The sequence below is a fragment of the Phyllostomus hastatus genome, unplaced genomic scaffold, assembly GCF_019186645.2.
Source record: "Phyllostomus hastatus isolate PE091 unplaced genomic scaffold, TTU_PhHast_1.1 phas_scaffold_345, whole genome shotgun sequence".
Classification (NCBI taxonomy): domain Eukaryota; kingdom Metazoa; phylum Chordata; class Mammalia; order Chiroptera; family Phyllostomidae; genus Phyllostomus; species Phyllostomus hastatus.
The window spans coordinates 81,435-153,523 of NW_025334024.1; positions in this window are offsets into that span (position 1 = coordinate 81,435).

Here is a 72,089-nt window from a genome sequence, read left to right on the forward strand (position 1 = left end):
TCTTTTACTTGCTTTTTTTCTGATGTATGGGTCATACGTTCTTCTTTCTCTGCATGTTTTATAATTTTCTTCTTGAAAACTGTATGTTTCAGATAATATTGTGGCAATTCTGGATATTGGTCTCCTTTCTTCTGGGGCTTCCTATTGCCATTTGTTTGTATTCTTGTTTAGTGTCTGACTGGATTAATTTAGTGAAGCCTATTTCTTTCTTTCCCACTCACCCTTCACTGCAGAGTGAAGCCCCAGTCATACTTCATAAAAGTCTGTTGTTGGGTAAGCCTACAGTCACTCAGGATAACAGTATTGTGGGAATTCATTTCTTTACATTTCTTAGGTTTCTTTTATTTTTATAACCCAACTTGGTGTGCCATTATAAATGTTTCTTGTGCACCCGAAAAGAATGTTGTGTGAGAATGTTCTATAAATATTTATTAGACTCCGTTGTCTGATGATATTTTTCACTTTTATGTCCTTGATGATTTTATTTTATTTTTTAATTGTTTTTCTGATTTTCAATTTTATTTTAATCATTGTTCAAGTACATTGTTCTGTCCTTTACTCCCATTCCAGTCCACCCACCCATGCCTCCCCATCTCCCTCCCATTTCCACCCCCCCCCCCGCCTAGTTTTTGTCCCTGTGTACTTTATATATTTTCCTGTAAAACCTTCCCATTCTCCCCTGAAATTCCCTCCCCTCTCCCCTCTGGTCACTGTCAGCCTCGTCCCTATTTCAGTGTCTTTGACTATATTTTGCTTGTTTTTTCCTTTGTTATTTAGGTTTCAGTTAAAGGTGAGATCATATAGTATTTGTCTTTCATTGCCTGGCTTATTTCGCATAGCATAATGCTTTCCAGTTGCATCCATGGTGTCACAAAGGGTAGGAGCTCCTTCTTTTTTCTGCTGCATAGAATTTCATTGTGTAAATGTACCATAGTTTTTTTATCCATTCATTTACTGATGGACATCTAGGTTGCTTCCAGCACTTAGCTATTGTAAATTGTGCTGCTATGACCACTGGGGTGCATAGGTTCTTTTGGATTGCTGTTTCAGGGTTCTTAGGATATAGTCTATATGGAATTGCTGGGTCAAAAGGCAGATCCATTTTTTGTTTTCTGAGGAAGTTCCATACTGCTTTCCATAGTGGTTGTACCAGTCTGCAGTCCCACCAACAGTGCACTAGGGTCCCCTTTTCTCCACAACCTCTCCAGCACTTGTTTGTTGCTTTGTTTATGATGGCCATTCTGACTGGTGTGAAGTGGTATCTCACTGTGGTTTCAATTTGCATCTCTCTGATAGCTAGCGATATTCAACATCTTTTCATGTGTTTCTGGATCCTCTGTATGTCCTTCTTGGAGAAGTGTCTGTTCAAGTCCTTTGCCCATTTTTTAATTGGGTTCCTTGTCTTCTTAGAGTGGAGTCATGTGAGTACTTTATATATTTTGGAGATTAAACATTTGTCTGAGGTATCATTGGCAAATATGTTTTCCCATACAGCTGGCTCTCTTTTTATTTTAATACTGTTTTCTTTAGCTGTGCAGAAGCTTTTTATTTTGATGAAATCCCATTTGTTTATTCTTTCCTTTATGTCCCTTGCTCTAGCAGACATGTCAGTAAAAATGATTCTGAGTGAAATATCTGAGATTTTCCTGTCTATTTTCTCCTCTAGGACTCTAATGGTGTCATGACTTATATTTAAGTCTTTTATCCACCTTGAATTTATTTTTGTGCAAGGTGTAAGTTGGTGCTCAAGTTTCATTTTTTTGCACATAGCTGTCCAGTTCTCCAAACATCATTTGTTGAAGAAGCTATATTTACTCCATTTTATGTTGCTGCCCCCTTTGTCAAATATTAATTGACCATAGAGACTTGGGTTTATTTCTGGGCTCTCTGTTCTGTTCCATTCGTCCATGTGCCTGTTTTTATGCCAGTACCAGGCTGTTTTGATTACAGTAGCCTTGTAGTATACTTTAGTGTCAGGTATTATGATCCCTCCTACTTTACTATTCTTTCTCAAAATTGCAGCAGCTATTCTGGATTGTTTATGATTGCATATAAATTTTTGAAGTGTTTTGAAGTGTTTTTGTTCTATGTCTGTGAAATAAGCCATTGGTACTTTAATAGGAATTGCATTGAATGTGTAAATTGCTTTGTGTAGTATGGACATTTTGATGATGTTAATTCTTCCAATACATGAACACGGTATATGTTTACATTTGTTTGTGTCTTCCTTCATTTCTTTCCTCGGTGTTATGTAGTTTTCTGAATACAAGTCATTTAATTCTTTGGTTAGGTTTGTTCCAGGTATTTTATTTTTCTTTTTGCTATAACAAATGGGATTTTTTCCTTGATTTCTGCCTCTGATGTTTCATTGTTGGTGTACAGAAATGCCTTCAAATTCTGGATATTGCCTTTGTATCCTGCTGTTTTGCCAAATTCTTTTATTTGGTCAAGCAGTTTTTTGGCCAAGTCTATAGGATTTTCTATGTAGGATTTTTCATGTCATCTGCAAACAGTGACAGTTTTGTTTTCTTTTTTCCAATTTGGATGCCTTTTATTTCCTTTTCTTGTCTGATCACTGTCACTAAAACTTCTAGTACTATACTGAATAGAAGTGGTGAAAGTGGACAGCCTTGTCTTGTTCCTGATCGTAGTGGAAAAGATTTTAATTTTTACCCATTGAGTACAATGTTGGCTGTACATGTCTCATAAATGGCCTTTATTATGTTGAGGAATGCTCCCTCTATTCCCACTTTGCTCAGTGTTTTTATCATAAATGGGTGCTGTACCTTATCAACTGCTTTTTCTGCATCTATTGATATGATCATGTGGTTTTTGTCTTTGCTTTCATTTGTGTGATGTATTACATTCACTGATTTGTGAATATTGTGCCATCCTTGCATCCCTGGAATGAATCCCACTTGGTCATGGTGTATAATCTTTTTAATGTATTCTTGGATGCGGTTTGCCAGTATTTTGTTGAGGATTTTAGCGTCAATGTTCATCAGCAATATTGGCCTGAAGTTTTCTTTCTTGTTGTGTCTTTATCTCATTTTGGAATTAGGATGATGCTGGCCTCATAAAAAGAGTCTGGGAGTCTTCCACCTTGTTGGATATTTTGGAATAGTCTGTGAAGGATAGGGGTTAGCTCTTCCTTTAATGCTTTGTAAAATTCTCCTGTGAAGCCAACTGGTCCAGGGTTGGGTGCATATATGTTTACAATGTTTATGTCTTCTTGGTTCATTCTTCCCTTGAGTATTATGAAGTAACCTTCTGGGTCTCTCTTTATGGCCCTTTTTTGGAAGTCTGTTTTTTCTCATATGAGTATTGCTACCCTGGTTTTTTTTTTTTTCCTGTCTGTTTGATTGGAAAATTTGTTTCCAGCCCTTCATTTCCAGCCTGCGCAGGTCTTTTATCCTGAGGTGGGTCTCTTGTAGGCAGCATATGTGTGGGTCATCTTTCCTTATCCATTCAGCTATTCTATGTCTTTTGATTAGAGCATTTAATCCATTTAGGTTTAAGGTTATTCTTGATAGGTACTTATTCATTGCCATTTATGTACATGTGTTTCTCTCTCTCTCTCTCTATCTATCTATCTCTATCTCTATCTCTATCTCTATCTCTATCTCTCTCTTTTCCTTTCCTTAAAGCAGTCCCTTTAGCATGTCCTGCAGAACTGGTTTGGTGGAGGTATATTCTTTTAGACTTCTTTTGTCTGGGAAGCTTCTTATTTGGCCTTCTATCTTGATTGAGAGCCTTGATGGGTAAAGTAGTCTTGGTTGCAGACCTCTGGTTCTCATTACTTGGAATATTTCTTGCCATTCTCTTCTGGCTTGGAGTGTTTCCATTGAGAAGTCAACTGCTAGCCTTTTGGGGGCTCCCTTGTATGTTGTTTCCTGTTTCCCCTTTGCTGCCTTTAGGATTCTCTCTTTGTCTTGAAATTTTGCCATTTTAGTTATGATGTGTCTTGAGATGGGCTTTGGGTTCCTCTTAATTGGGGATGTCTGTGTTTCCTGGATTTGTGTGACTTCTTCTCTCACCAAATTAGGAAAGTTTTCCAACATTACTTTTTCAAATAGGTTTTCTATCCCTTGTTCTTCTTCTTCTCCTTCTGGTATCCCTATTATATGAATATTATTACATTTCATTTTGTCTTGCATTTCTCTTAATCCCTCTTCATTCTTTCTGAGTCTCTTTTCCTTTTCTTGCTCTTTCTGGGTGTTTTTTTTCTACTTTGTCCTCCAATTCACTAATCTGATCTTCTGCTTCATCAATTCTGCTTTTGATTCTTTCTACTGTGTTCTTCAGTTCCAAAATTGTATTCTTCAATTCCTCTTGGCCCTTGTTGATAGTTTCTATTTCTTTTTTCATGTTGATATAGTTTTCAGTGAGTTCATTGTAGCTTCCCTGTAGTTTCTGGTAGCTCATTGTGAGATCATAGGGCTTCCTGATAATCATGTCTTTGTACTCAATATCTGATAGTTGAGTTGCCTGTATTTCATTTAGCATTCTTTCTGAGGCTTCCTCCTTTCCCTTCATTTGGGGATTGTTTTGTTTTTGTTTTTGTCTTCTCATTGTTCGTGAGACTCTTCTTGTTAGCCTCTGTTTCTTAAATTGATCTGTTCTGGTTCCCTGGGTTTATGGTGTGAACTTCTGTGGTAGAATACCTGTGAGATTCAGTGGTACAGTCTTCTTCAGGTATCCTGGTATTCACACAGCTTCCCCCTACTCTTTTTTGTGATCAGTTGGAGGAGTAAGGCAAAATGGTTTAAGACAGAAAGAGAGTATTCCATGATATTTACAGTAGCAGCCAGTAGAAAAGAGATAGGATATCCTTTGGCTATGTATTGTGTTAATGGTGATCTTCCACCCCAACAGCAATGTTTTACAAAGGATGGAAAGAAGATAAGGCTCTTATTGCAGAGGAAAAAATTGTGAATTGGATCTAGAAAGCATTGAGGCTGTAGGTCAGTTTTGAGGTAGGGTGAGAGTAAAGAATAGTAAATAGGAGTAGTGTGTAAGAGAATAGAGTTAGCTACTACAATAACAGAGGTCCAGTACGGTGAAGTGGGCTGAGATCTGGGAGGGGTGTTGTGTAGTATTTACAATTATATGAAATAGGTCTTATTTACAGTAATATTAGAGCAACAATCATATGGCAGAATCTATGGGACCTAGATAACAAGAATAGGGGGTGTAGAACCTTCAGTAGTGTACTAATGGAACACAAATGAAGGACAGTAAATTAGCAATACACTATGAATGAGATAACAGGGGAAACCTATCAAACAATACAGTATAGCCAGCCAAGCAAAGAAGACTATACAGAAAGAAGAGGGATATCAAAATACTATTAAAATAAAAAATGTAAGAATAATGAAAAAAAGATAATACAAATTTGCAGTAACTTGCAGGTTCAAAAAAAGGGAAAAAAGCAGAATATGAAATGAAGGAGAGATAAATTTGGAGTGGATGGAATAGCAATAGAATGAAAGGAAGAGAAACATAAGGAATTGAGAGATATAAAAATAATAAGAATTAAAAAATAAAAAGTTACTTAAAAAAGATAAAATCAAACAATTAAACAACACAACAAAAACCTCTTGTTGGTTTCTCACTCGCCAAACCAGTTTTTCTTGTCTTCCTGGCTTCAGCAGGCTGAGGGATGATTGGAATGCTTTTCACCCTTCCCAGTCAGAACTCAGTCAGTCTCTGGGTACTGTTTCCAGGGAGAGCTATTATGCTCTCCCCAGAGCCGGTCTGGCACCTCTCCGCAGGTGCCTGTGTGTTGGTCTGGGCTCCCCCAAGCACGGCTCTCTGGAGCTCACCACCTCAGGCTCCTGTACTCTGGGATCCTGCAGAGTGCCCACATCTCTTCCATAAGCCTTGGGGATCCTGAGGGAGTGCGCACTTCACACTGTAAGCTCTGGGAATCCTTAGGGTGCGCACACTTCCCCCAAGTTCACTGCTGCAGGCTCCATATTCCTTCGAGCAGCTGTGCCCTTTTCTTCTTCAGAGTTGTGAGGTCTGGGTCTTCCACAAAAACCACACTATCTCCAGGTAGGGGGTGCAGGCACATGGCCAGGCCACCCTTGGTCGTGCAGGCTGGGGCACTCACTCTTCCCAGGGCTATGTGTGAGTGCTCGCAGCCTCTGTGTGATTGTCTGTCATTCCTCACTCCCTTCTCTGTGCCTTCAAGCAACTGCTCCCCCAGTGCTGCTCAATCCTTGTTTGGCCAGGGAGGGAGCAGTGACTCTGCTCTCCCGGGTGCCCTGAGGCAGACGTGGGAGCACCAGGCCTGCGGGGCTGCAACCTCCCTGGTCCTTGTGCTGATCCCTGAGCCCTTATTCTCCTGACGCAGTCTCCTTACCGTCTGGTTTTTCAATGTCCGCTATAATTTTTGATGTCCTATTTTCATAAATGTTGTGCTATTGTTGGCTTTTTGCTCTGTTCCTCTGCAGATTGGCCAGTTTCTCTCCCATGCATAGGGGGAAGGGGGAAATCTGCTCCTTCCCACTATGCCACCATCTTCCTCTCTCCTAAAGTCCCTATCCTTTTTACATGGAAGAATATATTGGAGGAATCTGTACTATACAGTTTCTTTCTACGTAAGGAAGACAATGAGTTATGCCCCTGTTCATGCAATTGTAACAGAAAGTTGTTCTAGAAGATATATCTTTATCAAAATTACCACAAAAGTGGTATTTCTGAGCACCACTACTACAGAGATGATAAAACATCATGTATTACTGGAGACACCATTCATTTCAACTTCTACTGAAAGGAGTACTTTGAGTAATGTTATGAACACTGTACAAGATGTTTTCTGAAACCTGTTTTGTTCAAGAGAGTCTCATTTCTGAGTGATTTAGAAGCCTTGAAACAGTTCATTACTGTTCAATTGAAGATAAATGCACTTTGTAACAGAAAATGAACTGTTACATTCATAAGCAGTTTCACATTCAGAAAACCATTTTCTCACAGTCAGATACTACACTGTACACACATTTCTTATCTTCCATATTCTTTTTACATGAAAGAATACTGTGGAAGATTCTGTACTACAGAGTTTATTCTACGTAAAGAGGACAATGAGTTAGACCACCGTTCACTCAATTGTAACAGAAAGTTGATCTTAGAAGCTACTTCTTTATCAAAATTATCACAAAAGTGGCATTTCAGATTAACACTATCAGAGAGGTGTTAAAACATTATGTGTTACAGAAGACACCATTCATTTCAACTTCTACTGAAACAGGTGTGTTGAGTCATGTGTAAACACTGTACAAGATGTATTCCTGGTGGACTTCCGGCAAGATGGAGGCATAGGTGGATGCACCACACCTCCATGCACAGCCAAGATTAGAGCAACACTTTAGAGGCAGAATAACACCCAGAACTGACAGAGAATTTATCAGAATGGAAGTCGGACAGCCAAGAAGTTGAAGTAGACCCGTTCATCCAGACCAGTAGCAGGGGCGGAGAGGAGCTGCTGGATACAGGTCAAGGCGCACGGGAAACAGGGAGAACTGGGCACATAAGGCAACCGTTAGGGAGCATGTAAGGCATCTGGGGCACACAAGATCACAGCGGGTGGACCCTGAGTACGCAAGCGGCAGCTGGTGGACCCAGTGAGGCGGCGGTTGTGGACCAGGGCAGAGCACCCAACTCAGGATCCCAGAGGAGGGACTGAGGTCCCAGGAGAACGGAGCTACTGCCATTGTTCCCACCCGCCCCCGCCCCCACATACAACGTCACAATCTAGTGACTTGGGTGCCCAGCCCCGGTGAACACCTAAGGCTCCGACCCTCACCATAAGAGGAGTGACCAGACCCCCCCCCCAAAGAGAGAGAGAGAGAGAGAGAGTATGTCTCAAACAGAAGAACAGATCAATGCCCCAGGACTCATCCTTTTGAGCGACCAAGAGATAGCCAATCTATCAGATGCACAGTTCAAAACACTGGTGATCAGGAAGCTCACAGAATTGGTTGATTTTGGGCACAAATTAGATGAAAAACTGCAGGTTACCATAAAAGAGATGAAGGAAGATGCATGGAGAACCAATAGTGATGGGAAGGAAACTGGGACTCAAAACAATAGAGTGGACCAGAAGGAAAAAAAAAACAACCAAGCAGGAAAGAATGGAGAAATAAGAATTCAAAAAAACGAGGAGAAGCTTAGGAACCTCCATGACATCTTTAAACGTTCCAACATCTGAATTATAGGGGTACCAGAAGGGGAAGAGGAAAAGCAACAGATTGAACACGTATTTGAACAAATAATAAAGGAGAACTTCCCCATTCTGGCAAAGGAAATAAACTTCCAGGAAATCCAGGAAGCTCAGAGAGCCCCAAAGAAGTTGGACTCAAGAAGAAACACACCAAGGCACATCATAATTACATTAGCCAAGGTAAAAATGAAGGAGAGAATCCTAGAAGCAGAAAGAGATAAGGGGACAGTAACCTACAAAGGAGTTCCCATCAGACTGTCAGCTGATTTCTCAAAAGAGACCTTGCAGGCAAGGGGGGGCTGGAAAGAAGTATTCCAAGTCATGAAAGACAAGGACCTACATCCCAGATTGCTCTATCCAGCAAAGCTTTCATTTAGAATGGAAGGGCAGATAAAGTGCTTCTCAGATAAGGTCAAGTTCAAGGAGTTCATCATCACCAAGCCCTTATTTTATGAAATGTTAAAGGGACTTATCTAAGAAAGGACGATAAAGAAAAAACATGTACAGTGAAAGGACAGCAAACTCACAATTATTAACAACCACACCTAAAACAAAAACAAAAACAAACAACTAGAACAGGAACAGAACCACAGAAATGGAGATCACATGGAGGGTTAGCAACAAGGGAGTGGGAGGAGGAGAGAGGGGGAAAAGGTACAGAGAATAAGTAGCATAGATTGTAGGTTGAAAATAGATAGGGGGAGGGTAAGAATAGTATTGGAAATGTAGAAGCTAAAGAACTTATAAGTATGACACATGGACATGACTAAAGGGGGGGATATGGGTGGGAGAGGGTGTACAGGGTGGAGGGGAGTGAAGGGGGGAAAATGGGACAGCTGTAATAGCATAATCAATAAAATATATTTTAAAAAAAGATGTATTCCTAAACCTGTTTTCTTCAAGAGAGTCATATTTTCACAATATTTAGAAACATTGAAACAGTTCTTTACTGTTCAATGAGAGACAAATGTACTTGGTTACATAAAATGGACTGTTAGATTCATACTCAGCTTCACATTCACAAAACCATCTTCTCCCACTCAGATACTACACTGTACACAGATGTCTTCACTTATGTATACTTTTTACATGAAAGAATACCTTGGAGGATTCTTGGAGGTACTGTAGAGTTTCTTTCTACTTAAGGAAGACAATGAGTTATGCCTCTGTGCCTGAAATTGTAACAGAAAGTTGATCTTAGAAGCTATTTCTTTAACAAAATTAATACAAAAGTGGCATTTTCAGAGCAATACTACTACAGAAGTGTTAAAACATCATGTATTACTTAAGACACCATTCACTTCAACTTCTGCTGAACAGAATACTGTAAGTAATGTTAAGAACACTGTACAAGATGCTTTCTTAAACATGTTTTTTTATCAAGAGAGTCTCACTTCTGAGTCATTTAGAAGTGTTGAAACAGTTCATTACTGTTCAATCTGAGAAAAATGCACTTTTTACAGAAAATGGGCTATTAGATTCATACTGAGTTTCATGTTCACAAAACCATCTTCTCCCAGTCAGATACTACACCATACACAGATGTCTTAACTTCCCTATACTTTTTACTACTTTGGAGGATTCTGTACTGTAGAGATTCTTTCTACTTAAAGAAGACAATGAGTTAGACCCCTGTTCACTCAATTGTAACAGAAAGTTGATATTAGAAGCTAGCTCTTTATCAAATTACCACAAAAGTGGCATTTCAAAGCAACACTACTGCCGAAGTGTAAGAACTCTATGTATTATTGGAGAAACTATTCATTTAAAACTCTACTAAAAGGAGTACTTTGAGTAATGTTATAAGCACTGTACAAGATCTTTTCTTCAACCTGTTTTGGTCAAGAGTCTCATTTCCAGGTGATTTAGAAGCATTGAAATAGTTCATTACTGTTCAAACTGAGAGAAATCCACTTTGTTACATTAAGTGGACTCTTAGATTTATACTCAGTTTCACATTCAAAACACCATCTTCTTCCAGTCATATACTATACCATACACACATGTCTAATCTTCCCTATTCTTTTTACATGAAAGAATACTTTGGAGGATTCTACACTGCAGAGTTTATTCTACTTAAAGAAGACAATGAAGTAGACCTCTGTTCACTCAATTGTAAGAGAAAGTAGATATTAAAAGCCATTTCTTTATCAAACTTACCATGAAAGTGGCATTTCAGAACACCGTTATTGCAGCAGTGTAAAAATAGTATGTATTCCTGGAGAAACCATTCATTTCAACTTGTACTAATGGAAGTTAATTAACTAATGCTACAAACACTGTACAAGATGTTTTCTTAAACCTATTTTGTTCAAAAGAGTCTCATTGACAAGTTATTTAGAAGCATGGAAATAGTTCATTACTGTTCAATCTGAGAGAAATGCACTTTGTTACAGAAAATGGACTGTCGAAATGAATATGAAGCTTTATCCACTTTTAGTAGCAAAGTGCATTTCATTCCCTTAGAACAGTAATGAACTGTTTGAACCCTTAAAAGTCAACTGGAGTGAACAAGTAGATAATGAAGCAGTTTTTCATCAAACAATTTCCACAGAGTTTATCACTCAGGTTCATGACCTCATTTAATTTGCCATTGAAATGAGTGGTGTATCAGGTAACACATACTTGTTTAGTACTGGTGTCAAGACAGTTTTTTAAAATGACCCTTTTGTAGTAAGTTGAATAGTTAAATACCTACTGAATCATTTTTATGTCAGCAGTTGAATGAAAGCATGCATAATGATGTCATTGATGAAATAGACTAAGCTTCTGTACCACTTATCATCCCAACATGTTGTCTCTGCAAAGAAAGCATAGCTTAACTAAGAAATTCATGGATGCTCTACTATGCAATGAGGTCTGTAGAAGATTCTAAGATCTTGGAGAATAGGAACGCAAAAGTACACCTCTGGGGTTACATGTACTTGACACCCTGATACTATACTAGTGAACTGTTCACACTCCTCAAAATCACACCAGAATGAAAATATGACTAACCAAGTGCATTTTCAACGAGAGCCACGTACAGTGTTGCACATATTAACAATGTCCTCATTAAAATAAAAGATGTAATGATTACTGTGTCACTTGGTGCATAGTGTTTTCAGCATTCCCGTGAAGTATCTTCCTGAAATATCAATTCCTTGGGTTCCATGACAGAGTAAGACCCTTTAAATTGTTTCCTGGAAGCTAATGAGTAAGTGCTGGCAGAGCACTATATGATCTATGAAGGCAATTGAGTTTCTACCATACAGTTTCCTTCTGCGTAAATTTTTCCACCAAAAAGGTGTTGCCCATCTCACAAATGTGTGTACAGCTAACCACATGACTTCGACAAAACAGTTTTGTCAATGTTGAAATGAATATGAAGCTAAATACACTTTTGGTAGCAAAGTTCATTTCATTTCTTAGAACAGTAAGGAATTGTTGGAAGCCTTACAATGCTTCTGGAATGAACAACTTGAGAACCAAGTGGTTTTCAATCAAACACTTTCTACAGAGTTTATCACACAGGACCATGTACTTATTTAACTCACAGTTGAAATGAGTGCAGTCGCAGGTAACACATACTGGTTTAGTACTGGAGTAGAAATATTCTCAAATGATCCCTTTGTAGTAAGTTCAATAATTGAAAAGCTACTGAATCACGTTTTTCTTAGCAATTGAGGTTATGCATGCATAGCACTATGTCACTTATGAAACAAATTAAGCCTCTCTACCAGGTTTTATCCCAATGTGTTGTCTCTAGGAAGAAAGCATAACTTAACTAAGAAATGCATGTATACTCTACTATGCAACTAGCTCTGTAGAAGATTGTAAGATCTTGGAGAATATGTACATGAAAGTACACCTCTGGGGCTCCCATGCATGACACTCTGTTACTATACTAGTGAAGTGTGAGCACTCTTCAAAATCACACCAAAATGAAAATCTGACACACCAATGTCATTATCAACCAGAGCCAGTGTTGTGCATCTTAACAACGTCATCATTAAAGTAAAAGAAGAAATGATTAGTGTGTCACTTGGTGTATACTGTTTCCAGCATTCTGGTGAAATATCTTCCAGAAATATCAAATCCGTGGAATGAGTGACAGGGTAAGGCTTCATAAATTGTATGCTGGAAGTGAAAGAGTAAGTGCTGGTTTAGCATTATATGATCTATGAAGGTGATTGAGCTTCTACTGTAGAGTTGCCTCCTGTGTAAATTTGGCACCAAAAAATGTTGCCTTTTTCACATATGCATGTACAACTAACCACATGACTTTCACAAAACACTTTTGTCAATGTTGAAAAATATCAAGCTAAATCCATTTTTGGTAGCCAAGTGCATTTCATTCTCTTAGAACAGTAATCAATTGTTTGAACCCTTATAAGTCAATTGGAATAAACAATTAGAGAATGAAGCAGTCTTTAATCAAACTATTTCTGCAGAGTTTATCACACACATCTATGTCCTCACTTAATTCGCAGTTGAAATTAGTGGTGTATTAGGTAACACATACTGGTTTAGTATGGGTGTAGAGATTGTTTTTTGAAATGGCCCTTTTGTGCTAAGTTTAATATTTAAATACCTACTGAATCACTTTTTCATCAGCAATTGAATGAAAGCATGCATACTGCTGTCATTTATGAAATAGAGTAAGTTTTTGTTCCATGTTTTATCCCAATGTATTGTCTCTAGGAAAAAAGCATAGCTTAATTAAGAAATACATGTATTCTATACTATGCAACTAAGACTTAGAAGATTGTACGATCTTGGAAATCGGAACATGAAAGTACACCTCTGGGACTCCAAGTGCGTGACACTATAATGCTATACGAGTGAAGTGTGTGAACTCCTTAGAATCACACCAGAATGAAAATCTGACTCACCAAGCACATTTTCAATGATAGCCATGTACAGTGTTGCACATCTTAACAATGTCATCATTAAAGTAAAAGATGAAATGATTAGTGTGTCACATGGTGCATAGTGTTTTCAGCATTCTGGTCATTCTGGTGAATTAGCTTCTTGAAATATCAATACCAGGGATTGTGTGACAGAGTACGGCCTCCTAAATTGTTTATCAGAAGCAAATGATTGACAGCTGGCATAGCACTATATGATCTATGAGGGCCATAGTGCTTCTACAGTAGAGTTGCCCCCTGTGCAAATTTTTCTACCAAAAAGTTGTTGCCTTTCTCACACATGTATGTACAGCTAACCACATGACATAGACAATACACTTTTCTCAATGTGGAAATGAAACGAAGTCAAATCCACTTTCAGTAGCAAAGTGCATTTTGTTCTCTTAGAAGAGTAATGAATTATCTGAACCTTTACAAGTCATCTGGAATGAACAACTTGAGAACCAAGTGGTTTTCAATCAAACCCATTCTACAGAGTTTATCACACAGGACCGTGTACTCATTTAACTCACAGTTCAAATGAGTGCAGACCCAGATAACACAAACTGGATTAGTACTGACGTAGAAATACTTTTCTGAAATAACCCCTTGTGGTAAGTTCAATAGTTGAAAATGTACTGAATCAATTTTTTGTTAGCAATTGAGTTCATGCATGCATAGTGCTATGTCACTAATGAAACAAATTAACTTTCTGTACCAGGTTTTATCCCAATGCGTTTTCTCTAGGAAGAAATCATAGCTTAACTAAGAAATGCATGTGCATGCTACTAAGCAACTAGGTATGTAGAAGACTGTAGTATCTTGGAGAATAGGAACGTGAAAGTACACCTTTGGAGCTCTGAGTCGTGACACTCTGATACTATACTAGCAAAGTGTGTGCACTTCACAAAATCACACCAGAATGAAAATCTGACTGACCAAGTGCATTTTCAACAAGAACCATGTACAGTGTTGTGCATCTTAACAAAGCCTTCATTAAAGTAAAGGATGCAATGATTAGTGTGTCACATGGTGCATAGTTTTTTCAGCATTCTGGTGAAGTATCTTGCTGAAATATCAATTCTGTGGATTGTGTAACAGAGTAAGACCTCATAAATTATTCCCCAGAAGGAAATGAGTACTAGCCTAGTCATTTATGATCCATCAAGACAATAGAGCTTCTACATTAGTGTGGCCTCCTGTGTAAATTTTTCCCCACAAAAAGGCTGCACAACTCATACATGCGTGTACAGCTGAACACATGACTTCCACAAAACACTTTTGTCAATGTCAAAATGAATATGGTGCTGAATCCATTTTTGGTAGCCAAGTGCATTTCATTCTCTTAGAACAGTAATGAATTGTTTGAACCTTTACAGGTCTTCTGGAATGAAGAACTAGAGAATGAAGCCATTTTTAATCAAACAATTTCTGCAGAGTTTATCACACAGGTCTATTTCCTCATTAAATTGCAGTTGAAATGAGTGGTATATCAGATAATACATAATGGTTTAGTACCGGTGTGGAAATACTTTTTTGAAATGACCTTTTTGTGCTAAGTTCAATAGTTAAATACCTACTGAATCACTTTTTCATCAGCAATTGAATGAAAGTATGCATACCTCTGTCATTTATGAAATAAAGTAAGCTTCTGTACCACTTTTATCCCAATGTATTGTCTCTAGGAAGAAAGTGTAGCTTAACTAAGAAATGCATTTATAAGCCCTGGCTGGCATAGCTCAGTGGATTGAGTGTGGGCTGCAAACAAAAGTGCCGCAGATTCAATTCCCAGTCACGGCACATGCCTGGGTTGCAGGCCACGGCCCCCGGCAACTGCACATTGATGTTTCTTTCTCTCTCTCTTTCTCCCTCCCTTCCCTCTCTAAAAATAAATAAATAAAATGTTTTTAAAAAAGGAAATGCATTTATACTTTACTATGCAACTAGGTCTGTAGAGAATTGTAATATCTTGGAGAATAAGAATGTGAAAGTACACCTCTGGGACTCCGAGTGTGTGACACTCTGATACTACACTAGTGAATTGTGTGCACTCCTCAAAATCACACCAAAATGAAAATCTGCCTCACCAAGTGCATTTTCAACAAAATCCACGTACAGTGTTGCACATCTTAACAATGTCATCATTAAAAGAAAAGACGAAATGATTAGTCTGTCACTTGGTGCATAGTGTTTTCACCATTCTGGTGAAGTATCTTGCTGAAATATCAATCCCATGGATTGCATATCAGAGTAAGACCACCTAATATGTTTCCTGGAAGCAAACAAGTGAGTGCTGGCATAGCACTATATGATCTATGGAGATTGATCTACAGTAGTGTTGACTCCTGTGTAAATTTTTAACCAAAAAAGGGCTGCCCAACATATGCATAGGTGTACAGCTAACCACATGACTTGGACAAAACACTTTTTGTCAGTGTGGAAATGAAGCTAAATCCACTTACAGTAGCAAAGTGCATTTCATTCTCTTAGAACAGTAATGAGTTGTTTGAACTCTTACAAGTCTTCTGGAATGAACAACTTGAGAACCAAGCAGCTTTCAATCAAACACTTTCTACAGAGTTTATCACACAGGACCGTGTACTCATTTAACTCACAGTTGAAATGAGTGCAGTCACAGGTAACACATAATGGATTAGTACTGGAGTAGAAATAGTTTTCTGAAATAACCCCTTCTTGGTAAGTTCAATAGATGAAAACCTACTGAATCACTTTTTCGTTAGCAATGGAGGTTATGCATGTTTAGTGCTATGTCATTTATGAAACAAATTAACACTCTGTACCAGGATTTATCCCAATGTATTTTCTCTGGGAAGAAAGTGTAGCTTATAAGATATGCATGTGCATGCTACTAAGCAACTAGGTATGTAGAAGACTGTAGGATCTTGGAGAATAGGAACGTGAAAATACACCTCTGGATCTCCGAGTGTGTTACACTCTGATACTACACTATTGAAGTATGCCCACTCCTCAAAATCACACCAGAATGAAAATCTGACTCACCAAGTGAATTTTCAACAAAAGCCATGTAGAGTGTTGTGCACCTTAACAATGTCTTCATTAAAGTAAAAGATGAAATGATTAGTGTGTCACTTGGTGCATATGTTTTCAGCATTCTGGTGAAGCATCTTCCTGAAATATCAATTCTGTGGATTGCGTTGACAGAGTAAGATCCCCTAAACTGTTTCCTGCAAGCAAATGAGTCAGTTCTATCATAGCAGCATATGATCTATGAAGGCAATTGAGTTTCTACTGTAGAGTTGCCTCCTGTGTAAATTTTTCCCCGAAAAAGTTCTGCCCAACTCATACATTGCATGTACAGCTAACCACATGTCTTGGACAAAGCACTTTTGTCAATGTCAACATGAATATGAGCTAAATGCAGTTTCGGTAGCAAAGTGCATTTTGTTCTCTCAGAACAGTATGAATTCTTTGAACCCTTAAAAGACATCTGGAATGAACAACTAGAGGATGAAACCATTTCTAATCAAACAATTTCTGTAAAGTTTATCACACAGGTCCATGTCCTTGTTTAATTCGCAGTTGAAATGAGTAGTGTCTCAGGTAACACATACAAGTTTAATACTGGTGTAAAAATGGTTTTCTGAAATGACCCTTTCATGGTTAGTTCCACAGTTAAATATCTACTGAGTCTCTTTTCATCAGCAATTGAATGAAAGCATGCATACTTCTGTCATTTATGAAATAGAGTAGGCTTCTATACCACGTTTTATCCCAATATATTGTCTCTAGGAAGAAAGCATAGCTGAACTAAGAAATGCATGTATACTCTACTATGCAACTAGGTCTGTAGAAGATTGTAAGATCTTGGAAAATAGGAACATGAAAGTGTACTTGTGGGGCTCCGAGTTGGTGACACTCTGATGCTATACTACTGAAGTGTGCCCACTCCTCAAAATCACACCAGAATGAAAATCTGACTCACCTAATGAATTTTCAACAAAAACCACGTACAGTGTTGCGCATCTTAATAATGTCCTCATTAAAGTAAAAGATGAAATGATTAGTGTTTCACTGGGTGCATAGTGTTTTCAGCATTTCAGTAAAGCATCTTCCTGAAATATCAATGCCATGAATTGCATGACAGAGTAAGACCCCATAAATTTTTTCCTGCAACTAAGTGAGTGAGTGCTGTCAAAGCAGCATATGATCTATGAAGGTGATTGAGCTTCTACTGTAGAATTGCCTCCTGTGTAAATTTTTCCCAGAAAGGTTCTGCCCAACTCATACATGCATGTAGAATTAACCCCATGACTTGAACAAAACACTTTTGTCAATGTCGAAATGAATATGAAGCTAAATCCACTTTCAGTAGCAAAGTGCATTTCATTCTCTCAGAACAATAATGAACTGTTTGAACCCTTACAAGTCATCCTGAATCAACAACTAGAGAAGGAAGCTGTGTTTAATCAAACAATTTCTGCAGAGTTTATCACATAGGTACATGTCCTCATTTAATTCACAGTTCAAAAGAGTGGTGTATCAGGTAACACATACTGGTTAGTACTGGTGTGGAAATAGTCTTTTGAAATGACCCACCATGGAAAGTTCAAAAGTTAAATACCTAGTGAATCACTTTTTTGTCAGCAATTGAAAGAAAGCATGCATACTACTTTCATTTATGAAATAGAACAAGCTTCTGTACCACGTTTTATCCCAATGTGTTGTCTCTAGGAAGAAAGCATAGCTTACCTAAGAAATGCATGTATACTCTACTGTGCAACTAGCTCTGTAGAAGATTGTAAGATCTTGGAGAATAGGAATGTGAAAGTACAGCCATGGGGCTCCGAGTGTGTGACACTCTGCTACTACACTATTGAAGTGTGTCCACTCCTCAAAATCACACCAGAATGAAAATCTGACTCACCAAGTGAATTTTCAACAAGAGCCATGTACAGTGTTACGCATCTTAAAGATGTCCCTATTAAGGTGAGGGATGAAAGGATTAGTGTGTCACTTGGTGCATAGTATTTTCAGCATTCTGGTGGAGTATCTTCCTGAAATATCAATTCCGTGGATTTCATGACAGAGTAAGACCCCCTAAATTGGTTCCCAGAAGCAAATGAGTGATTGCTGCCATAGCACTATGTAATCTATGAAGGGGATTGAGCTTCTATGGCGGTGTTGCCTCTTGTGTAAATTTTTCCACCAAAAAGATGTTGCCCAACTCACACATGCATGTACAGCTAACCACGTCAATTGGACAAAACAGTTTTGTCAATATCAAAATGAATATGAAGCTAAATCCACTTTCAGTAGCAGAGCATTTCATTCTCTTAGAACAGTAATCAATTGTTTGAACACTTACAATTCATTTGGAATGAAAAACAAGAATGAAGCAGTTTTCAATTAAACACTTTCTACAGAGTTTATCACACAGGACTGTGTAGTTATTTAACTCATAGTTGAAATGAGTAGCGTCTCGGGTAACACATACTTGTTTAGTACTGGTGTGGAAATAGTTTTCTGAAATGACACTTTTGTGTTCAGTTAGATAAATACCTAGTGAATCATTTTTCATCAGCAATTGAATGAAAGCATGCATACTGCTGTCATTTATGAAATAGAGTTAGTTTCTGTAACACGTTTTATCCCAATGTATTGTCTCCAGAAAGAAAGCATAGCTTCAGAAAAAAATGCTTATCTACTCTACTATGTAACATGTTCTGTGCAAGATTGTGAGATCTTGGAGGATAGGAATGTGAAAGTACACCTGTGGGGCTCCTAGTGCCTAACACTCTGATGCTATGCTAGTGAAATGTCTGCATTCCTCTAAATCACTCCAGGATGAAAATCTTACTCACCAAGCCCAATTTCAACAAGAGTCACATTCAGTGTTGCACATCTTAACAATGTGCTCATGAAAGTAAAACATGAAATTATTAGTGTGTCAGATGGTGCATAGGATTTTCAGCATTCTGGTGAATTATCTTCCGGATATATCCATTTGGTGGATTTTGTGAGAGAGTAAGTCCTCCTCAATTATTTCCCGCAAGCAAATGAGGGAGTGCTAGCATAGCACTATATGATCTATGAAGGCAATTGAGCTTCTACAGTAGAGTTGCCTCCTTTGTAAATTTTCCCACCAAAAACATGTTGCCCAACTCAGACATGCAAGTCTCTGGAGACTCGCCATTCAGACATCTCCATGGTAACAACCAAAATTCAGTCTGTTCTTCCTGGTATCTCAGAAAGGGGTCGAGTCTCATCTGGCAGGACTTCTTGGGCCAAGTCTGGTCTCATGAGATTTTGTTTTGGCCATCTCCTTGTTAACCACCAAAACTCAGTGAATCCTGAAATGCACCCTAGCAACTGAGCCAAGTTTTTAATCGTGAGACTTCCTTTTCTGGTATCTCCATGGTAACACCTGAAACTCTGTGTTGTCCCATATACCTGCAAGCTGGCCATGTCTCATCTGGCAAGACTTTCTAGGCAGTCTCATCTCCCGATACTTCCGGTATGGGTGTCTCCGTGGTACCGACTGAAACTCAGTCAGTCCTGGGGCCTCACATAGCATCCACACCAAGTCTCATTTCGGAAGAGCTCATCGGCCATCCCTTGTCTCACAAATCTTGCGGTTTGGGCTTCTCTTTGTTTACTACGGAAACTGGTCCGGGCTTGATTCCTTGCAACCTGGCAAAGTTCATCTCCCAAGACTTCCACTTTGGGCATCTCCATGGTAACCATCCAAACTTAGACCTAGGCCATCACCTAGCGCTCCTGTCAAACCCCATCTTGTGAGATTTCCCAGGGCAAGTCTCATATGGCAAGAATTCTGGTTCCGGCATCTCCATGGAACCCCCCCATACTGTATCCTATCTGGTATCACTGCAAACTGCCCAAGTCTCATCTCATGACACTTCCAGTGCCAAGTCTCATCTCCCGAGACTTGCCCAATTCAGTTTCTGGCATCTCCACGGTGACTCCTGAAACTCTGTCCTGTCTGGTGTCCTTGTAAGGTGGCTATGTGTCATCTGGCAAGAGTTCCATTTCAGGCATCTCCATGGTAACCACCGAAACTCAGTCAATCCCGTCTTGTGTCCTAACAACAGGGCAAAGTCTCATCTTACCAGAGTTCCCTGCCCAAGCATTGTCTCTCTAGACATCCGTTTCTGGTGTCTCCATGGTAACCACTGAAATTGAGTCAGTCCAGGGCCATCTCCTATGCACCATGACAAGTCTTGTCCTGAGAGACTTCCAAGGCAAAGACTCCACTCACAAGTCTACCAGTTTAGGCATCTCCAAGGTAACCACCGAAACTCAGTATGTCCCAGGCCATCTCCTAGTGACCAGGCCAAATATGTGTCTTGAGATTTCCTGGGCCAAATCTTGTCTCTCAAGATTATGTGTGTCACATCTTGACTTGTGAGACATCCCAGACGAAGTCCTGGCTTGCCAGACATCTGTTTTAGGCATCTCTATGGTAACCATCCATATTCAGTCAGTCCTGAGCTGTCTCCTAGTGACCCAGCCAAGTCTGGGCTCACAAGACTTGTGGTTCTGGAGTCTCCACGTAAACCACCAAAACTCAATCAGTCCCTGCCCTTCTCCTAGCAAATGGGCCATGTTTCATCTCACCAGACTTCCCAGGCCACATCTTATCTCCTCAGCCTTCCAGTTCAGACATCTCCATGGAACACCCCCCACCCCTGACACTCTCTCCTAGCTTGTATCCTTGCAACCTGGCCAAGTCTCATCTTGTGAGAGTTCCCTGTCCAAGTTCAGTTTCTGGCATCTCCATGGTAATCACTGAAACTGAGTCAGTCTAAGGCCATCTCCTAGGCACCATGACAAGTTTTGTCCCGAGAGACTTCCAAGGCAAAGACTCAGGTCACCAGACTACCGGTTCAGGCATCTGCAAGGTAAGCACTGCAACTCAGTATGTCTGGGTCCATCTCCTAGTGACTGGGTCAAGTGTTGAGTCTCGAGATTTTCTGGACCAAATCTTGTCTTAAGAGATTACCTGTGCCACAGGTTGTCTTGTGAGACACCCCAGGCCAAGTCTTGGCTTGCCAGACTTCTGTTTTGGTGTCTCTATGGTAACCAACCATACTCAATCAGTCCCAAGTTGTCTCCTAGTTACCCAGCCAAGTCTCGGCTCACAAGACTAGCAGTTATGGAGCCTCCATGTAAACCACCAAAACTCAACCAGTCCCTGGCCTTCTCCTAGAAAATGGGCTGTGTTTTGTCTCACCAGACTTCCCAGGCCACCTCTCATCTCATGAGACTTCCAGTTCAGGCATCTCCATGGAACCCCCCAACACTCTCTCCCAGCTGGTATCCTTGCAACCTGGCCAAGTCTCATCTCAGGAGACTTCTGTTTCTGGCATGTCCATGGAAACACCCAAAACTCTGTCCTATCTCCTGCCCTTTCAACCTGGCCACATCTCATCTGCCGAGACTTCCTGGGCAAAGTCTTGTCTCAAGAGACTTCTAATACAGGCATCTCCATCTCCATGGTAATCCCTGAAACTTAGCCCGAAACGTCACCTAGCAACCAGGCCAAGTCTACTTTCCCAAGATTTCATGGGCCATCTCTAGCCTCACAAGTCTTCTGGTTCAAGCTTCTGCTTGGTTACCAGTGAAACTCGGTCCTGGCTTGATTCCTTGCAACCTGGCAAAGTTTTGTCTCGCAAGACTTCCATTTCAGGCATCTTCATGGTTACCAGCAAAACTCAACAGTCCAGTCTTGTATCCTAACAACAGGGGCAAGACTCATATTGTGGGAGTTCCCTATCCAATTCTCATCTTGCGGGATTTCTGGTTCTGGCATCTCCATGGTAACCACTGACATTTGGTCAGTCCAGGGTCACCTCCTAGAGGCCATGACAAGTCTTGTCTTGAGAGACTTCCAAGGCAAAGACTCTCAGCTCGCAAGACTACTGGTTCAGGCATCTGGAAGGTAACCACTGCAACTCAGTATGTCTCAGGTCATCTCCTAGCAACCGGGCCAAGTGTTGTGTCTTGAGATTTCCTGGACCAAATCTTGTCTCACGAGATTAGGTGTGCCACATGTTGTCTTGCAAGACATCCCGGGCCAAGTCTTGGCTTGCCAGACTTCTGTTTCAGGCGTCTCTATTGTCACCATCAACACGCAGTCAGTCCTGAGCTCTTTCCTAGTGACCATGCCAGGTCTGGGCTCATGAGACTAGCGGTTCCAGAGTCTCCATGTTAACCACCAAAACTCAATCAGTCCCTGGCCTTGTCCTAGCAAATCTGCCATGTTTTGTCTCAGGAGACTTCCCAGGCCATGTCTCATCCTACAAGACTTCTGGTTCAGGAACCTCCTGGTAACCACCGAAAATCAGTCCAGCGTCATCTCCTAGCAACAGTGCCAAGCCTTGTCTTGCAAGATTTCCTGGGCCAATTCTCATCTCATGAGGCTTTGCTTTGGGCATCTCCATGATTACCACTGAAACTCAGCCAGTCCAGGCTTGTACCCTAGCAACAGGGCCAAGTCTCCTCTGGCAAGACTTCCTGGCCCAAGTCTCATTTCATGAGAGTTCCTGTTCGGGTGTCTTCATGGTAACCACCAACACTCAGTCAGTCCCTGGGGGACTCCTAGTGATTGGGCCATGTCTGGTTTCATGAGATTTCCAGGGCCAAAAGTGTTTTCATGAGACGTGCGCTTCAGGCATCTCCATGGTAACCGCTGACTCAGTCAGTCCCAGCTTGTTTAATAGCAATGGGGACAAGTTTCATCTTACTAGACTTCCCGGGCCAAGTTTCGTTTAGAGAAAGTTCAGGTGGGGGGTCTCCATGGTAACCTCTGAAACTCAGTCATTCCAGGGCCATCTCCTACTGACCATGCCATCTCTTCTCCAGTGGCTTTATGTGGAAACTCATTTCACCAGCCTTCAGCTTCTTGTGTCTCTATGGTAACCATCAAAACTTAGTCCTGGGCCATCACCTAGCTACCGTGCCAAGTTACGACATTTCCCAGGGCAAGTCTCGTCTTGCAAGACTTGCGGTTCAGGCATCTCTATGGAACCCCCCAACACTCTGTCCCAGCTGGTATCCTTGCAACCTGGCCAAGTCTCATCTCGTGAGACTTCCAGGGCCAAGTCTCGTCTGTCAAAACTTCGGTTTCTGGCATCTCCATGGTAACACCCAAAACTCTGTCCTGTCTCATATCCTTACAGCCTAACCAGTTCTCAGCTCATGGGACTTCCTGGGCAAAGTCTCGTCTCACAAGACTTCTGGTACTGGCATCTTCATGATAACCAGTGAAACTTAGTCCCAGGCCATCACCTAGGCATCACTCTAATTCTTGTATTGCGACATTTTCCGGGCCAAGTCTTGCTTGAAAGAATTCTGTTTCGGGCATCTGCGTGGTAATGACCGAAACTCATTCAGTCCCTCTAGGACCCCTATCAACAGGGCCAAGTCTCATCTCGCAAGACTTCTATTTCAGATGTTTCCATGGAAACCACCAAAACTCAGTCTACGGCCTTCTCCTAGTGACCGCGTCAAGTCTGGTCCCGAGAGACTTCCTGGGCAAAGTCTCTTCTAGTGAGATGTTTGGTTTGGGTGTCTCCATGGTAACCACCAAAACTCAGTCAGACCACTCCAAGTCTCATCTTGAGAGACTTCCTGGGCCAAGTCTCTTCTAGTGAGTGTTGTGGTTCAGGCATCTGCATTATAAGAACCAATACTCAAGCAATCCCTCTAGAACCTCTATGAACTGGGCCAAGTCTCATCTTGCCAGAATTCCTTGGCCAAGTCTTGTCTTACAAGACATCAGTTTCAGGTGTCTCCATTATAACCACTGAAACTCAGTCAGTCCCGGCTTCTATCCCAGCAACAGGGACAAGTCTCATTTTGCGAGACTTTCTGGGCCAAGTCTCATCTCATGAGACTTTGGTTCCTCTGTCTCCAAGTTAACCACCCAAACTCAGTGAATCCTGGAATGTACCCTAGCAACTGGGCTAAGTCTTGTCTCATGAGATTTCCCAACCCAAGTCTAGCTTCATGAGAGTTCCTGTTCAGGCCTTTCCATGGTAACCACTGAAACTCAGTGAGTCCCACAATGTATCCTAGCAACAGAGCCCAGTATCATTTGGGGAGAGTTCTGGTTCGGGTGTCTTCATGGTAATGACCAAAAGTCAGTCAGTCCCTCTAAGACTTCTATCGAATGTGCCAAGACTTGTCTCTTGAGTCTTCTTGGGCCAAGTCTCATCTCAGGAGCTTTCCGTTTCGTGCATCTCCATGGTAACCACTGAAACTCAGTCAGTCCCAGGGCTTTACCTAGCCACCCATCCAAATATTGTCTGGCGAGATTTCCCAAAGACTTGGCTCAAAAGACTACCAGTTCAGACATCTCCAAAGTAACCACCAAAACTCTGTATGTCCCAAGCCATCTCCTAGCAACCAGGCCAGATCTTGTCTCTCGAGATTTCCTGGGCAAAATCTTGTCTCACAAGATTATGTGTGTCACATCTTGACGAGCCAAGTCCTGGCTTGCAAGACTTCTGTTTTGGGCATCTCTATGGTAACCATCCATACTCAGTCAGCCCCGAGTTGTCTCCAGTGACCAGGCCAAGTCTCATCTCACCAGACTTGTGGTTCTGAACCCTCCATGTTAACCATCAAAACTCAGTGAATCCCAGAATGTACCCTAGCAACTCAGCCAAGTCTCAGCTCGTGAGATTTTCCATCCCATGTCTCATTTCACAAGAATTCCTGTTTCAGCCTCTCCATGGTAAAGCACCAAAACTCAGTCAGTCCCACCTTGTATGAAAGCAATGGGGCCCAGTATCATTTGTCGAGAGTTCTGATTTGGGTGTCTCCATGGTAATGACCAAACCTCAGTCAGTCCCTCTAGGAATTCTCTTGACGGGGCAAAAGTCTCACGTGACCAGACTTTGTGAGACTTGGACAGAGAGCTCTTGCAAAACGAGATTTGGCCCCTTTGGTAGGATTTGAGACAGGACTGTTGAGTTTTGGTGGTTACCATGGAGATGCCTGAAATGAAAGTCTTGTGAGAGGAGACTTTGCCAGGTTGCAAAGAATCAAGCTCAGTCTGTGTTTCAGTGGTAACCAAGGAGAAGCCCAAACTGGAAAACATGTGACACAAGACACAGTTCACAAAACTCATGAGGCAAGACTTGCCACAGTTGCTAGGTGACGCCCTGGGACTGATTGAGTTTCAGTCATTACCATGGAGATGGCCAAAATGGAAGTCTCCCGAGGCAAGACTTGGCCTGGGAAGACTCGAGATAGGAGACTTGGCCCAGTCAAGAGCAGTCCTAGAGGAACTGACTGAGTTTCATTCATTGCCATGGAGACACCCCAATTGGAACTCTCACCCAAACGATACTGGGCCCCGTTACTAGGATTCAAGGTGGGACTGACTGAGTTTCCGCGGTTACCATGGAGAGGCCCAAACAGGAGCTCTTGTGAAGTGAGACTTGGGCTCAGAAATCTCGTGAGACCAGACTTGACCCAGTACTAAGGTACATTCCGGTATTCACTGAGTTTTGGTAGTTATCATGTGGACGGCTGAACCAGTGTCTCATGAGACAAGACTTGACCTGGAAAGTTTCGCGAAATGAGACTTGCCTCCATTGCTGGGATAGAAGCTGGGACTCACTGCTTTGGTGGTTACAATGGGGACACCTGAAACTCAAGTCTCACAAGATGAGACTTGACCACGGCATTCTGGTGAGATGAGACAGAAGTCCTAGAGGGACTGATTGACATTCAGTCGTCATCATGGAGATGCCCGAACCGGAACTCTTGCTAAATGAGACTTAGTCTGGGAAGTCTCTCGAGATGAGACTTGGCGTGGTCACTAGTGTTGCGCGTGGGTCACCGGCTAGCAGTGACCACGGAACGCTGTGGATGGCTCGACAACAAACACGCGAGAAATAACAACATGCACAGAGACAAACTAGTTTCTGTGGGGAAGTAGGGACAGAATGGCCACCCCCCCTAGTGGGGAGCGCCCTGATTTACCATCCATACCTGCTTTTATCAGGCTCATTTTGCATAATAATTCAGGTAAAGTACAGCACTCACCAGGGGAAGTAAGGAACTATAGAAAACAAAGAACTCTGCCGGTCTATTGAGTTGGGGGTCAAAGAGCTGTAAGGCTGAGGAACAAAATAACTTCCTCCTAAGACCCTTCTCATTCAACTGAGAGCATCTAAACAAAGAAGGTTTCACAGTAATTTACATGTTCTTTCTTAGGCCTGATCACCCTGGGAAATCCGCACTTCCCAGTACCGAGCTGTACTACCCCGTCATTGTTTCAGGCTTAGGTGGAGCAGGGGAACTAAGGCCACCGAGAGATATGGAGATTTTCTTCCGGACGCTGAGAACTCAGACTTTGTCAAAGCCGAGGAGTGAGGGTCCATCACCCCCTTTTGCTGCAGCCCCCCCAAGTCCTTCTTTTTGGGGGGCCTCCCAAAAGTGATCGTGCCTGGCTTGGGTTGTTCCCCCCGTGGGGAATCTTACCCGTCTTTGGCTAACCGACCAAGCTTTTGGGGGTTCAGTCATGAATAAAGCAGCAGAAGCAGCATTCCTGCCAGAGAGATAAGCTTTTGTCTCCTTGCTGGCTTACGGTTCCAAGGGCGTTCCCTTAGCCTTAGCTAGGCGGGGGTTTCAGCTTCTGATACCAGTCAGGGCGGTTCCCAACACACTAGGAGACTGCCCTGTGCTGACTGAGTTTTGGTGTTTACCAAAGAGACCCCACCCCACCCCACCCCAGCAACCAGAGCTCTCACAAAATGAGACTTGGCCCGGGAAGTCTGGCAAGGTGAGACTTGTCCCAGTTGCTAGGAAACAAACTGGGACTGTCAGTGGTTACCATGGATATTCCCAAAGCAAAAGTCTCGTGAAAATAATCTTGGCCCAGGAAGTCTCATGAAACAAGACTTAGCCCAATCGCTAGGAGTCCCCCAGGGACTGACTGAGTGTTGGTGGTTACCATGGAGACAACCGAACAGGAACTCTCATGGAATGAGACTTGGGCCAGGAAGTCTTGCCAGAGGAGACTTGGCCCCATTGCTAGGGTACAAGCCTGGACTGGCTGAGTTTCAGTGGTAACCATGGAGACACCCAAAGCAAAGCCTGAGGAGACCAGACTTGGACCAGGAAATCTTGCAAGACAAGGCTTGGCACAGTCTCTAGGAGATAGCGCTGGACTGAGTTTCGGTGGTTACCATGGAGATGCCCAAACCAGAAGTCTCACTAGAAGAGACTTTGCCTGGGAAGTGTCTCAAGATGAGACTTGTTGTGGTTGCTAGGAGATGGTGCTGGGCTGAGTTTCAGTAGTTACCATGGAGACGCCCCATACTGAAGTCTCCTGAGATGAAACTTGGCCCAGGTAGTCTCATGATAGGACACTTGACCTCATAGCCAGGGTAGAAGTCAGGACTGCCAGAGTTTCAGTGGTTTCCATGGAGACATCCAAAATGGAAGCCTTGTGAGATGAGACTTGGCCACGGAACTCTCACAAGATGAGACTTGGCCTGGTTGATAGCAGTCCTAGAGGGACTGACTGAGTTTTGGTCATTACCATGCAGACACCTGGACCAGAAATCTTGCAAGTGAGACTTGGCCTGGGAAATATCACAATACGAGACTTGGCATGGTCACTAGGTGACGGCTGGGGACTAAGTTTCACTGGTTACCATGGACATGCCCATACCAGAAGTCTCCAAGATGAAACTTTCCCTGGAAAGTCTCTCAAGACAAGACTTGTCACAGTCACTAGGAGATGGCCCTAGACTGACTGAGGGTCCATGTTTACCATTGAGAAGCCAGAACCTGAAGTCTCACGAGACGAGACTTGGACAGGGAACTCTCGCAAGTGGAGGCTTGGCCCTGTTGGTAGGATACAAGACCAACTGCTGCGTTTTGGTGGTTACCATGGAGATGCCCAAAATGGAAGTCTTGGGAGAGGAGATTTTTGCCAGGTTGCAAGGAATCAAGCCAGAACTGAGTTTCAGCGGTAACCAAGGAGAAGCTCAAACTGGAAGACTTGTGAGACAAGATACGCTGGCAAAATCTTGTGAGTTGAGACTTAGCATGGTCGTTAGGTGATGCCCCAGAACTGATGGAGTTTCGGTTGTTGCCATGCAGATGCCCGAAAGGGAAGTCTCCCTAGAGGAGACTTGGCCCAGGGAGACTCGAGAGATGAAACTTGGCTCAGTTGATAGAAATCCTAGAGGGACTGCTTGAGTTTCAGTCATTACCATGGAGACACCCAAATCAGAAATCTCGCCATAGGACACTGGGCCCCCTTGCTAGGATTCAAGGCGGGATTGACTGAGTTTCAGTGGTTACCATGGAAAGACCTGAACAGGAACTCTCTGGAAGGGAGACTTGGACCAGGAAATCTCGTGAGATGAGGCTTGGCCCAGTTGCTAGGGTACATTCCTGGATTCATTGAGTTTGGGTGGTTAAGGTGGAGTCCGCCCAACCGAAATATCACACGACCAGACTTCAAGGGAAAAGTCTCATGAAATGATATTGTCCCCGTTGCTGAGATAGAAGCCCAGACTGACTGAATTATGGAGGTTTCCATGGAGACATCTGAAACTGAAGTCTCGGGAGGTGAGACTTGGCCATGGAACTCTAGAGAGATGAGAGTTGGCCCAGTGATAGACGTCCTAGAGAGACTGACTGTGTTTCCGTCATTTTCGTTGAGATGCCGCAACCGGAACTCTCCTGAGATGAGTCTTGGGCCGGGAAGTCTCTCGAGATGAGGCTTGGTGAGGTGTCTATTGGATGGCCCTGGACTGACTGAGTTTATATGGTTACCATGGAGTCGCCCAAAACAGAAGTCTCATTAGAAGAGAATTTTCACAGGAAGTCTCTGGAGACAAGACTTGGAGTGGTCGCTTGGTGGGAGATGGGTGGTGGGAGGGCCAATGTGGGAGAAGGGCGCCCAGAGGGCCGAGGCTGGAGAAGGGCGGCAGGAGCACAGGAGGTGGGAGAAGGGCATCCGGACAGGCCAAGCTTGGAGATGGCTTGCGGGAGGCCTGAGCCAGGAGAAATGCAACTGGATTGCCAGGGTGGGAAGGGCAGCCATAGCACCAAATCGGGACACAGGCAGCTGGAGGGCTGAATTGGGAGATGGGAGGCCGGAGGTCCGAGGTTGGAGAAGGGTGGCCGGAGGGCAGAGGTTGGAGATGGCCTGAGGGGGGCCTTGGTGGGGGAAGCACGGCCTGACGTCGGAGCTGGGAGAATGGCGGCCGGAGGGCTGAGCTGGGAGAAGGATGGCCGGAGAAGTGCGGATGGAGGGCCGAGGCGGGAAACCGGTGGATGGAGGACCAAGTCAGGAGATGGGCAGCAGGAGGGCCAAGATCGGAGACAGCCTGCGAGAGGCCCAAGGTGGGAGAAGTGCGGCCAAAGGGCCGAGGCTGAAGAAGGGCGACTGGAGGGCTGAGGCAGTAGAAGGGTGGCAGGAGGGCCGAGGTGGGAGAAGCGTGGCCAGGGGGCTGAGGTCGTAGATGGTCGGCCAGAGGGCCAAGCTCGGTGACAGCCCAAGGGAGGCCCCAGGTGGGAGAAGCGAGGCCGGAGGGCCGAGCCAGAAGAAGGGCCACCGGAGGGTCGATCCGGGAAAACCGAGGCTGGAGGACTGACCCGGGAGCAGCGCGGCCCTTGGGCTGAGGCAGGACAAGGACAGACAGGGGGCTGAGGTAGGAGAAGGGAGGGGACGAAAACGCCGGAGGGCAGAGCCCGGAGAACCGCAGCCGGAAGGCTGAGCAGCGAGAACCGTGCCCGGAGCGCCAAGCCAGGAGAACAGCGGCTGGACGTGCTCGGCGGGACAAATGCGGGTGGAGGGCCGAGGCGTGAGAAGCGCGGCCAGTGGACTGAGCAGGAGAAGCGCGGGCAGTCCGCAGAGCCAGTAGAACCACGGCCAGAGAACAGGGACATGAGAAGGGCAGTCAGAGGGCAGAGCCGGGAGAACCGCAGCCGCACCGCCGAGCCAGGAGAATGGCGGCCAGAGGGCCAAGTCCGAGAACCGCAACGTGAGTTCCGAGCCAATAGAACCGCTGACCGACAGCCGAGCAGGGACAAGAGCAGCCAGATTGCCTAGCCAGAAGAATGACGGCCGAAGGGCTAAGGCGGGAGAAGCATGCCCGGAGCCATTAGCTGGGAGAACCCCGGCCAGAGGGCCGAGCAGGGAGAACATCCGCTGAATGGCCCAGGCCGGAGAAGGTGACCCTAGGGCCGAGCAGGGAGAAGGTGTGCCAGAGGGTAGAGCCGGGAGAATCAAGGCCAGACGGCCGAAGCGGGAGAACCGTGGCCAGAGGGCCGAGCCTGGAGAAGGGCAGTTGGAGGGCCGAGGTGGGAGAAGGACCACGGTGCTACAGAATGGGGGGAGGGGGGCTGAATGATATAAAAGAACCCCCCTTTTTCTCCAGGGATTCCTCCCCACCTACTGGGTTCGTTTTGCCACTGCCTGATGAAAAATGTCTCTTAATACCAGATATCAGTGAAAAGGAAAGGAATTTATTATTTATTTGAAATGACACAAACTAAAGTTCCCCACAAATGCACACAGTCCTCCCTCACACCCTCCATGTGGCAAAAGGGAGCACTTTCAAAGCCTCCTGGTCCTGACTCTCACCCAAGCCTCATGGCCCCAACCAAGACACCAAAGCAGCATGGTCCTAAACAGATACGTGGTCCCAAAAAGACAGATGCCCAATGGCTGCCATGTCTCCATTTAAATCCCAGCGCCAATCTTCCTCTGCATTTCTGGCTCCTCTCACAACTGGCCACAGCTGCCAGTATTCTGGGCAGGTGTGGCCCTGTGGTGTGGAGCCAGTTATCTCCAAGCTCTTCTGGACCCTATTACAAATCCCTATTTGGGGCTCCCCTCTTGGCTGCACCCTGTTACACCCTGGCAGGGAATCGAACTGGTGATCTTCATTAGCAAGCTTTTGGTCAATCCACAGAGGAACACCAGGCAGGGCCATATTAACCATATTTTCTGACCACAGTGGTAAGAAACTGGAAATCAAATATAGCAAAAACAAACAGTACATTTAGAAATTAATCAACATACTACCAACCACTCAACAAATAAAAAATTAAAATAAAAGGCCCTGATTGGTGTGTCTAAGTGGACTGAGAGCTGACCTGTGAACCAAAGGCCTACTGGTTTGAATCACAATCAGGGCACATGCTTGGTTGCAGTCCCATTCCCCAGTAGGGGGCGTGTGAAAGTAAAACTACATTAATGTTTCTCTCCCTCTCTCCCTTCTGGTCTAAAATAAATAACTTAAATCTTTTCAAAATTAAAAAACTCTTCCATCTTTTTGAATTTTTTGGTATAATCTGTAGAAGATGGGGGTTAGCTCTTTTTTGGATGCTTTGTAAAATTCTCCTGTGAAACTGTCGGGTCCAAAGCTTGGAAGCTTCTTGATTACTGCTTCAATTTCATCAGCTGTTATTGGTGTGTTCAGTCTTTCTGCATCTTCTTCATTCAGTTTTAGAAAACCATATTTTTCTAGAAATTTGTCCATTTCACCTAGGCTTTCAAATTCCTTGGCATATAATTCTTTATAGTAATTAATTACAATCATTTGTATTTCTGTGGTATCTGTTGTAATCTCTCCTTTTTCACTTCTGATTGTGTTTATCTGGGTCCTCTCTCTTTTTTCTTGATGAGTCTGCTTAAAGGTTTGTCAATTTTGTTTATCTTTTCAAAGAACCAGCTCCTGGATTTATTAATCCTTAGAATTATAAAATATATCTTTGTATGAAGATTTTTTAAAATTATTTTTAAAATATCACTTTTCATTCATTTACTCCTTTGAATATTATTTTCTCTATGTTTTAACCTCTCTCTTTTTCTTACTCTCTCCCTCTCTGTCTTTATTTCTCTCTTTTTTACATATAATTTTGGGGGTTGGACTACTATAGGTGTGTATTGGGATGTGGAAAAGGGCTACCAAATATCCTCCCATGCAGAAGGAATCGCCCAAAACACAAGTGATTTGGCTTAAAATGTCCATGGTTAAAATATGACAAAAGCCCCAACACCAATGCACATAAATACTTACTATGGGTTCGTTTTCAGGTTCTTTGTACGTGGTGTATTGTTGGAAGCACTGAAGGCTGTTGATGCACCTCCTCTCTTGGATCAGACATGTATTCTTTTGGAGTTATATGCTAAAAAACTCTGACATACTACATTTTGTCATTTTATTTCCAGTCAATATTGCATGCGGGAGATATGAGGTTCAGAAGAATAACAATGTTCGGAGCAGGGCCTGGGGGCCAGTAACCTGAAAGACAGTGCCTGTCCCAGTTATAAAGCTGCAAAATCATGTAAGGAGGTGTCACCTGAGCAAGGTCAGTCTTCAGCCACAATGGAAGTCTACATACACAGGTGTTCTTACACACTCTTGTTCTCAGATTCTGAGCTGTAGAAGGAAAAGGAGCTTAGTGAAAGATAACTATAGGGACTGGGTGAGCCCTGAAAATGAGGAGGAAAACTAACATAAAATAAAAAACACAAGAGACTGAACCATGCCTGACATCAGTTGGAAATCAGGGAATATAGGCAGCAATACAGTCAATTGGAGGGCAAAGAGAGATGGGTGGTCTAGAAACTTCTGTGAGGTAGGGATCTGTGAGGTGCTCACTTCAATGGAAAGACAGGGAGAGGTGGGTAAGAGAGAAGTAGAGCTAGCAGAGCTGGTGTCAGTTGAAAATATGGAAGAGGTGGGCAGAGCTGTTATCAGTTTAAATTTATTTTCATATATGATGTAAGAATGTAGACAAGTTTTATTGCATACATAAATTTTATTTTCCCAAGACCAGCTTTTGAAAATTCTCTCAACTCTTCAATGTATACCTTTACCTTCTCTCTCATAGATTAATTGTTCATGTAAAGGGTTTAATTCTGAATTCCCTATACTCTTCCATTGATTTAGGCATGTGATTTGTGCTGATGTTGTTCTTTTTTGACAGTTTAATTTAGTATTAAAGTATTATACTTTAATAAAACAGTTTGAGAACACAGAGTGTGAATCTCCAACATTGATTTTTATTCTCTAAAAATATTTGGCTATTTAAAGTATTTGAAGTTCCATATAAATATTAAGGGGGTTTTTTGTTTGTTTTGGTTTGGTTTGGGTTTTTTTTTTTTTTTTTACTCTTAGCAGTAGTTTGATAAAGTTGGAATTAAACTAATGGCCTTGGGAAGTGTTGCAATTATAACAACTTAATCTCCCATTGTATAGGAATGATTTATCCTTCCATTTTTTGTGTTCTTTTCACATTTCTCTTGTCAATGTCCTTTAATTTTGAGAGCACAGGTACTTCACCACTGTGTTTATTCTAATTCATGGCGTTTATTTCTTTTCCACAAAATTGTAGATGGGATTACTTCCTTTACTTCTTCTTTTGTTGTTTATTAGTGCTATGCATATGACAGATTTCTACACATTCAATTTGCATTTCATTCTTAATTAATTATTTCATTAATTCTATTAATCTTGTTGAATTCTTTAAGAAATTGTAGATGGGCAGCAAGATGTCAGAGGAGTGAGTGGAAGCCACATTAAACTCCTTCCTAGACCAACCTGGAATTACAAGTAAATTGTGGACAGATTTCCCAGAACAAACAACTGAACTATAGTGATAGAGAGGCCTTAGTACCTCAGACAGGTAGAAGAACCACCTTCAACACAACCTACCTGGTAAGGAGTGCAGATAACAATAAACAGCAAGAAGTGATAGGGTTGGCTCTACCAGAGATGGATGGCTGGAGATACAAATAGCCATTTAAAGGGCCAAAGCACACATTTTCATTTTCTGTCACTTACCTAAGGTCCCCACAAAGGTGGTAGGAGATTGGCATGGAGATGCCTGAGGAGAGACTCGTGATGGAAAATTTGGGGAGAGTGCAGAGAGAGTAGACACAGTGAACCTAGTGCTGAGTCAGCCCCCAACAGCCAACCGCAGCAGCCCACATGGTCATTCAGACCACTCATTTCCAAGCATCAGCAGCCTGAGGGGAAATAACAACCAAGCCCCCAAGAGAGACTCTGCCCTTGCTCTCTGTTGCTTAAGCCTGACTGTGGAGTGCAGAGAGACTAAATTAATAACTAAAGAAGATAGCCACAGATGTAAACCCCTGGCAAAGAGGGTGGGGAAGCCAAGACTAGAGATGCTTGATGAAAGAGTGAGATGCAGGTATGGAGGAGAGAGCTGAGAGACCAGCTGCTGGGATCCCAGTGCCAAGTCATATCTCATACTCCAGCAGCCATCCAATTCAGGCAGACATCTCCACTCTGAGTAGCAGCAGCCTGAAGGGAGACAATAGCACCACCTCCTGGAGGAATTCTGCCCTACCCTATGAGGCTTAAACCTGACCACTGAGTGCAAAGTAACTAACAACTGAAACAGGCAACCATAGTCAGCAGAACTCTGGGAGTCACAGAGGAGGCAGCCTAAGGTCAGACAGGGTCAACATCTGACACCACTAGAGGCAAATCCAGAAAGAAAAAAACAGTGCTAAATACTAAAGTCTACTGAGACAGAGTTGATTCTGGTCTTCCTCATGACTAGTGATATTTCCTGAACAGCTCTTTGATGTTCATTGCTCGTCCAGCAAGTTTGTGCATAATAAGTCACTAGAATTTATACTATAGTTTATTTCTCTCCTTTCTTAAAATAGCCTTAATCTCATTATATCCTTATTAATACTTGTTCATTTGCCATCAATACTGAGATTGTGGAGGGGATATTTTTGTGGAGGTGGGTTTATTCCCTGGGTCAAAGCAATTTATAGACTCAATCCCTACTAAAGTAACAATGACATATTTCACAGATGTAGAAGAAACATTTCCAAAATTTATATGGACCCATAAATAATCCCAAATAGCACAGCAATTTTGAGAAGGAAGTACAAATTAGCAAGGGTCACAATACTTCATATCAAACTGTATTACACAGTGACTGTAAGTAATCAAAACACTCTGGTACAGACATAAAAACATGTACCAATGGAAAAGATTAAAGAGCCCAGAAATAAACCCAAGTCTCTAGGGTCAATTAATAGTCAACACAGTGAGAAGAAGCATAAAATAGAGTAAAAAGAGTGTCTTCAACAAATGGTGTTGGGAAAGCTGGAAAGCTACATGCATAAAATTGAAACTCAATCACCAAATTACACCATATGCAAAAATAAACTCAAGGTGGATAAAAGACTTAAATGTAAGTCATAACACCATAAATGTTCAAGAGGGGAACATAGGCAGGCAAGCCTCAGATATTTCATGCAGCCATATTTTCACCAATACACTCCCTAGACCAAGGAAAGAATATACAAATAGAATATCATTAATATAAAAAGCTTCTCTATGGCTAAAGTAACAGCATGAAAATGAAAAAAGAACCAACTACGTGGGAAAACACATTAGCCAATGATACCTTGGACAAAGGTTAGATCTGCAAAATATATAAAGAACTTATATGACTCAATGACAGGAAATATACAACTCAATTAAAAAATGGGCAAAGAAATTGAATAGTCACTTCTCAAGAGCGATATACAGAGGGTACAGAGACATATGAAAAGATGCTTAGCATCACTAGCCTTCAGAGAGATGCAAATTAAAAGCACAATGAAATACCACTTCACACTGATTAGAATGGCTATCATAAACAAAGCAACAAACAAGTGTTGAAGGAGATATGGACAAAAGGAAACCCTAGTGCACTATGGTGGGAATGCAGACTGGTATGGCCACTGAAGAAAACAGTACAGAATTTCCTCAGAAGAATAAAAATGCAACTGCCTTTTGACCTGGCTATTCTGCTACTGGGATTATATCCTAAAAACACTGAAATATCAATTCAAGAGAACCTATGCACCCCAACATTTTTGCAGCACACATAATAGCCAAGTGGTGGAAGCAACCCAAGTGCCCAACAGTAAATGAATGGATCAATAAACAATGGAAATTTCATAGGATAGAATACTACACAGCAGAAAGAAAGAAGGAGCTCCTACCCTTTATGACAGTGTGGATGGCACTGGAGAAAGAACATAATGTTAAGTAAAATAAGCCAGGCATTGAAAGACAAATACCATATGATCTCATGCGTAAGTGGAGCCTAATCAACCAAACATACAAGCAAAATATAGCCAGAGACATTGAAATTATGAACAAACTAACAGTAACTAGAGGGGAGGTGGGAGGGGTTTGATGGGGGAGAAAATGGGGAAGGGTTTTCAGGAACATCTATAAAGGACACATGAAGAAAAACATAGGGGTGTAGGATCGAGGGTGAGAAGTGGGGATGGCTTCTCTGAGAGGAATGGTGAGGAGGAAATGGAGACAACTGTACTTGAATATCAATAAGAAACGGAAGGAAAAATAAATTCTGTACAGAGTATCATGTCATCTACAAGTATTCATAGTTACCTTTCTTTTTTAGTTAGACACATTTCATTTATTTTTGACTACTATGACTAAATATTCCATTATTATTTTTAATAATAGTGATGAGAGTAGACATTCTTGACATGTTTTTGATCTTTAAAATGTTTCCACTGTTTCACAATTGAGTACTATGTGAGCTGTGAGGTTGTCATATATAGCTTTTTTCAAGCTGAGATCTTTCCTTCTATTAGCATTCTTCTGAAATACTTTTATCAGTAAGCATATTTAGTTCTTCAAAAACTTTTCCTGTATTTCTCACAAGAATCTCATATGATTCTTGTTTTTGGTTTTTGATGTGATGAATGACACTGACTTTTTGTTGGATGTTGAGCCATTCTTGCATCAGTGGTAAAATTCACACTTGATCTGGGTATATAATCATTTAAAAATATTATTAAATTTGACTTCCTACTGTTTTATTCAGAATTTTGGCCTGGACACATTTCAAGAATATCAGCCTGTAAGTCAGTCTGTGTGTGTGTGTGTGTGCGCGTGTGCACGCAGTGTCTTTGTGTAGCTTTAGTATGAGTAATTAATGATATCCTTGTAAATTAAGTTAAATTTGGAAGTGTATTTCTTCAATTTATTAATTATTTTAAAAATACATGTTAGAATTTCCTTGTTAATCTATGTAGTCCTGGGTACTTTTTCTTGGGTGTTGTGATTACTGCTTCAAATTTGTTGCTGGCAATAGTTTTGTTAAGCTTATGTAATTGTTACTGGTTTAGTCTTCAAAGGGTGCATTTTTTTTAAATTTCCCATTTTATTAAATTGTCAAATTATTTGTGTAAAAATGTTTTGGTATTTCTCAATAATTTTTGTGGTTTTTAGTGTCAATTGTAGTTTCTCTCTTTTTCTCATTTCATTTATTTATGTTTTCTCTACTGCTTGATGAGTTTTACTAGAGGCTTTCAATTTTTTATATCATTTCAAAGAAGGAACCACCAGTTTTATTTGTTTTTCCCATTATTTTTCTACTTTATTTGTTATGGCTGTGATCTTCATTTTATATTATCTCAATTTACTTTTTGCTTAATTACTTCACTTCTAATGTATTTAGAAATAAATTAAAATTATTTTATTGAAAGTTGTCTGCTGCTTTTTTAGAGTTGTATCACTATAATGTTTCTCCTTATAACAGCTTTTGCTAAATCCAGGTCTTCTAAAACTGTGTTTGCATATTTATTTCTTTCAATATAGTTGTTTTTCAGATTTCATTTTTGATTTATTGTGTGTTTAGTTGCCTTTTTGGTAATCTCCAAATATTTGTATATTTTTCCTGTATTTGATTTCCAATATCTTACCATTGTGGTTAGAAAATATGGTTAATATAACTTTAAATAGTTAAATTTTAATTAGGATTGTTTCTTCTCCTAGTAGATGAGCTATCTTGGAAATTTTTGCATGTAAATTAGAGAAAAAATGTGTACCCTGTGGTTTCAAATGCAATGCTCTATAAAAATCTATCAAGTAAACCTTGTCTAATATTGCAGTTGAGTCTATTTTTATGTTTTTAATTTATTTAAACTCATTGTTTTTATTTGAATCATGTACTTAGTATTTAGCTATTTTTAACATGTAAACAGCATTTCATGTAAGATAATGTTACTTGAGGATGATAGCAAACAAAGAGCTTCTTTAAAGTCATCCATGGTGAATATTACTTTTCTATAATCATCTCATACAACACAAAATTTGAAAAGGACCCTTTGAGGTAAATGAATTTTCATCTCAGCATTACACATGGGAAGTAAAAAGCATTACATCTACTTTAAAGTCACACAAGTTTTCCATGTCCTTTTCAGTTTTTCAACCTGGAACAATCTATTTCTGCAGCCATCCCTCAAAGGGTACATAAAGGACATTTAAATAGATTGAGGAGAAAGATGGAAAAGAGAAGGGGATCTCAGCAAGGGGCTCTCACTAGTGTCTGTACAACTGACTCTGTGGATCTGAACTTCACAAAGACTAGTTCCATGTTCTTTGTAGGCACAGAATGAAGATAGTACAGTTTATGGTGTTCATTCCTAAGCAAAACACCATCAGTTAAAGGAAATAAAACAAAGTGGCAACAGTTTTAGAAAGTCTCTTCAATAAGTAGTCTTCAAAAATCAGAAAATAATACATACCAAAAATAAATCTGGGCAACTCTATAACAGCATTAACAAGAAAAAATACACTAATATCAGGCCTACCTCCTCTCACAGAATTACAATGGATTGAAATTTCATGCACCTTACACTTACTTCTGATTCATTCTAGCCCTGTCCAACTTCCATTTCTTCAAACTAATAGCAGCTCTATACTTTTCCCTGCCTTCCAACTGATACTATTCTTGCCCACCTGTCTTTGCCTTCAAACTGACACCAAGTCCACACAACTTTCTCAGGGTTCACCTACTCCAAGCCTATATACTTCTCCCTGTCTTCCAACTGAATCCACTCTCACCCATGACCCCCTTTCTGGCAAGTTCTTTTTTTTTAATATATTTTATTGATTATGCTATTACAGTTGTTCCATTCTCCCCCTTCACTCCCCTTCCCCCTGCCCACCCCCTCCCACCCACATTCCCCCCCTTTAGTTCATGTCCATGTGTCATAAGTTCTTACGCTTCTACATTTCCCACACCATTCCTGCCCTCCCCCTATTTTCTACCTATTGTCTATGCTACTTATTCTCTATATGTTTTCCCCTCTCTCCTCTTCCCACTTCCCTGTTGCTAACCCTCCATGTGATCTCCATTTCTGTGGTTCCACTCTGTTCTCTTTGTTTGCTTAGTTTGCTTTTGTTTTAGGTATGGTTGTTACTAACTGTGAGTTTGATGTCTTTTTTTACTGTTCATATTTTTTATCTTCTTTTTCTTAGATAAGTCCCTTTGACATTTCATATAATAAGGGCTTGGTGATGATGAACTCCTTTAACTTGACCTTATCTGAGAAGCACTTTATTTCCCCTTCCATTCTAAATGAAAGCTTTGCTGGATAGAGTATTCTTGGATGTAGGTCCTTGCCTTTCATGACTTGGAATATTTCTTTCCAGCCCCTTCTTGCCTACAAGGTCTCTTTTGAGAAATCAGCTGACATTCTGATGGGAACTCCTTTGTAGGTAACTGTCCCCTTATCTTTTGCTGCTTCTAGAATTCTGTCCTTCATTTTTATCTTGGGTAATGTAATTATGATGTGCCTTGGCGTGTTCCTCCTTGGGTCCAACATCTTTGGGACTCTCTGAGCTTCCTGGACTTCCTGGAAGTCTATTTCCCTTGCCAGATTGGGGAAGTTCTCCTTTATTATTTGTTCAAATAACTTTTCCACTTGTTGTGTTTCCTCTTCCCCTTCTGGTACCCTATAATTTGGATATTGGAATGTTTAAAGGTGTCCTGGAGATCCCTAAGCCTCTCCTCATTTTTTTGAATTCTTGTTTCTTCATTCTTTTCTGTTTGGTTGTTCCTGTCCTCCTTCTGGTCCCTTCCATTGATTTGAAACCCAGTTTTCTTTCCATCACTTTTGGTTCCCTGTGCATTTTTCTTCATTTCTCTTACTGTCATCTGCATTTGTTTATCTAATTTATGACCAAAGTCCACCAATTCTGTGAGCATCCTGATCACCAGTGCTTTGAACTGTGCATCTGATAGGTTGGCTATTTCTCGGTCGCTTAAAAAAAAATTGGCTCTGGGGCTTTTAACTCTATTGAGTCATCTTTTTAATTCAATTTTATTTTTTTCCTTTGGTCTGGTCACGCCTGTTATATATGAGGGGCGGAGCTTTAGGTGTTCACCAGGATGGGGCACCTCAGTCACTGGGTTGTGACATTGTATGTGGGGGCGGGGTTCAAGAGGGAACAATGGCACCCGCTCCACTCTCACCAGGACTCCAGTCCCCCTTGCTGCTTCCCACAAGCAAATTGGTTCCCTCTGGTGCTGGCTCCCAGGCAGGTGGGATTGTGTACTTTCTCACACTCTGTGGGTTTCTCCAAGGAGCCTCCTGTGAGGCTGATAGAATCTCCCAGCCTCAACTTCCACAGATGTTTTTAATCTGTGCCTTCAGGCTTTGTTTCCTGGTGCTGGGTCCCTGGGATGCGCGGTCTGTGTTGCACTGCCCGTTTTCGCTAAGTTCTGCACACGAATGTGTGGCTGCAGACAGCCAGCTGCCTTGCGTGCCTCACTGGGTCTGCTGGTTGCCTCCCGTGCCCAGGGTTTGCCACCTGTCTGTCAGCTGCGGTCTGTGGTCTGCACCTTGTGCGCACACGTCTGCCAGCCACCGATTTTTCCTGCCAGGACCCCTCAACCCCTCTCCATAGGCCTCCAACTCCGCCCCTCCTTACCAGACTGGATGCATGGTATTCAGACTTCCGTTGGGTTCATTTCTCTTGGTTCTGGTTGTTTTTTGTTTGTAAATTCTTGTCCTTAGTTTTGGTTGCACAAGGAGGTACAGTGCAACCACCTATGCCTCCATCTTGAATCCTCTCGGCAAGTTCTGACAGTACCCACTGTGTATGCTTAACTTCCAACTAACAAGACCCTTTTCATTTGATCCTTACCAGCCCTGTTTCTATACATCTTTTCATTCAACATTTTTTCATCAAAAGCCAGACTTTGAAAACACCAGTTTCCACAAACACCAATGTTGGCTTCCCTTTATTCTGGGTGAAGACTGAGCTTCCTCAGGTGAGATATCCCAAGAAGATGTCCAAGCAAGGCACATCAGAAACTCTTGCTCCCAGTTCTCTACAACTGGGCCTATTTTTAAACTTCAGCTCTTTCTAGCTCTCCATCTAGGATGTATCTCTCTTTACAAGTCCCAATGCTTCCTTTTGAAGGCTTCCAAGCTTTGGTGTCTAACATATCCCATGCAATATTTATTACATAAAGCAGAACAAAATGTAGCAAATCAAAACCTTTTCGCTAAGTACCTCATAAAGGACACACCTTTGATATATCACAAAGGCCACATCCTCATCTTACAGCAACTCAAAATCTACATTGCATATAAATTTTGAAAGCTAATGCCCAACATGTACAGTGTATGCATTCACACTGGGGCTCTTATGTGCATAAATTAGTGACATTTTAAGTCAAATAATTTATTTTTAGCTTCCTTCCACATCATAAAATATTTGGCGGCACCTTGGTCCATACAGAATACGTGCCTCTAGAATCTCAACCTCACAAAGAGATAGAGAAGAGACGGACACAGATTAATTGAGAGCATAAGAAGATAAGAGGAAGATGAAAACAAGGAGAGCCATGACTGATGTGGCCCAGTATGTTGGGCATCATCCTGTGAACCCAAATGTCACTGGTTCAATTCCAGTCAGGATCGATGCATGGGTTGCAGTTCAGGCCCCTGTTTGGAGAATGTCAAGGAATAGAAATAGATATTTTTCTCCATTTTTCCCTACATTCCCATTTCTCTAAAAATAAATAAAGGGTTTTTTAGAAAGATGAAAATATTTATGTGGAACCTAATAAAAAAAACAAGCAAGTGAAGACAAAAAAATAACCAGAGACATTGAAATTAACAACACTCTGACATTAACCAGAGGGGAGGTGGGAGGGCATAATAGGGGGAAAGAAGGGAAGTCATTCAAAAACAACAATAAATGACATATGTACAAACCAAAAGGAGGTGGAATCAGGCAAGGGAGGTAAACATGGCTGGGGTGGAAGGGAGTACTGGTGGAGGGAAGTGAAGACATCTGTGATTGAAAAGCAATAAAGTAGTTAAAAAAAAGATGAAAATATATTTTGGAGATCAAAACCTTGTCTGACATATCTTTGGCAAATATGTTTTTCCATACAGTTTGTTCCCTTTTCCCTTTGCTGATGCTTTGTTTATCCATGCAGAAATTTTTGTTCTGGTGATGTCCCATTTTTTTTATGTTTTCCTTTATGGCCCTTGCTCTAGGGGACATATTGGTGAAAATATTGCTGTGTGGAATATCTGAGATTTTCCTGCCTATGTTCTCCTCTAGGACTTTTATGGTGTTGTAACTTATTTAAGTCTTTCATTCATATGGAGTTTATTTTTGTGTATGGTGTAAGTTGGTCGAGTTTCTATTTTTTGGTTGCAGTGGTGCAGATCTCACAATGCCATTTGTTGAAGAGGTTATTTTCACTCCATTTTATGGTTCTTCCCCCTTGGGCAAATATTAATTGACCATATATACTTGGGCTAATTTCTGGGCTCTCTATTTTGTTCCATTGATCTATGTGTCTGTTCTTTTGACAGTACCAGACTATTTTGATTACCATGGCCTTACAGTATAGTTTGATATCAGATATTGTGATCCTCCCTACTTTGTTCTTCTTTCTCAAAATTGCTGCAGGCTTTCAGGGTCATTTATGGTTCCAAATAAATTTTTGAAATGTTTGTTCTATATCTGTGAATTATGTCATTGGTATTTTACCAGGAATTGTGTTGAATCTACACAATTAGTATGGGTAGTATGGATACCACAATTAGTATGGGTAGTAGTGTTGTGGAAAATCCACCCACACGCTGGGAGATAATGAAGCACAAATTTTATTACCCAGGGGCCCAGAGGAGGTGGTTAACATCCAAATCCTCTGAGCACCGATCCTCACTCTCCCAGGGTTTAAATAGTCCAGGGCTTCCTACCTACGTGGCGAAGCAAGGTTACAGAAGCCGAATGCAGAAGTTAGGTCCAGCTACCTTATTTGGGAGACAAAGAGAAAACTCAGGAGGAATTTGCAGAAGCTACAGAGCACAGGAGCTTATCATGGGAGTCTGTGTATGACCTTGAGTAACTGGCCGTTGCTTTGGTTACGACTTGTCAGCTTCTACAGTCCTGTGTGAAATTTTGCAAGTGTTACAGTTACAGAGCATAAGAAACTTTTGGAGTTTTCTTTTCCTGCCACAGTAGTAATTAGTATTAGTATTTGATGTTGTTAAAACAACATGCTTTAAAGAATTAATACATCAAAGAGGAAACTAAATCTACCTTGACACTCAAACAAATGGAAAAACAACCTAACAAATTTAGTATGTTAAAGCAGTTAAAAGAGAAAAGTGTATGGCTATATAGGGCTACCAAAGAGCAGGAAAATAATACAAAAAAAAATCTGTTAAATTTATCCCTGAAATAAACAGAGACCTTAAAACACATTAACATATAAGTAAAAGAAAATATATAACAAAGAACTGAGTACAAATAAGGAAAACAAAAATATAAGATAATGACTAATAAAATGAAGCCTGATTCATTGAAAAATAAATAGAATTCAAAACCAATAGTAAGATTCATCAATGTGAGAACAAAAATGAATAAAATAAAAAATGAAAATGAAAATCTCATCTGATGCCACAGGTTTGAAAAATTATTAAAAATATTATAAACCATTGCATACCAACATACTTGACATTCTAGATAAAATAGATTTTGCAGAAGAACATACAGCCTCCCAAGGCTCAACTGGAAACAGAGAATCTTTGTACACTAATTGCTAGTAATGCAATTGAAGCAGTAATAAAAACTCCCAACAAAACAGAAAATCCCAGGATCACATGACTTACAGGTGAAGTCCACCAAATATTTAAATAATAATTAGTACCTTTTCCCTCCAAACTATTTTGAAAACCATAGAACAACTTTTCCAAATTTATATTATGAGGCCAGCACTAATATGATAAAAAAGCTAAAGAAAGACAAAACAAAGGAAAAGTTTACAGGGCAATATTCCTAACAAACATAGGTGCCACAATTCTTACCAGAATAATAGAAAACAGTATTTTTCAGTATGCCAACCCTGGTGTGTCTCAGTGGATTGAGTACTGGCCTGGGAACCAAAGGATTGCTGGTTTGATTACCAGTTAGGAAACATGCCTGTGTTGGGGGCCTGATCCCCTATAGCGGATGTACAAGAGGCATCCACACATTGATGTTTCTCTCCCTCTGTTACTTCCTTTCCTCTCTAAAAATTAAATCAATAAAATATTAAAAATAAGAATCTATAAGTATGTTCAAACAACTCTACATTATAATTAAATAGAAATTACACCAAAAACACATCTGCTTCAACATTTTAAAACATTAAGGTAACTAAACAAATCAATGAAATCAAGAATTATAGTCATATGATCATCAAAAAGTTGCAGAAAAAGCATTTGACAAACTCAATATCAATTTACAATTAAACAACATTCAAAAATGAACATGCAATGAAAATCTCTCAAGGTGATAAAGGCTATATAGGATAAGCTCACAGCAGTTATCATACTCAATTGTGGAAAACAAGAAGCTTCCTTCTTAAGACCAAAAGGAAAAAGAAAAAGAAATGTCCACTTTTTCCACTCTATTTCAACCTACTGCTAGAACTTGTAGCTACAACATACTAAAAAAAAAAATGCATTTATTCAATAAGTAGAAAAGTAAAACTGTCCCTTACTGCAGGTGATACCAGAATAGAGAAACCCAGGAGAATAAAAAAAATGGATAGAATTAATACAACAAACTTACTGAAGTATTAAAATTCAATGTTAACATGCAAAAATTTGTCACATTTGCATACACAAATAACAAAAAAATCTGAAGGAAAACCCTGACTAGTGTTACTCAGTGGGTTGGGTATCACCTCAAAAATTAAAAGTCACTGATTCACTTTAATGTCAGGGCACATGCCCAAAATGCAGTCAAGGTCCCAGGTTGGGTATGTGTGGGAGGCAAGTGATCCATGCTTCTCTCACACTTTGGTGATTCTTTCCCTCTCTTCCTCCCTTTCACTCTATCTAAAAATTAATTAATAAAATCTAAGCTAAATACCTGAGGAAGAAATAGAGGAAATAATCCCATTTCCACCTGCATAAAAAGGAATGAAATGTTGGGAAACCAGTGGAATTAAATATATGAAAATACTCTAGAATAACTCTTACAAGATATGAATAAAAGTTTGAAAAGAATACAGGAAAAAATCATGCAAATAAATAAGAAAGAAAGGTTAACCTTTCTTTAACCTTAAGAAAGGTTAAATTATTAGAAATGAACATGCATTCCAAAACAATTTCCAAGTTTAATGCAATTTCTATCAAAATACCCATTTCAGTCTTCTCAGAACCAGAACGAATGATTCTAAAGTTTATATGGAAACAAAAAGACTTAAAATTGCCAACACAATTGAGAAAGTAGAATAGAGTTGGAAAGGTCACAATCCTAGATCCCAAACCACACTACAAAGAAATACTAATCACAACAGTATGGTATTGGTGCAAAAAGTCCATGAAGATTAGTGGAAATAGAGAGCCCAGAAATACACCTTCACTTTTGCGGAGGATACTGACCCCAGTATCCATCTCAGCTGTGGATGTTTATTGAAACATGCTAATAACATACACAGAGACAACCAGGTTCTGTGGGAGAATTGGGACAGAATGGCCAGTCTTCATGTGGGGAGCACCTAGGCCACCCTCTCTCCTGGAGAGCGCCATGGCCACTCCTCACATGGGGAGCACCTGGTGTCCATACCCAAGCAGATTTTATTGAGAAAACAGACTTAGTTTGTGGATTCACAATCTGGCAGAAAAGATCAAAAGATGTAAACAACTTACAAAGGTGGGGACAGGACTCCTGCTGAGAATCCAGACAAGGTTTGGGGTTTTTAACATATGAAAAAGGTACAGGTTCCAAAAGTTTCCTGCCTGTGCTTTTAAATTCCAAGATAATAACATCCTCCAGCAAACAGATCTCACAGGATCTTGCATATTCTATGTCCCAGGCCTGATTACCCCCGGGGTCCGCCATTTCTGGTCTGGGCTGTTTTGCCCCTGCAGGTCTCAGAAGACAAAGGCAGCAAGGAGACTTGGATTTCTCACATCCAAGAGCAAAGACTCAGGCTTTGACTCAGCAAAGGTGGCAGAGGTTGATGTCTGATCACCCCTTCATTTCCACAGCCTCATGAGTCTGTTTTCTGTCATTCCTTCGTGAACACGTCTGTCTTAGGTTCATTCTCTATCCAAGAGAATTGTTACCCATCATTGACTGCCATTCAAGCCAGGGAAATAAGTTTTGTCTCCTTAGTGGCTCCTGGTCTGGAGGTTTTTCACTCAGCTTAAGTCACGGGGGATTACAGCTTCCTGAGACCAGGCAGGGCAGCCCCCAACACACTTTTATGGACAAGTAATGTATGACAAATTATGTAAAAATACACACTCACACTACAGTAATGACAATCTCTTCAACAAGTGGTCTTCAGGAAACAGAACAGACACATACTTAAAACAGACCTGCACAATCTCTTCAGCTAGATACAAGAATACACTTACAGTGCAGCCAGCCCCACACAACTTTTCTAGAATTCCAACTGACCCCAGCCCTACTCACCACTTTTTGTCTTTAAACTGATGACAGATTTTCCACATCTGTTTATCTTCCAGGTGATACCAGCCCCACTCACACTTCTGGAATCCAACTGATGATGTCCCGGTCTTCCAACTGATGCCAGCACCACCTGTCTTATCCCAGAGCTGCCTCTGTTCTTCTAATGTTTCTTCACCTCATTTTTCAAAAGCTCAACACCTGGGATCAAAAGTGTTAAAGAATACCAGAGCTGCAACATATGTATTCTGGCTAAAGCCTGACCTGGCTCATTGAGACATTGAGAGAAGATGCCCCAGACAAGCACATTATAGGTTCTTTCATTTTTCTAAGACTGGATCTTATTTATGGTTTCAGTTCTTTCCAGCTTTCCACTTGAGTTTACAGGCAGAGTGGGGAGAGAGCTTTCCACTGTCTCTCTGGTTACTGGCACCTGGGCTCCGCTACTAACCTCTCTACCCTCTTGAGTCTCATAGCTTCCATGCCACATCTACTAAATTCAAAATGACAAATTGTTGTAACTCACAAATGTTTACCAAATTTCTCATAGATGACACAATTTTGATAAATCATATAGACACATCCACAGCCTACAGTAACTTCAACTGCACCCCACATATAAATATTTTTGAAGACTAAAGCATAGCAAACACTTAGTATGCATCTGCATTGGAATTCTCAAATAAAGTACCTATTGACATTCAAGGTTAAGTATTCTTGTTCTGGGTGGCTGTCCTCTAAGTCAAAGAATATTCATTTGCAGCCTGTCCTCTACCTCTCTCAAAATGCCTGTAGCCCCACAACTTCTGATATAGATATAAGAAAAAGAGAAAGAGACAGGGAGAGAAACAATGAGAGATAATACCAGAGACTGAAACAAAATAAAATGAGCAAAACAACCAAAGAGTAAATAAAGGTGGCATTATCTTTAAATATATCTTGTGTATGACTTCTCATCACCTTGGCTGTTGTCTGTTGTGGATGATCCGGTTGATAACCACTTTGTGGTGACAAAGATGTACAGGTCAGGGGGCAGGGCCTACTGAGAGCCAAAAAGGGGGCTGCCCACCATGTAGGTGTATATCATAAAAAAGGCCTGATGATACATATAAAAGGATAGCATAGAATGTTGTATGAAATAAATAACATCTTTGTCTACTTAATTTTAACATCTTTAAATGGGAGAGTTAAAAATATGGCCTAGTGCAGCATGCCTCTCTCAGGATCACATCGCTGAAATTCAAGCCTAAGCCCTTCTTGTAATTTTGCCAGCTCTGAGTTTTTGCATGAAACACATGTAACAATGGCCCATACATGTTATAAGTTTTTTCCTATATGCACCTAACAATGTCTCCAGGATTTCTTGCATCATCTCCACTATGCAGCTATAGTTACTCATGAGGGTCAGGAAGACATGTGTATTATGCAGGAAACTAAATGCACCAGAAATCAAAGGTCTAACTGTATCTCTCTCTCTCCTGAAACATAGGACCCTGGCTTCACTATTGAGAAGTCATGGGGAGAACCATGTTGGAAATCTTTGTATATTTATGGAGGTGTTGTGAGTGAGCAAGTCAAAGCTCTGGGTGGTTTACAGGCAAGTCTTTTAAAGGAAAAGCTTCATGGAATAGAATGTTGAAGAGGTTGTTACAGGGTGCAGCCAAGAGGGGGACCCCAAGTAGGAATTTGGAATGGGGTCCAGAACTCAAGGTGTCCAGGAGATTTTAGGATGTCTTCACCCCACCCCCCAGGTGTGGGTGGGGGGAAGGAACAAATGGAGCAGGGCTATTGAGAGCTGTTTTGCATAGCAACAGCCTTGCAGCTAACCTCTGGTGTGGTCATTTAACATACCTATAACCTTTGACTGGTTACACAGATATGTTAAATAGCTGTGGCCATGCTCTGAGCCAGGGGAATGGAAGTAACTTCCCCACCAAGACGTAACTGGGGGGCAGGTCCCCCAAGTTACAGCGCCTGCGTGGGAGCTTGGAGAGGATTGGCTCCATGACATGGGGCCCCACCTGCCCAGATTCATGATGGCAGCCCAGTAAAGCTGGAAGGATAGGAGTTCTGGCATACGAGGCCAAGTGTGGGAGGAGTCAGAAATGGGGCTGCAGAGGAAGATTGGCGCGGGGATTTAAACCCAGACGCAGCAGCCCTGGGAGAGAGAACCACTCATCTTTGGCAGAGTGGAGACTCCCGCAGCCCTGCGAGAGAGAATCACCATGCAGCTTTAGCAGAGAACCTCCACTCAGCTTTGGCAGAGTGGCGACCCTTCTCCTTGCAGTCATTGAGGGAAGAAGCACGTGGTTTTGGCTGAGTGGGGACTCCTGTGGCCCTGAGAGAGAGGACCACTCGGCTGGAACAGAGATCCCAGCAACACAGCTGAGGGTGCTGAGAACCGAGGGAGGTCTACCAGCCAAGACAGATTACTGGGAAGAACCAGGGGCTGCCTGAGCCGTGGACTTCTATTTCCTTTCCTGAGATACGGTACCCCAGACTGGGCAAAGAAGGGAAAGGAAGGACTGTGTGTGTTTGTGGGTGTTTTAAGGGACTTTAGGACTTTTTATGAGGACATTAGGTCACTACTTTAAGTTTGTATAGCATTAAATAAACATTTCCTTTCCTTTTCATAAATCTCTGGCATTGAGAGACATCTTTCCTATAGACGGCGGACATAACGGACCTGGGAGCTTCTTTCAGTAATAGTATATCGTCTCAAGGCCCCCCCTTGTTTGTTCTGTAACAAAGTTACTTCACTTCTTTGGTGACCAAACAATACAGACATTAGAACTCTGGTAACAAGGCACCACATTTTTGAGACTAGCCCCTATAAACTTACTTGAGTGAAGAGAGTTGAGAGAGCAGTTTGTTTTCCCATCATCTCCAGAATTTCTTAGTCTTTGGCATTTGCAAATCCTATACTAAAACAATTTCACTCACTATAGACAGTGGCTCTAGCCTCTTTTTTTTTTGAGGTCTGAGGTCACTCAGCAGCGTAGAGCCTCGGGTCACTTATGGCAGCCCAAAGCAGACCAACAGGTGACATCATGACTGTCATCCCATGTGTGAATCTTACCAGTCCCTGCCAGTTCTCCTGCTCCTATGTGTGTTGGAGTGGATGAAACTGCAAGTAATTGTTCACAGCTTTGTTTAATGATTCTTATCTGTGGTGTCAGTTAAAAACTTTTTAAAATAAATTTTGTTTCTTTATTTGTCTTTTCCTGCTTTACAAGTTACAAGAAGTTTGTAAATACTGTTTCTTTATTATTTTTGCTATTTTTATTTTAATTTTTGTTCAAGTACACTTCTGCCTTTTACTCCCATCACACCCCACCACCACAGCCCTCCCACCTCCCTCCCATTTCTACACCCCCTTGTTTTTGTCCATGTGTCCTTTAAATTTGTTTCTGTAAACCCTTCCCCTTTGCCCTTGAAATTGCCTCTGCTCTACCCTCTGGTCACTGCCACAGTGTTCTCTATTCCAGTGTCTTTGGTCATCTTTTGCTTATTTGTTTATTTTGTTGATTAGGTTCCTGTTAAAGGTGAGATCATATGGTATTTGTCTTTCACTGCTTGGCTTATGTCGCTTAGCATAATGATTTCCAGCTCCATCCATGCTGTTGCAAAGGGTAGGAGCTCCTTCTTTCTTTCTGCTACATAGAATTCCATTGTGTATATATACCATAGTTTTATGGTCCATTCATTTACTGATGGGCACCTAGGTTGCTTCAAACAGTTGGCTATTGTAAATCGTGCTGCTATGAACATTGGGGTGCATAGGTTCTTTTGGATTGGTGTTCAGGGTTCTTAGGATATAATCCTATCACTGGAATTGCTGGGTCAAAAGGCAGATCCATTTTTAGTTTTATGAGGAAGTTCCATACTGTTTTCCATAGTGATTGTACCAGTCTACAGTCCCACCAACAGTGCACTAGGGTCCCCTTTTCTCCACAACCACTCCAACACTTATTTGTTGCTTTGTTTATGATGGCCATTCTGACTGGTGTGAAGTGGTATCTCATTGTGGTTTTAATTTGCATCTCTCTGATAGCTAGCGATATTGAGCATCTGTTCATGTGTCTCTGGATCTTCTGTATGTATGTCCTCCTTAGAGAAGTGTCTGTTCAAGTCCTTTGCCCATTTTTTAATTGGTTGTTTGTCCTCTTAGAGCAGAGTTGTGTAAGTTCTTTATATATTTTGGAGATTAAACCCTTGTCTGAGGTATCATTGGCAAATGTGTTTTCCCATATGTTTGGTTCTTTTTATTTTAATACTATTTTCTTTAGCGGTGCAGAAGCTTTCTATTTTGATGAGATCCTATTTGTTTATTCTTTCCTTTATGTCCCTTGCTCTAGGGGACATGTCAGTGAAAATGTTGCTACATGAAATATCTGAGATCTTCCTGCCTATGTTCTCCTCTAGGACTTTAATGGTGACACAGCTTAAATATAAATCTTTTATCCACCTTGAATTTATTTTTGTGTATAGTGTAAGTTGGTGCTCGAGTTTTATTTATTTATTTATTTATTTACTTATTTATTTTGCACGTAGCTGTCCACTTCTCCCAACACCATTTGTTGAAAAGGCTATTGTTACTCCATTTTATGTTGCTGCCCCATTTGTTGAATATTAATTGACCATACAGACTTGGGCTTATTTCTGGGCTCTCTGTTCTGTTTTATTGGTCCATGTGCCTGTTTTTATGCCAGTACTGGGCTGTTGTGATTGCAGTGGCCTCATAATACTGTTTGGTATCAGGTATTGTGATCCCTCCTACATTGCTCTTCTTTCTTAAAATTGCAGGAGCTATTCAGGGTCGTTTATGTACCCATATAAATTTTTGAGGAGGGGGAAAGATGGCGGCATTGTTGGAAGGAGCGTAATCCCCTTCCTCTATGCATGGGAGAGAAACTTGCAGATCTGCAGAGGAGCAGAGCAAGGGGCCTACAATATCGCAACATTTATGAAAACAGGACATCAAGAATTATAGCGAACATTGAAAAATCCAAATGGTAAGGAGACTGCTTCAGGATAATAAGGGCCCAGAGATCAGCGTGGGGACCAGGGAGGTTGCAGCCCTGCAGGCCCTGTGCTCCCAGGTCTGCCTCAGGGCACCCAGGACAGCAGAGTCACTGCTCCCTCCCTGGACAACAAGGATTGAGCAGCATCAGGGGAGGCCTTGTTGCTTGAAGGCACAGAGAGGAGAGTAAGACTGAGAGACAATCAGACAGGGGCTGCGAGCACCCATGCATAGCCCTGGGAAGAGTGAGTGCCCCAGCCTGCGAAACCAAGGGTGGCCTGGCTGTGTGCCCACACCCCCAACCCAGTGAGAGTGTGGTTCTGTGGAAGACCCAGACCCCACAGCCCTGAGCAAGGAAAGGGCACAGGTGTTCTCGGGTTTCTGGAGCTTGCGGTGGTGAACTCAGGGGACCACACGCCCCTTCGAGATTCCCGACTCTCACATTGTGAACCTGGTGAAGACGCTGCACTTTGCGGATTCCTGGAGCCTGCAGCAGGGAAATTTGGGGAAGGGTGCAACCTCTCTCAATCTCCGGAGCTTACACCATGAATCCAGAAAAGATGCAGGTGCTTTGTGAGAACATAGAGCCTGTCGCGGTGAAATCTGGGGGAAGGGCAGGAACCCTTGCGATCCCCAGAGCTTACACCATGAACCCAGAAAAGACCTGGGCACTCTTCTGGGCCCCAGAGCCTGGGAGACTGTGGCAGCGTGCTCTGCAGAGCGTGGAGAGCCCATACCCACACCAGGGTCCTGCAGGAGGGCATCAGATCCTTCTGGGGAGAGTGGGCTGCTAGCCCTGGGGACAGTACGGGAGAGACTGACTTAATACTGACTGAGAAGAGTGAAAAGCATTCCAATCGCCCCTCAGACTGCTGAAGCCAGCAAGACCAGAAAAACTGGTTTGGCCAGTTAGAAACCAACAAGAGGGGTGTTGTTTGTTTGTTTGTTTGCTTGCTTGCTTGTTTTGACTATTGTTTGATTTTATCTTGTTTTTTAAGTAACTTTTTATTTTTTAATTCCTATTGCTTTTATATCTCTCAATTCCTTATGTTTCTCTTCCTTTCATCCTATTGCTATTCCTTCCACTCCAAATTTATCTCTCCTGCATTCCATCTTCTGCTTTTTTCTTTTTTGAGCTTGCAAGTTACTGCAAATTTGTATTATCTTTTTCTCACTTTTCTGACATTTTTTATTTTAATAGTATTTTGGTATTCTTTTTCTTTCTGTATAATATTCTTTGCTTGGCTGGTTATGCTGTCATTTGATAGGTTCCCCCTGTAACCTCATTCACAGTGTGTTGATAATTTACTGTCCTTCCTTTGTGGTCCATTAGTACACTACTCAAGGTTCTATACTTCTTATTCTTATTATCTAGATCTCATAGATTCTGCCACATGATTGTTGCTTTAATATTACTGTAAGTAAGACCTACTTCATACAATTGTAAATACTACACAACACACCTCCCAGATCTCACCCCACTTCGCAATTTCCTGAAATATATTATTGGGGGGTTGTCTCTATTCTTTTACACACTCCTCCTATTTACTATTCTTTATTCCCACCCTACCTCAGAATCTGACCTCCCACAGCCTCACAGCTTTCTACATCCAACTAATAATCTTTTTCTCCCCCATAAGAATCTTATCTTTTTATCATCCTTTCTAAAACGTGGCTAGCAGGGTGGAAGATCATGGTTAACACTATACGTAGCCAAAGGATCTCCTATCTCTTCTCTACTGGCTGCTACTGTAAATATCATAGAATACTGTCTTGCTGTCTTGAACCATTTTGCCTTATTCCTCCAACTGATCACAAAAAAGAGTAGGGGAAAGCTGTGAATACCAGGATACACGAAGGAAGCTGCACCACTGAATCTCACAGGTATTCTATGAGAAAAGTTCACACCATAAACCCAGGGACTCAGAACAGACCAATTTAAGAAACAGAGATTAACAGGAAAAGTCTCACAAACGATGAGAAGACAGAGAAACAATCCCCAAATGAAAGGAAAGGAGGAAGCCTCAAAAAAATGCTAAATGAAATAGAGGCAACTCAACTATCAGAAATTGAGTTCAAAACAATGATTATCAGGAAGCTCAATGAACTCACAATGAGCTACCAGAAGCTACAGGGAAGCTACAATGAACTCACTGAAAACTATATCAACATGAAAAAAAATAGAAACTATCAACAAGGGCCAAGAGAAAATGAAGAATACAATTTCTGAACTGAAGAACACAGTAGAAGGAATGAAAAGCAGGATCGATGAAGCAGAAGATCGGATCAGTGAGCTAGAGGACAAAGTAGAAGAAAACACCCAGAAAGAGCTAGAAAAGGAAAAGAGGCTCAGAAAGAATGAAGAGGAATTAAGAGAAATGCAAGACAATATGAAACGTAATAATATCCGTATTCTAGGGATACCAGAAGGAGAAGAAGAGGAGCAAGGGATAGAAAACCTATTTGAAAAAGTAATGATGGAAAACTTCCCTAATTTGATGAGAGAAAAAGTCACACAAATCCAGGAAACATAGAGAGTCTCAATCAAGAGGAACCCAAAGAACCCCCACCTCAACACACACCATTATTAAAATGGCAAAATTTGAAGACAAACAGAGAACCTTAGAGACAGCAAGGGAAAACAGGAAGTAACATACCAGGGAGCCCACATAAGGTTAGCAGCCGACTTCTCAATGGAAACGCTCCAAGCCAGAAGAGAATGGAAAGAAATATTCCAAGTAATGAGAACCAGAGGTCTGCAACCACAACTACTTTATCCAGCAAGGCTCTCAATCAAAATAGAAGGCCAAATAAGAAGCTTCCCAGATGAAAGAAGTCTAAAAGAATACACCTCCACTAAACCAGATCTGCAAGAGATGCTAAAAGGACTGCTTTAAAAAAAGGAAGGAAAAGAGAGAGAGAGAGAGAGAGAGAGAGAGAGAGAGAGAGAGAGAGAGAGAGAGAGAGAAACACAGGTACAAAAATGGCAACCAGTAAGTACCTACCAATAATAACCTTAAATGTAATGGATTTAAATGCTCCAATCAAAAGACAAAGAATAGCTGAATGGATAAGAAAGCATGACCTACACATATGCTTCCTACAAGACACCCACCTCAGAATAAAAGACCTACACAGGCTGAAAGTGAAGGGCTGAAAACAAATTTTTCAAGCAAACACACAGGAAAAAAAAAGCCAGGATACCAATACTCATATCAGACGAAATAGACTTCCAAAAAAGGGCCAAAAGGAGAGACCCAGAAGGTCACTACATAATACTCACGGGAAGAATCCACCAAGAAGACATAAACATTGTAAATATATATGCACCCAACATAAGACCACCCAAATACATAAAGAAAATCTTAGAGGACTTCAAGAAAGATATTGACAGCAACACAATTATAGTGGGGGATTTTAACACCCCACTGTCAAAAATGGACAGAACTTCCAAACAAAATATCAACAAAGATATTGTGGCATTGAACAATGCCCTAGATGAAATGGACTTAACTGATACATATAGAGCCCTCCATCCCAAAGAAGCTAAATGCACATTCTTTTCAAATGTACACGGAACATTTTCAAACATAGACCACATGATGGGATACAAAACCAGCCTCAACAATTTCAAGGAAATTTAAATCATACCAAACATTTTCTGGAATCACAAGGGACTGAAGCTAGAAACCAACCTCAAGGGAAGAAACCCAAAACACTCAAAATCATGGAGATTAAATAGCATGCTATTAAACAATGAATGGGACAAGAATGAAATTAGGAAAGAAATCAAAAGGTTTCTGGAAAGAAATTAAAATGAACTCACAACAACCCAAAACTTATGGGACACAGTGAAGGCAATCCTGAGAGGGAAGTTCATAGCAATATAGGCATACCTAAAAAAAGATAGAAATATTTCAAACAAACAACCTAACCCTATGTGTACAAGAACTCAAGGAACAACAACAGAGACAAGCAGCAAGCTTGCCCAGAGCAAGCAGAAGGAAGGAAATAACCAAGATCAAAGCAAAATTAAATGACATAGAGACTAAAAGCACAATTCTAAGGATCAACAAATTCAGGAGCTGGTTCTTTGAAAAGATAAACAAAATTGACAAGCCTTTAAGCAGACTCATTAAGAAAAAAACAGAGAAGACCGAAATAAACACAATCAGAAATGAAAGAGGAGAGATTACAACTGACACCACAGAAATACAGAGGATTGTAAGAAACTACTATGAAGAACTGTATGCCAAGAAATTTGAAAACCTAAGTGAAATAGATAAATTTCTAGAAACATATAATCTTCCAAAACTCAAAAAAGAAGCAGAAAGCCTGAACAGACCAATAACAGCAAAAGAAATTGAAGCAGTAATCAAAAAACTCCCAACATACAAAAGCCCTGGACCAAATGGATTCACAGGAGAATTCTACAAAGCATTTAAGGAAGAGCTAATCCCTATCCTTCAAAGACTATTCCAAGAAATTCAAAATGATGGAAGACTCCCAAACTCTTTTTATGAGGCCAACATCATCCTAATTCCAAAACCAGATAAAGACACAACAAAGAAAGAAAACTACAGGCCAATATCACTGATGAACATTGATGCTAAAATCCTCAACAAAATACTGGCAAACTGCATCCAACAATACACTAAAAAGATCATACACCATGACCAAGTGGGACTCATTCCAGGGATGCAAGGATGGTACAAAATTCGCACATCAGTAAATGTAATACATCACATAAACAAAAGCAAAAACAAAAATCACATGATCATATCAACAGATTCACAAAAAGCATTTGATAATGTGAAGCACTCATTTATGATAAGCAACTCTGAAAAGTGGGAATAGAGGGAGTATTCCTCAACATAATAAAGGCCATATATGAGAGACCTACAGCCAACATCATACTCAATGGGCAAAAATTAAAATCTTTTCCATTAAGATCAGGAACAAGACAAGGTTGTCCACTTTCACCACTTCTATTCAATATAGTACTGGAGAGAAAACAAAACTGTCACTGTTTGCAGATGACATGATAATGTACATAGAAAATTCTATAGACTCAGGCAAAAAGCTGATTGACTTAATGAATAAATTTGGTAAAACAGTGGGATACAAAGTCAATATCCAGAAACCAAAGGCATTTCTGCACACCACCAATGAAACAGCAGAAGCAGAAATCAAGAAAAAAAATCCCATTCAATATAGCAAAAAGAAAAAAAAATACCTAGGAGTAAATCTAAGCAAGGAGGTATGCTGCGGTCTGGCCGCAGCTAGGTCCAGGGGTTCCTGAAAGGTGGGTAAGGCATCGGCGATGGGAGACAGATGACAACATGCCTCAGAGGACAGTGATGCTCTGTTCCATTTATTGCAAGTATAAGCAGGTTTTTATACTTTCATTTTTAGCAGTGATTGACATTTGCAGTTAGGTGAAGCAGAAAAAAATCAATACAAAGGTAACCAGGAAAAATACAAAAATTCCCATAGATTCAATTATATTAAACAAAGATTATTTTGACCAGGAGAGCCATAAATCAGACAATTAAAAATAGCTGTATGTACAGAATTTGAATGTCTTATTGTTTATTAAAATTCTCAGAATTTGTCATGGAGCAAAAGGATACGCTAGATTGAATAGAGGTTATAGGAAATTTATTATAAGGCCTTTGTGATATCTAACTCAGCTATTTACCTTTTCTGTCTAAAATATTTCTCTATGCACCGTGGACTCTGACTCCCTAGTAACTGTTTCTATGTGCTTAATTTATAATAGTTAACCAGCTTTTTTTCTTTCCTTGCCTGTCTAATTCTACTTGATATATATTCCTATTCAAGGTAAAGGCGGAGCTGTTACTCCAACTTTTAGACATTCAGGGGCTATTTCACTAGAGGGGATTTTATTCTCTGGTCAAAAAATTATTTTATACAACTTCATTGGAATTATGTGAATTAATAAACCTGAAATACAGGTGTCTGACAATCCCACCACCTTTTGATCACCAAAACAAACATGTAAGGAGAGATAAACAGGAAATCCAGCTACAGTAAACCTTTTTTGTTCCTTAGTTAATAAACACCAGGGAGGTCTGCTTTGAGCTAGCCTTTCCATGAAATTTAGACTATTATAAGGCACTTGGACTCCATCCTTATTGACCATTCTAATGCCACCCTCATTATATGCTCCTGAATAAGGAAATGGGGAATCTGGAACCCTCTGGAGACTATTAGCTCCTTTTGGGGTATACCATAATTTGCCAATAATCTAATATACTACCCAGGTGTATCTCTGGGCTGTGGGTAGGGGTCTATATAGTTTTTTCTTATTTTCTTGAAAGACTCTTTGTATCTATGGGTAAGGAACAGGCGTGGGAAAGTCCGCCAATAATTCAACCTATTGTAACTGATTCATGAATTCTTTTATGGGAGCAATCAGGGATAATTTCTTACTCAGGTTTATAAACACCTTATTTAAAACAATTTGGGCATGATTCAATAGTCTAGGGAGAACTAGTTGTCCCTTCAGAATTTCCCTAAAAGTTAATCGTTGACTCACTTTGAGACTTTTTCTTCTCATGGCCTGTTCTTATGGGAATCAGGATACAAGGTAAGACCATGATTAATATTAGCAAGGAAATTATTAAAAGCAATCCCCAGAAAAATTACCAACCCCCTGTGTATGCCACGACTCTTCCAGGAAGATGGATTCCTTGAATTCCCTCTTTCCATGTTCAGACCTTGTCAAAATCATGGTTGGAAGAGGGTGTGGCAGAGGTAAAAGACCTGTATACAGAAAACTACATAACATTGAGGAAAGAAATCAAGGAAGACACAAACAAATGGAAACATATACCGTGCTCATGGATTGAAAGAATTAATATCATCAAAATGTTCAAAGCAATTTAGTCATATAAACCCAAGTCTCTACAGTCAGTTAATATTTGACAAAGAAGGCAGCAACATAAAATGGAGTAACAATAGCCTCTTCAACAAATGGTATTGGGAGAAGTGGACAGCTACATGCAAAAAAATGAGACTCGAGCACCAACTTACACATTATACAAAAATAAATTCAAGGTGGATAAAAGACTTAAATATAAACCAAGACACCATTAAAGTCCTAGAGGAGAACATAGGTAGGAAAATCTCAGATATGTCATGCAGAAACTTTTTTACTGACATGTCCCCTAGAGCAAGGGACATAAAGGAAAGAATAACAAATGGGACCTCACAAAAATAAAAACCTTCTGCACAGCTAAAGAAAACAGTATCAAAATAAAAAGAGAACCAACTGTATGGATAAACATATTTGCCAATGATACCTCAGACAAGGGTTTAATCTCCAAAATATATAAAGAACTTACATGACTCCACTCTAAGAAGACAAGCAACCCAATTAAAAAATGGGCAAAGAACTTGAACAGACATTTCTCCAAGGAGGACATACAGAAAATCCAAAGACACATGAAATGATGTTCAATATCGCTAGCTATCAGAGAGATGCAAATTAAAACCACAATGAAATACCACTTCACACCAGTCAGAATGGCCATCATAAACAAAGCAACAAACAACAAGTGTTGGAGAGGTTATGGAGAAAAGGAGACCCTAGTGCACTGTTGGTGGGACTGCAAACTGGTACAACCACTATGGAAAGCAGTATGGAACTTCCTCAGAAAACCAAAAATGGATCTGCCTTTTGACCCAGCAATGACTATATCCTAAGAACACCAAAACACCAATACAAAAGAACCTTTGCACCCCGATGTTCATAGCAGCACAATTTACAATAGCTAGGTGCTGAAAGCAACCTAGATGCCCATCAGTAAATGAATGGATCAAAAAAACTGTGGTACATTTACACAATGGAATTCTATGTAGCAGAAAGAAAGAAGGAGCTCCTGCCCTTTGCAGTAGCTTGGGTGGAGCTGGAAAGCATTATGCTAAGCGAAATAAGCCAAGCAGTGAAAGACAAATACCATATGATCTCACCATTAACAGGAACCTAAACAACAAAACAAAGAAAAAATAAAATATAGTCTAAGACACTGAAATAGAGGACAGGCTGACAGTGACCAGAGGGGAGAGAAGAGGGAATTGCAGGGGAGAATGGGAAGGGTTTACAGGAACAAATTTAAAGAACACATGGACAAAAACTAGGGGGAGGGTGATAATGGGAGGGAAGTGGGGAGGTTTGGATGGGTGGGCTGTAATAGGAGTAAAAGGGAGAAAACTGTACTTGAACAAAGATTAAAATTTTAAAAAATTAAAATAAAATAAAAATAAAAGTACAGTGAGATACCACTTCACACCAGTCAGAATGGCCATCATAAACAAAGCAACAAACAACAAGTGTTGAAGAGGTTGTGGAGAAAAGGGGACCCTAGTGCACTGTTGGTGGGACTGCAGACTGGTACAACCACTATGGAAAGCAGTATGGAACTTCCTCATAAAACTAAAAATGGACCTGCCTTTTGACCCAGCAATTCCACTGCTGGGACTATATCCTAAGAACCCTGAACACCAATCCAAAAGAACCTATGCACCCCAATGTTCACAGCAGCACAAATTACAATAGCTAAGTGCTGGAAGCAACCTAGATGCCCATCAGTAAATGAATGGATCAAAAAACTATGGTACACTTACACAATGGAATTCTATGCAGCAGAAAGAAGAAGGAGCTCCTACCCTTTGCAATAGCATGGATGGAGCTGAAAATCAATATGCTAAGCGAAATAAGCCAAGCATCGTATGATCTCAAGCCAAATATCGTATGATCTCACCTTTAACAGGATCCTAAACAACAAAACAAAGAAACAAGCAAAATATAGTTAAGACACTGAAATAGAGGACTGGCTGACAGTGACCAGAGGGGAGAGAAGAGGGAATTTCAGGGGAGAATGGGAAGGTTTACAGGAACAAATTTAAAGAACACATGGACAAAAACTAGGGGGAGAGTGGTAATGGGAGGGAAGTGGGAAGGGATGGGTGGGTGGACTGGAATGGGAGTAAAAGGGGAAAACTGTACTTGAACAATGATTAAAATAAAAAATATAACTAAAGAGCAAATAACTAAAAACAAAAAAAAATAAAAATAAAAAAGTGAAAGTTGGTTTCCACAAATGGTTTAATCTAAAAAAAAAAAGTCAAATTTGGGAAGGATATCTGGTGACCAAGGAAAGAGAGAAGCAACTTTTTGGTCTCAGTGTTCAGTGGGTTTATCTGCATACCTGTGTTAAGTGGTTCCTCTACCACATATATGTTTTTCAACAAGGAATTGTTTTCCTCTGTAACATTGTCCAGTGGCAGTTTCTGTGGTTGGCATTTGTGATGACCCTGGAAAACGTTATTCAACATCATTAGCTCAAGGACAACAAAACATGTAACTGACAAAAAGTACAATTTTAATGTTAACATGTCAATTAAAGATCAAGAATAAGAAAAAAATTTTTTGAAGTGTTTGTTCTATGTCTGTGAAATATGCCATTGGTACTTTAATAGGTATTGCATTGAATCTGTAAATTGCTTTGGGTAGTATGGACATTTTGTGATGTTAATTCTGATCCATGAACACAGTATATGTTTCCATATGTTTGTGTCTTCCTTGATTTCTTTCTTCAGTGTTGTGTAGTTTTCTGAATACAGGCCTTTTACTTCCTTGGTTAGGTTTATTCCTAGGTATTTTATTTTTCTTTTTGCTATATCAAATGGGATCTTTTTTCTGATTTCTGTTTCTGCTGTTTCATTGTTGGTGTACAAAAATGCCTCTGATTTCTGCATGACTTTGTATCCCACTGTTTTGCCAAGTTCATTTATAAGGTTAAGCAGATTTTTGGTGGATTTTCTATGTACACTATCATGTCATGTGCAAACAATGACAGTTTTGTTTCCTCCTTTCTGATTTGGATACCTTTTATTTCCTTTTCTTCTCTGTTTGCTATGGCTGAAATTTCCGATGCTATGTTGAATAGAAGTAGTGAAAGTAGACAAACTTGTCTTGTTCCTGACCTTAATGGAAAAGATTTTAATTTTTGCCCATTGAGTATGATGTTGGCTGTAGGTCTCTCATATATGGCCTTTATTATGTTGAGGAATACTCCCTCTATTCCCATTTTGCAGAGTTGCTTATCATAAATGAGTGCTTCACATTATAAAATGCTTTTTGTGCATCTATTGATATGATCATGTGATTTTTGTTTTTGCTTTTGTTTATGTGATGTATTACATTTCCTGATTTGCGAATATTGAACCATCCTTGCATCCCTGGGACAAAACCCACTTGGTCATGGTGTATGATTTTTTTAATGTATTGTTGGATGAGGTATGCCAATATTTTGTTGAAGATTTTAGCATCTATGTTCATCTGTGATTTTGGCCTGCAGTTTTCTTTCTTTGTTGTATCTTTATCTGGTTTGGGGATGGGGTAATGCTGGCTTCATAAGAACAGTTTGGGAGTCTTCCATCTTTGGATTTTTTGAAATTGTCTGTGAAGGATACAGGTTCATTCTTCCTTAAATGCTTTGTAGAATTCTCCTGTGAAACCATTTGGTCCAGGGCTTTTGTATGTTGGGAGTTTTTTGATTACTGCTTCAATTTCTTTTGCTGTTATTGGTCTGTTCAGGCTTTCTGCTTCTTTTTTGAGTTTTGGAAGATTATATGTTTCTAGAAATTTGTCTATTTCACCTAGGTTTTCAAATTTCTTGGCATACAGTTCTTCATAGTAGTTTCTTACAATCCTCTGTATTTCTGTGGTGTCAGTTGTAATCTCTCCTCTTTCATTTCTGATTGTGTTTATTTCGGTCTTCTCTGCTTTTTTCTTAATGAGTCTGCTTAAAGGCTTGTCAATTTTGTTTATCTTTTCAAAGAACCAGCTCCTGAATTTGTTGATCCTTAAAATTGTGCTTTTAGTCTCTATGTCATTTAATTCTACTTTGATCTTGGTTATTTCCTTCCTTCTGCTTGCTCTGGGCTGTCTTTGTTGTTGCTCCTCAAGTTCTTGCAGTTGTAGGGTTAAGTCATTTGTTTGAAATATTTCTTTTTTAAGTAGGCCTGTATTGCTATGAACTTCCCTCTCAGGACTGCCTTCACTGTGTCCCATAAGTTTTGGGTTGTTGTGAGTTCATTTTCATTTTTTTTCAGGAACTTTATTACTTCTTTTCTTATTTCATTCTTGACCTATTCATTGTTTAATAGCATGCTATTCAATCTCCATGATTTTGAGTGTTGGGGGGGGTTTTCATGAACTTGGCTTCTAGGTTCAGTCCCTTGTGTTTGGAGAAAATGCTTGGTATAACTTCAATTTTTTTTCTTTTTCTAAAAATATATTTTATTGATTATACTATTGCAGTTGTCCCATTACCCCCTTCAGTCACTTCCACCCTGCACACCCTCTCCCACCCACATTCCCTCACTTTAGTTCATGTCCATGTGTCTTAAGTTCTTTAGCTTCTACATTTCCCATACTATTCTTGCCCTCCCCCTGTCTATTTTCGACCTACCATTTATGCGACTTATTCTCCGTACCTTTTCCCCCCTCTCTCCTCTTCCCACTTCCCTGTTGCTAACCCTCCATGTCATCTCCATTTCTGTGGTTCTGTTCCTGTTTTAGTTGTTTGCTTAGTTTCTTTTTGTTTTTGGTTTACATGTGGTTGTTAATCATTGTGACTTTGCTGTCATTTTACTATACATGCTTTTTATCTTCTTTTCTTAGATAAGTCCATTTAACATTTCAAATAATAAGAGCTTGATAATGAGGAACTCCTTGAACTTGACCTTATCTGAGAAGCACTTCATCTGCCCTCCAATTCTAAATGAAATTTTTGCTGGATAGAGCAATCTTGGATGTAGGTCTTTGCCTTTCATGACTTAAAATACTTCTTTCCATCCCCTTCTTGCCTGCAAGGTCTCTTTTGAGAAATCAGCTGACAGTCTGATGGGAACTCCTTTGTAGGTTACTGTCCCCTTATCTCTTGCTGCTTCTAGGATTCCCTCCTTCATTTTTTACCTTCGCTAATATAATTATGATGTGGTTTGGTGTGTTCCTCCTTGGGTCGAACTTCTTTGGGACTCCCTGAGCTTTCTGGACTTCCTGGAAGTCTATTTCCTTTGACAGATTGGGGAAGTTCTCCTTTATTATTTGTTCAAATAACTTTTCCACTTGTTGTTCTTCCTCTTCCCCTTCTGGTACCCCTATAATTCAGATGTTTGAACATTTAAAGATTTCCTGGAGGTTCTTAAGCCTCTCCTCATTTTTTGAATTTTTATTTCTTTGTTCTTTTCTGTTTGATTGTTTCTTTCTTCCTCCTGGTCCACTCCATTGATGTGAGACCCAGTTTCTTTCCCATCACTACTGGTTTCCTGTGTATTTTCCTTCATTTCACTTAGCATAGCCTTCATTTTCCCATCTAATTTTTGACCAAAATCAACCAATTCTGTAAGCATCCTGATGACCAGTGCTTTGAACTGTGCATGTGATAGGTTGGCTATCTCTTAGTCACTTAGTTGTATTTGCTGGGGAGATTTGATGTTTTCTTCTGTTTTGGTCATTTTTTTTTGTCCTGTCGTGCCTATTAAGCATGAGAGGCAGAGCCTTTGGTTTCACCAGGGTGGGTCAACCCAGTCACTGGGTTGTGATGCTGTATGTGGGGGCGGGGTTCAAGAGGGAACAGTGGTGCTTGCTCTACTCTCCATCAGCTTTCAGTTCCTTCTGCCACTTCCCCCAAGCAAACTGGCCCTTTCTGGTGGTAATTCCCATGTGGGGGGCTTTTGTGTGTTCTAGGACCCTGTGAGTCTCTGCAACGAACTCTCCTGTGAGGCTGTGAGTCTCTCCCTTTGCCTCAGCACCCACAGGTGTTTTCAATCAGTGCCCTGAGGCTCTAGTTCCTGGCACTGGGACCCTGTGTTGTGCACAGTGCCTTGCTTCACAATCACTGCCTTGCTGAGTCTTCCCATTGCCACCCTGTGCCCAGGGTCCCCTCTGCAGTCTTGTGTGCCCAGGATACCTTACACACCCAGTCCCACCAGTCTTTGTGATTCGACCAGTCTCTGCCTGGCTGCCCGACTCCACCCCTCCTACCAGTCTGGATGAACACGTCTTTTTTAATTCCTTGGTTGTCTGGCTTTCATACAGTTCAATTTTCTGTCAGTTCTGGTTGTTATTCTATTTCTAAATTGCCATTGTCCCTATCTTGGTTGTGCAAGGAGGTACAGTGTGTCTACCTACACCTCCATCTTCACCGGAAGTCTGATTTCAATTTCTTAAATTTGTTGAGTCTTGTTCTGTGTCCTATCATGCGGTCTATCTATGAAAATGTTCCATGTACATTTGAAAAGAATGTGTATTTCACTGCTTTGGGATGAAGGGTTCTATATATATATATCAGTTAAGTCCATTTCATCTAGGGCATTGTTCAATGCCACAATATCTTTGTTGATATTTTGTTTGGAAGATCTGTCCATTTTTTACACTGGGGTGTTAAAATCCCCCACTATAATTGTGTTGCTGTCAATATCTTTCTTGAAGTCCTCTAAGATTTTCTTTATGTATTTGGGTGCTCCTATGTTGTGTGCATACATATTTACAATGTCTATGTCTTCTTGGTGGATTCTTCCCATGAGTATTATATAGTGACCTTCTGGGCCTCTCTTTATGGACCTTTTTTTGAAGTCTACTTGGTCTGATATGAGTATTGCTATGCTGGCTTTTTTTTTTCTTCCTGTGTGTTTGCTTGAAAAATTTGTTTTCAGCCCTTCACTTTCAGTCTGTGCAGGTCTTTTGTCCTGAGGTGGGTCTCTTGTAGGCAGCATGTGTGTGTTTCATGCTTTCTTATCCATTCAGCTATTCTATGTCTTTTGATTGGAGCATTTAAATCCATTTACATTTAAAGTTATTATTGATAGGTACTTACTGGTTGCCATTTTTGTACCTGTGTTTCTCTCTCTCTCTCTCTCTCCCTCTCTCTCTCTCCCTCTCTCTCTCTCTCTCTCTCTCTCTCTCTCTCTCTCTCTCTCTCTCTCTCTCTCTCTCTCTCTCTTTTCCTTCCTTTTTTTAAAGCAGTCCCTTTAGTATCTCTTGCAGATCTGGTTTGGTGGAGGTGTATTCTTTTAGACTTCTTTCATCTGGGAAGCTTCTTATTTGGCCTTCTATTTTGATTGAGAGCCTTGCTGGATAAAGTAGTTGTGGTTGCAGACCTCTGGTTCTCATTACTTGGAATATTTCTTTCCATTCTCTTCTGGCTTGGAGTGTTTCCATTGAGAAGTCGGCTGCTAACCTTATGTGGGCTCCCTGGTATGTTACTTCCTGTTTTCCCTTGCTGTCTCTAAGGTTCTCTGTTTGTCTTCAAATTTTGCCATTTTAATAATGGTGTGTGTTGAGGTGGGGTTCTTTGGGTTCCTCTTGATTGAGACTCTCTATGTTTCCTGGATTTGTGTGACTTTTTCTCTCATCAAATTAGGGAAGTTTTCCATCATTACTTTTTCAAATAGGTTTTCTATCCCTTGCTCCTCTTCTTCTCCTTCTGGTATCCCTAGAATACGGATATTATTACGTTTCATATTGTCTTGCATTTCTCTTAATTCCTCTTCATTCTTTCTGAGCCTCTTTTCCTTTTCTAGCTCTTTCTGGGTGTTTTCTTCTACTTTGTCCTCTAGCTCACTGATCCGATCTTCTGCTTCATCGATCCTGCTTTTCATTCCTTCTACTGTGTTCTTCAGTTCAGAAATTGTATTCTTCATTTTCTCTTGGCCCTTGTTGATAGTTTCTATTTTTTTTCATGTTGATATAGTTTTCAGTGAGTTCATCGTAGCTTCCTGTAGTTTCTGGTAGCTCATTGTGAGCTCATTGAGCTTCCTGAAATCATTGCTTTGAACTCAATGTCTGATAGTTGAATTGCCTCCATTACATTTAGCATTCTTTCTGAGGCTTCCTCCTTTCCTTTCATTTGAGTATTGTTTCTTTGTCTTCCAATTGTTTGTGAGACTCTTCTTGTTAGTCTCAGCTTCTTAAATTGATCTTTTCTGGCTCCCTGGGTTTTTGATGTGAACTTCTGTAGTAGAATAGCAGTGAGTTTCAGTGGTGCAATTTCCTTGATCTCCCGAGCTCACTGGTCTTGGCCTGTCATTTAAGTTGGCTTTGTGTTTGCCTTTGGATTTTGATTGTTGTTGGGTCTTTCTTTGGTGGTTCCTTCCCACCAGCTGGTTAAATGAGGGTCACTTTGTCCACCAACTCTTGTATTTTGTTATGCTGGTGAGGGCAGGTTGTGTTGAAGCTGGTTCTTCCATGTGTATAAGATTTTAAGGTTTCTCTCTTGTTCTTGTTCAGTTGTTTGTATTGGGTACTGTCTCTACTGTTTAGTTGTATTTCCAGATAGGTCCTGGATTGAGGTTTGTGTGGTTACCACTCCCTCCTTCACCTTCTTCTCTTGTTATCTGTTAGTGGTTCCTTGTTGTTGGGTTTCCTCTTCCAGTGGGTATTCTGGTGTTCACAACTTCCACCTACTCTTTTTTGTGATCAGTTGGAGGGGGAGGCAAAATGGTTTAAGACAGCAAGAGAGTATTCTATGATATTTACAGTAGCAGCCAATAGAGAAGAGATAGGAGATCCTTTGACTGTGTATAGTGCTAACCGTGATCCTCCACCCAGCTAGGTGATTTTTAGAAAGGAGGGAAAGAAGATAATACTCTTGTTGTGGAAGGAAGGATTGTGAGTTGGATCTATAAAGCAGTGAGGTTGTGGGAGGTCAGATTCCCTGAGGTAAGGTGAGAGTGAAGGATAGTAAATAGGTGTAGTGTGTGAGAGAATATAGTTAACCACTACAGTAATAGAATTCAGGAAACTTTGAAATGGGCTAAGATCTGGGAGGGGTGTTGTGAAGTAATTACAATTGCACGGAACAGCAATTATTTACAATAATATTAGGGCACCAATCATATCACAGAATCTATGAGATCTAGGTAATAAGAATAGAGAGTACAGAACCTCGAGTAGTGTGCTAATGGGACACACGTGAGTTAAAGGACAGTAGATTAGCAATACACTATGAAAGAGATATCAGGGGAAAGCTTCAGGTCATACAGTATAAACAGCCTAGCAAAGCAGACTATACAAAAAGAAGAGGGATACAAAAATACTATTTTAAAAAAAGATGTAAGAATACTGGAAAAATAATAATAATACAAATATGCAATCACTTGCAGGTTCTCTGTAATAGCAGAGTGATATTTGTCTCACTGTCCCAGCTGTTGTGATGCCCCTTCTTTGGGTTCAACTTTGGTCTTTTCACAGATCCAGGATTTTGTCTCACTTGTAGGTATTTAAAAAATAAAAATAAAAAAGGCAGATGAAGGAAGAAAGAAGAGTTAAAATTGGAGGAAAGAAAGGAGGAAGGAATAAAACAAGACAGCAAGAAAGAGAGGAAAAAGAAATTAAAAGAGAATAAAGATAATAAAAATTTAAAAATTAAGAATTGTTTAAAAATAGAATAAAATTAAAAAGTATCTCGGTTTCAAAGTGGCCAAACCAGTTTTTCTGCTCTTGCTGGCTGTAGCAGACTGAGGAGTGATTGGTATGGCTTTTCTTCCTTGGTCAGCTGTGCATGCACTGTCTGAGAAGCTACCGTGGCTCCTTAGCCCTGCGCCCTGGGTGTGGGAATCAGGCCTTTCCCCAGGGTTACTGTTGTGGACTGGGGTGCTGGGATGCTCTCCCATGCTCGCACCCATGCACCCTTGGCTGGGTGGCAGGGAGGCTGGAATGATTGATCACTTTAGGAGAATTCCCCAAACAGTGTCTGTCTTTTCACTCCTTCCTCTTGAGAAATTCCTCCTATTCAAGCCTGCCTCACCACACAATGGCCTGGCTTCTCCTGCAGCCCAACTCTCTAGCCAGACCAGTGACTGTGGGGATCAGAGCCTGCTGTGTGACCAACCCCGCCCCCCCCCCCAGTGTCCACAGCCTCCAAGGGTGCCCACAGCCCTTGTGTGTTTGCTAGCAACTGGGTCCCTCCCAGTGCTGCTCAGACCTTGTTTGGCTGGGGAGGGAGCAGTTGTCTTGGCTCTCTCCCAAGGACTCTGTGGCAAACCCAGCAGCAGGCACTGGGCCTGGAGCTGCAGCCCCTGGACCCTGCGCTGGTTCCTGGGACCCTGCCGTGTTTTAGCACTCCTCTTAGGGTCTGGTTTTTCAGTTCCGCCACAATCCTTGGTCCCCTATTTTCACATATGCTGAAGTATGTTGGCCACTTGCTCCTCTACTCTGTAGATTGGCCAGGATTTTCTCCCCTGTGCAGATGGACGCTGAATGTGCTCCTTCCTACTCCAATGCCATCTTAGAGTCTCTGTTTAATTTTTTTGATACTTGATATCAAGTTTCTTACAATTAGGGTCAGATGATATGGTAGATACAATTTCATATTTTTAAATTTATGGGGACTTGATTTGTTGCCTTGTACAAGATTTGTCTTAGAAAATGTTCCATGTACTCAAAACTGTGCATAAAATGTAATTTTTCTTTAAATGGTCTATAAAGTCTTCAATATCAATATGGTCTAATGTTGCAGATAAGGTCATTAATATCACTTTAAATATTTTTATATCCTAAACTGAAAATATATTTCTCACTTATTTTAGAGAGTAATGAAGGGAAACAGAAGAAAGTGGAGAGAGTAGGAGCGAGGGAGAGAGGGAGAGGGGGGAGAGAGGGAGAAGGGGGAGAGAGAGAGAGTGAGTGAGTGAGTTGAAGAGAAATATTGATATGAGACAGAAACATTAATCAGTTGTCTTTCAAGTACACCTTGAGTAGGGATCAAACTTGTAACATTGTTATATGCCCTGACCAACTGAACTCACAATCTTTTGGTGTAATACTTAACCCAATTTGGCTACCTGGCCAAGGGGAGTTCTTTTTTTTTAATCTATTTTATTGATTATGCTATTGCAATTGTCCCATTTTCCCCCTTCACTCCCCTCCACCCTGCCAAGGGGAGTTCTTAAATGGCTAACAATACAGTATTTATAAAATAATAACTGTACTTGAAAAACAATAAAAAGAGTAAAAAAGTAAAAAATAAAAATGAAATAACATTACTTTGAAAAACAACCCATACCACATTTAACTTTGATGGGAAACATTAGGTGACTTCACTTGCTGTGGTGAGCAGAACACAATATACATATGTCTATTATGGCATTATACAATGGAAATATTTCTAACTTCAATAACTAATGCCACATAAATAAATTTCATTAAAATGACCTGCCAAGGTGTTTCTTAATCACATTTTTTAACAAAAAATTTTATTGTCTTATTTATTATTATTATTTCTTTAAAATCTTTGGAATAAATTTAGTAGTATCACAGTTCACTTTTGTTTACAGGCATGCATATTTTCATAGAAAAATTATACTGTAAAAGGCTATGGGTACTTAGTTTCTATCATCTTTTTTATTGTTGTTTAAGTACAGTTTTCTGACTCCCCCCCATGACTCCCCAATACCCCTGACCTCTCCACCTTCTTCCCCTGTTTCCATATCCTTTTACAAATGAGAATACAATCAACAAGTTCTCCACTTTAAGTTTTCATCCCTTTTTCTGGGGCAGGTTCAAGTTTGAATGTGAAATTCTCTGCTTCACCAGTGCTTCATATCTCCCATCGGTGTAGCAGTTAAGCTCACGGAGAGTAAAAAAAAATACCCTGATAATAGGAAATGGGGTGTTCTCATCAGGGTGCTCTTATCAGTCTTTGCACGCCTAACTGTGTGAAGCTCACTTCATAAATTCTGTCCATAAGTTCTCTGTATTGCACAGGCCAGTGATGGTAAATGCAATAGTGGAGGGTAGCAGGGCTAGGCCAACTGCTTCATTGGGAAAGAAAAGAAGAGGACACACTTTTGGAATGGCTCAGATTAAGTGCAGGGTTATGCCAGGCCCTTCTCATATACACTTATATGCTCTTTCCAAAACCATCTTCTGTAGACATATGAAGAATTTATTATGGATACAAAATCAATTAATTTTATACATAGTCTTGTGACCCATCTTTCATTCAAGTCAGCATTTGGAAATGCATCCAGATACAGAAAGCTATATAAACACCATTTGTGACATTGTTTGGGGCTTATAGTGCTATCAGAAAACCCGTTTGGCTTGGGGGTTGGCCACAATTATTGAGGAAATAAAGGGCAACACACCACATGGAGATAAAATGTTTTATATATGACAAATAACTCTATCAGCTTTGGTCTTGCTTTAGCACAATATGTGTATTCCAGTATCCTACAGCTTTACAGTCACTATGGACTTGCATCCTCTCCCCCATCACGCAAACATGTAAGTGGAAATGAGAATGTCTTTCTCATTTTAAATCTCAGGTTTTGGTAACTTTACAGCATTTCCACTAGAGCCTGAAAAATCTTCTTATTGATGAATAATATTTGTAGTGTTAAAGTCTCATTTTCCTTTGTGTATTTTTTTTAGAAATGTTTTCATCTGGTCCTATAGAAAGGTGGATAAGAATTTTTCTAGGATCATCACAATTTCTGCATAACCTCCCAGTATGGGAAGACAGCTGAATTGTCTTGTGCCCTGTCTTTACATTGACAGCTTGTAGGCTCTTGTAGCACCATTGCATGCAGAGTGCAGCGCCTTGGAAAACCAGAACTGTGGTGCCAGAGTGCTGTTTCTGTGCAAAACTGTGCTTTTTTTCCCCCTAGAGTGTCAGAAAGAACTGTAATGAGAAGCTTCTTCAAATGCCACTCCAGTTGACAAGTGTTTCAAATGTTTTTTATCATCTCACATCATAGCCTGTGTGCCCTGGACAGAATTCTTGACCATGTCATTTCCTAAAGAACCCCCAAAACAAGAACAATAGAGAAGAAAAAATGAATTCTTGTTGTTAAAAATGATTCTATTCTATAGGAAAAATAAAAGGGAAAAAATGATGAAAGAAGCAGAGCACATTCATTTCTTTGGTTTCTTTTAACAGAAATGACAAAATGTTCTGAAACTTGTACCAAAAATATCTAGGTTGTCCCTTCTGCTCTGCTGTGTTCTGCACCTTGGGTGCTGTCTTTCTGCAATTATATGTGAAATATAGACTGAAAGACACAAATATCAAAAGAAATATGAATCAAGCTCTACCTCCTTTACCCAATGTTGCCAGACAGAAGGA